The sequence below is a fragment of the Stomoxys calcitrans genome, chromosome 1 (assembly GCF_963082655.1).
Source record: "Stomoxys calcitrans chromosome 1, idStoCalc2.1, whole genome shotgun sequence".
NCBI classification, from domain to species: domain Eukaryota; kingdom Metazoa; phylum Arthropoda; class Insecta; order Diptera; family Muscidae; genus Stomoxys; species Stomoxys calcitrans.
The window spans coordinates 20,196,064-20,268,152 of NC_081552.1; the positions used below are offsets into that span (position 1 = coordinate 20,196,064).

A 72,089-nucleotide genomic window follows, 5' to 3' on the forward strand; every position below is an offset into this window, starting at 1 on the left:
GTCTACTTGTGATTTTGGATTGTGTTTTTGGTGTAACGGTGCAGGGTCCGCCCCCTTCCGATATCAACAAATTATAAAGCCTATTCTTCCTTCCTGACTTATTGGTAATCTACTCTCGAATACCTTTCATTTGAGTCCCATATTGTCATGATCATCCAATAAACCTATTTTGGGTGGTTTTGGGTCGGGGCGGCCCCTAGGTACTTGGACCCAACTTTTATTATGAAATTCGTATTCTACTCTTGAATACCTTTCAGTTGAATCCCATATTGTCCCGATCACTTTTTTTTTTGGGTTGTACTTTTGTTAAGGGGGGGGGGGGGGGGGGGTCCGCTCCCCTCCCGATATCAAAAAATTATATAGCCTATGTTTCTTTCCAGACCAACCTACATAATCTGTGGTTATTTCAAGGTAATCGGTTCTACACAATCTATGAAAATTTCAAGAAAATCGGTTTAGCCGTTTCTGAGTCTATAAGATGTGTTTTCAATGACTTGGCGAACGAATCGAGTGACAAAACGAACAAAAAATGTGTGCTTATCTCGGCCTGCCACTTGGGCTCGACTATAAAAAGGAGGATTCTTATGTTCGAGCTAAATTTTCAATCAAACCCGCTCCACTGAGCTTTCGCTTTCAAGACGTAGAAAAATTTAACCTCTGTAACGTAACCTACTCTCCAATAGCTCTGATTCTATGTTCGTTCGTTGAGCCTTCCCCTCTAACAGTTTAACACAAAATTGGATATTCGCACTCTACTAAATAAATTTTTATCTATGGGAAAGATAGACGCATAAACTACCTGATCGTGGTGGCGTCTCCATTCAGTTGATTCATTAGCAAACAGAATAAATGGGGCTTATTTAAATGTTAGTGCTGCCATCAATAAGGGAACGGTTTAGACTTTGATACCCAAAATATTTACAAAATAACTTAAAAGTTCTCCATTCCATGTCGCCCCGGATGGTTGCGCAATCACGTATAAACGACTGAGAATTTTACATTTCTCCCATCTGTTAGAGCTTTTTTGAACATATGTTATGAGTCTATAGATTTCCTTTGTCTGTGCTGCCACTCGTTTGGAGCAGCTTAGCGCCTATAATATTGATCATGATGTGGTAGTTGTCTATAACATACTGAATAGTCATAATTTAGTCCTTTTTAAATCAAATCAAATCGCCATATTAAACGATTCTCAGTGGTAGAAAACTAATTTTGAGGTGAGTTGATCCGCTAGATATATGAACAGAATAAAGACAGTCCACAACCTTATACATTGAATTTAACCCCATATTGTCATAATTGGTGTATACAGCCGTTTGGTGGGGTGCCTCACTCCATTTGGGGGGTGCCTCACTCCATCTGCCACTTGAGCAAACATTTCAATGACACACTCCACTTAAAAATATGTATCACTTGATCCCCCCATGGTTTTAATGGGTCAAATAACCTATTGGAGGCGACTTTTGGACGGTAAATCACCACGTAGATTCTTGGACACAAAGTTTAATGTCATATTCGTAATCTGCTACCAAATACCTTTAATTTGAGGCTCTTCTAGCTAGGGTCGGATTGTATTCCCATTTGAGGATGGGGTTACCCCCAATTACTTGCACCTCATTTTGTATGTCATATTCGTAGTCTAGTCCCGAATACCTTTCATTTGAGTCCCATATTGATATTTACGTCCAATATGTTTGCTTTGGGGAGTTTTTGGGGTTGGACGACCCATATTCGTATTCTAGTCTCCAAAACGTTTTATTTGATACCCATATTGTCCCTATTAATCCACTTTTGATTTTAAGTGGTGTTTTTGGGGTAACGGGGGAGGGTCTGCCTCCTTACAATATCAACAAACTAAAAAGCCTTTTCCTCCAAACAAACAAACAAGCAAGCAAACAAACAAACAAACAAACAAACAAGCAAGCAAACAAACAAACAAACAAACAAACAAACAAACAAACAAACAAACAAACAAACAAACAAACAAACAAACAAACAAACAAACAAACAAACAAACAAACAAACAAACAAACAAACAAACAAACAAACAAACAAACAAACAAACAAACAAACAAACAAACAAACAAACAAACAAACAAACAAACAAACAAACAAACAAACAAACAAACAAACAAACAAACAAACAAACAAACAAACAAACAAACAAACAAACAAACAAACAAACAAACAAACAAACAAACAAACAAACAAACAAACAAACAAACAAACAAACAAACAAACAAACAAACAAACAAACAAACAAACAAACAAACAAACAAACAAACAAACAAACAAACAAACAAACAAACAAACAAACAAACAAACAAACAAACAAACAAACAAACAAACAAACAAACAAACAAACAAACAAACAAACAAACAAACAAACAAACAAACAAACAAACAAACAAACAAACAAACAAACAAACAAACAAACAAACAAACAAACAAACAAACAAACAAACAAACAAACAAACAAACAAACAAACAAACAAACAAACAAACAAACAAACAAACAAACAAGCAAACAAACAAACAAACAAACAAACAAATTATTGTATTCCTTGAGCCGTGTGTAATACACATCCCAATATACTTCCTCCTTTTCCCAATGTTGCGAATCTCCCCCTATCTTCGAAAGTTTACACTAGTGCAGTCGTAATCCTGTTGACATTGTCGTCAGTGTCTCTATGCATGAACAATCTAAATTATTATGCCCAAGTGTAGTCTTCCGAACTTTGGCCAGTTGGTTTTAAACTTATTATGGAAGTTTATCGAATTTTGCGCTGGCCGTGCTATTCTAAACCTAATGTAGCGATTGTCACAGAAGGGGTGCTCCATGGAAACCCTCCTAACCTATACCTCATCGGCTAGATTTTCCGAAAATATTGTCGCTTCTAAAACCTTAACAAGGGTAGCGGTGTTACCAATATGAAGTCTTATTAGGTAGCTAGTATTAAATAATTCAGCCAGGGCTTGATCCCGCTAAGCTTCTCGTAACAGAAATAAACACCACACAGATCGGACCTCAATGTTCCAACCTGTGTGGTGCTCACAGCTATCCCCTGCCGGGCGACGCATCCGACGTTGACAACTCTGGGTAAAATACATAATTTAAATTTCTATGACAAATAACGCAGGTCCTCGAACGAGTACCAGTGTTAGCATAGAATAGTTGGTAGTTGACAGGATTGAGTTCAGAAACTTTGTTCCGGGTCGTCCATTGCTCCTGAATTAACTCTAAATGAATCTTGCGCCTGCTGGTTTTCTCAATCAGAGCGTGAGTTGCTGTCTCGCTTCTGTGGAGGTTTATCTGGATGACCTCAATCATTGGTCCTCCATTAGATGGGCTTCTTGGGAGTGATTGATGGTCTCATAGTCTGCACCCTGTTCAAATCGGAAAGCAGACTTTACTGCTGTTTCAGCAAACATAGGGCTGCTGCATAGGCTTACTGTAAAAAAGCTATCTGTTCCATCCATACATTTCAAAATGTGGCTGATCTAGCTAGCATTTTTTGTTATTGCTCTACTAATGTGCACATGACTGGCATGTCCTTTTGTATCTAAATTTAATGAAACAAGTAAAAGCGGCAGGCCGAATCTTGGAAACCCACCACTATGGATTCTGCTAAAAATTTATATAAAATAAATTTAGTTGAGGAGCATTATTTTATTCTACATACCAATCTTCTGTCAAACCAGCAAAAATTAAACCTTCTGGGAACCGAACAAGGATGATCGATAGGCCGGTTTTCATGGGAGCTATATCAGGTTATAGACTGATTTGGACCGTATTTGGCACAGTTGTTGGAAGTCGTTGCAGAATACCGTATACAAAATTTCAGAAAAATAGGACAAAAACTGAGGATTATAAGGACTCAAGAAGTCAAATCGGGAGATCGGTTTATACTGGAGCTATATCAGGTTATTGACCGATTTAGATCGCCCTTGACACAGTTGTTGAAAGTCATAACAGAACACCACATGCAAAATTTCTGCCAAATCGGACCCAAATTGTGGCGTCCAGGGGCTCCCATTTAAACCGATCTCCCGATTTGACTTCTTGAGCCCCTGGAAGCCGCAATTTTTATCCGATTGAGGTGTTCTTTTATGACTTCCAAAATTGTGCCAAGTACGGTCCAAATCGGCCTTTAACTTGATATAGCTCAAATATAAACCGATCGCCCGATTTGATTTCTTGAGCTCTTAGAAGCCACAATTTTTGTTCGCATGTAGTGTTTTGTTATGATTTCCAACAAACAAAAAAACCGTGTAAACCCATGTAAACCGGTCTCTCGACCATCCTTGTTCGGTTCCTAGAAGCTTTATTTTTGTTGGTTTGACAGAAGTTCGGTATGTACAATAAAATTATGCCCTACAACGTAATTTATTTTATATAAATTTTTAGCAGAGTCCATGGGGGTGGGTTCCCAAGATTCGGTCCGGCCGAACTTAACACGCTTTAACTTGTTTTTTCTAACATCCCCTTCATAATTACTTAGCAGTAATTTTTTAAATTGCAGCACTACTGTTGTAATAGCAAAACTATTGCTACAATAGCAACAAAATTAACTACTAATATTCAGCAGACAGTGCTTGCTATTTTCAGTAAGCTTTTTCTATGAGCTGTTGGGTCTTTCTTTTATAATAGGTAGTATCTATTCCAAGATTCCGATTCCACACCTAAAGGAGGGGAGGAAAACATGCTACGGTATGATGCCACCACCGCAGCTGTTGGGTCATTGGAGTCCATTTTGAGCCTAATCCAAAAGGCTTTAATTTTTTTCTTTCGTAATAGGTAGTACATATTGCAAGATACGGATATTTTTCTTTGAGGAGCGAAATGAAAACACGCCCGCTCCACTCGACGGTTTCTAATTAATTCAGGTTTATATATAGATTCTAAATATATGTTCATCCGATTGAGACAAGTTTTCCAATATTTTGGTCATTTGATCCTCACGAAATTTGAATTTATAAGAGTCTCTTTATAGAGCCATAGGACTCCGATCGTTTCAGAATTTTGAACGATGTTTTCATTTATCAATACCCAATGTTTACGTAATTAGGCTAAAATCGGCTCAAATAATAAACACCTATATATGTTATGTGTAATGCAAGTTTGCGCATGAATAATTCATTAAGGAATAGCGGGGACATTTTCTCAAATCAATAAGTCCTGTCCGATAGAAGTTTAAGGTCCGTCCGCCCGTCGAAATCACGACAGCGGTCGAACGCTTAAAGCTAGCCGCTTAAAATTTTGCACAGATACTAAATATTGATGTAGGTCATTGGGGATTGCAAATGCGCCATATCAGATGTAGATATAGCTCTAAGACACAATTTGTGTCCGATGTCGCTGAAATTTTGCATGTACTGTTCTGTTATGACTTCCAACAACTGTGGCTAGTACGGTCCGAATCGGCCTATAACCTGATGAGTCGTAACAAGCCGCAATTTTGGTTCGATTTGGCTGAAATTTCGCACATACTGTTCTGTTTCGACTTTCAACAACTGTGCCAAGTGCGGTCCAATTCAGTTATATAGCTCCCATACAAACTGGTCTCTCGATTATCCTTGTTCGGTTCCAGTAAACATTAATTTTTGCTGGTTTGACAGATGTTTGGTATGTAGAATATAATAATTATGCCCTTCAACTAAATTCAGTTCCTAAGATTCCGCCCGGCCGAACTTGTTTCTTCTAAAATCCTCTTCATAATTAATCAGCAGTCATTTTCAGCAAACAACGTACATTTCAGCAGTAAGCCCGCTACTCTGAAATTGAAGTACTTCTGTTGTAATTGCAAAACTTAAACAAAATTAACTACTAATATTCAGTGATTGCAGTTTTCAGCCAACTTTTTTCTGTGAATGTATCAATACCGTATGTTACTGAAATGAGCACGTTTGGTATCAAATTTTCTCTGGGTGATACCGTCTATGATACCATCCTATTAATAAAGGGCGGTTATTTATGAGTTTAGATTTTTTTTACAAGTATCAATGGTTGATACTTGTATCCAAATGTCATCTGTGAAAGTGAAAAATTTTCAGTATACTCTGCCAATTCATTATGGAGAATTTCACAAACAAGCAACGACTACCAATTGTTGGAATTAATTGTCAAAACTCGTGCTCTGTGACAAATATTCATTGTTTATTACGACTTTGTCTTCAGTGATGATACTCATTTCTGTTGCAACTAGGTTTAACGAGTAAAAGCGTGCTAAGTTCGGCCGGGCCGAATCTAATATACCCTCCACCATGGGTCGCAATTGTCGAGTTCTTTTTCCGGCTTTTCTTTTTAGGCAAAAAAGGATATAAGAAAAGATTTTCTCTGCTATTAGAGCGATATCAAGATATGGTCCGGTTTGGACCACAATTAAATTATATTTTGGAGACCTGTGTAAAATGTCAGCCAATTCGAATAAGAATTGCGCCTTGGGCTCAAGAAGTATAATAGAGAGATCGATTTATATGGGAGCTGTATCGGGCTATAGGCAGATTCAGATCATAATAAACACGTATGTTAATGGTCATGAGAGGATTCGTCGTACAAAATTTCAGGTAAATCGGATAATAATTGCGACCTCTAGAGGCTCAAGAAGTCAAGATCCCAGATCGGTTTATATGGCAGCTATATCGGGTTATTAACCGATTTGAATCTTATTTGACACAGTTGTTGAAAGTAAGAATAAAATAAGTCATGCAAAATTTCAGCCAAATCGGATAGGAATTGCGCCCTCTAGAGGCTCAAGAAGTCAAGACCCAAGATCGGTTTATATGGCAGCTATATCAGGTTATGAACCGATTTGAACCGTACTTGTCACAGTTATTGGACATCATAAAAAAACACGTCGTGCAAAAATTCATTAAAATCGGATAAGAATTGCGCCCTCTAGAGGCTCAAGCAGTCAATACCCAAGATCGGTTTATATGGCAGCTATATCAGGTTATGAACCGATTTGAACCAAACTTGACACAGTTATTTGATATCATAACAAAATAAGTCATGCAAAATTTCAGCCAAATCGGATAGGAATTGCGCCCTCTAGAGGCTCAAGAAGTCAAGACCCAAGATCGGTTTATATGGCAGCTATATCAGGTTATGAACCGATTTGAAACATACTTGTCACAGTTATTGGACATCATAACAAAACTCATCGTGTAAAAATTCATTCCAATCGGATAAGAATTGCGCCCTCTAGAGGCTCAAGAAGTCAAGACCCAAGATCGGTTTATATGGCAGCTATATCAGGTTATGAACCGATTTGAACCAAACTTGACACAGTTATTGGATATCATAACAAAACACGTCGTGCAAAATTTCATTCCAATCGGAAAAGAATTGCGCACTCTAAAGGCTCAAGAAGTCAAGACCGAAGATCGGTTTATATGGCAGCTATGTCAGGTTATTGACCGATTTGAGCCATACTTGGCACAGTTGTTGGACATCATAAAAAAACACGTCGTGCAAAAAATCATTAAAATCGGATAAGAATTGCGCCCTCTAGAGGCTCAAGAAGTCAATACCCAAGATCGGTTTATATGGCAGCTATATCAGGTTATGGACCGATTTGAACCATACTTGCCACAGTTGTTGGATATCATAACAAAACACGCCGTGCAAAATTTCATTCCAATTGGATGAGAATTGCGCACTCTAGAGGCTCAAGAAGTAAAGACCCAAGATCGGTTTATATGGGAGCTATATCAAAACGTGGACCGATATGGCCCATTTACAATACCAACCGACCTACGCTAATAAGAAGTATTTGTGCAAAAGCGGCTAGCTTTTATCCTTCGGAAGTTAGCGTGCTTTCGACAGACAGACGGACGGACATGGCTAGATCGATATAAAATGTCGCGACGATCAAGAATATATATACTTTCGGGATCTCAGACGAATATTTTGAGTAGTTACAAACAGAATGACGAAATTAGTGTGGTGGAGGGTATAAAAACAGCCACATGCTGTACAAGTGTTACCGATGCTATCCGAAAAACGACAGTTGGATATGGTTTACGAGCTGGTGGCATAATGGGATCATTTTTCTTCAAAGACCATGGAAGATACATTGCTGTCAACGGCGAACGAAAAAGTGAGGCAAAATTAGACCTGTGAATAAGTTATTTGAACCGATGTCGCGGGCAAGATATACATAGTTATTTTTATACCCTCCACCATAGGATGGGGGTTTACTAATCTAGTCATTCCATTTGTAACACCTCGACACATTCGTCTAAGACCCCATAAAGTATATATATTCTTGATCGCTTCGACTTTCTGAGTCGATCTAGCAATGTCCGTCCGTCTGTCTGTCGTAAGCACGCTAACTGTCGAAGGAGTAAAGCTAGCCGCTTGAAATTTTGCACAAATACTTCTTATTAGTCATATAAACCGATCTTGGATCTTAACTTCTTGTGCCACTAGAGGGCGCAATTCTTATCCGATGTGGCTGAAATTTTGCACGAGGTGTTTTGTTATGACTTCCAACAACTTGGCTGAGTATCGTTGAAATCGGTCCTTAATCTGATAAAGCTGTCATATAAACCGATCTTGGGTATTGACTTCTTCAGTCACTAGAGGGCGCAATTCTTATCCGATTTGACTGCAATTTTGTACGACGTGTTTCGTTATGACTTCGAACAACTGTGCTAAGTATGGTTCATATCAGTCCATAACCTGATATAGCTATCATATAAACTGATCCGTGGTCTTGACTTCTTGCGCCTATAGAGGCCACAATTCCTTATTTGGCTGAAATTTTGCTAAGTATGATTCAAGTCGGTGCAATTTTTTGATGTAGCTGCCATATACTCCGATCCCGAATCTTAACTTCTTGAGCCACTACAGAGCGCAATTGTTATTGGATGTGGCTAAAAGAACTCTACAAATGCGATCCATGGTGGTGGGTACAAAAATTCGGCCCGGCCGAACTTAGCACCCTTTTACTTGTTCAAATATATATGAGCTATATGAAGTTATTGACCGATATGGACCGTACTTGTCATGCAGTGCAAATCATAGAAAAATGTCACCTCGAAAATTTTAAGCAAATTGGGTAACAATTGCGCTCTCAAGAGGCTCAGAGAGTCAAATTGGGAGATCGGTTTATATGGCAGCTATATCAGGTTATGAACCGATTTAGATCATTCTTGGCACAGTTGTTTGAAAGTCAGTCAAATTAGATAAAAATTGCGCCGTTTAGGGCTCAAGAAATCAAATCAGGAGATCGGTTTAGATGGCAGCTCTATCAGGTTATGAACAGATTTAGACCATGCTTAACAAAGTTGTTGGAAGTCATAGCAAAACGATTTGTCCAAAATTGCGCCCTCTAGAAGCACAGGAAGTTTAATCGGGAGATCGGTTTATATGACAGCTATATAATGTTATGGACTGATTTAGACCATGCTTAGCACAGTTGTTGGATGCTATAACAAAATGCGTCAGACAAAATTGCAGTCCAATCGGATAAGGATTGCGCCCTCTAGAAGCTCAAGAAGTCAAGACCCCAGATCGGTTTTTATGGCACCTATATCAATACATGGACCGATTTGGCCCATTTACAATCCCAACCGAAGAAAAAGTATTTGTGCAAAATTTCAAGCGCGTAGCTTAACTCCTTCGAAAGTTAGCATGCTTTCGAAAGACAGACAGACGACTTCAATAGTCATGACGATTAAGATAATATATACTTTTTGGGATGTTGGGCGAATATTTCGAGGTGATACAAACGGAATGATGATGTTAGAATACCCCCATCAAATGCTGGTGGGTTCCCACAATTCGGCCCGGCCGAACTTAGCACGCTTTTACTTGTTAAACTTTAGCATGTTATCAAATCGTTTGCTACCGCTTTTGTTAATAAAAAATTTACCAAAGCCTGTGAAAGCCATTTTTCCACTGAAATTTTTGTGTTTCATTTTAGGCAACACAAACGCCCACCACAAATGTGCAAGTAATCTAAAGATTATCCTAATCCTCAAAATAATACGCACACACTCTTGAAAAGTCATTTGGAATCTGTTAAATGCCCAAAGGCATTACAAATCCTATTTGTGCTCTTTCACTATTGATTTACTTGCCCTTGTAACACTCTCGCAATGTTATGGTCAATGCGATTTGGTACACATTTGTTTTCTAGACATGTTATTATTGATCATTTTTGGTTGAAAAGTCATAACAGATGACTGACTCACTGTCTTTGCACAAGCGCAAATATCTAAAGAAAGATAATCTTTCGGTCAGGGTATGCCATAATTTGATGTCTTGGTGAGTTGAGCAGAGATTTTTTTAAGGATATCTTTAAGGCTCTCTACATGATGTATGGTAAAACAATACAAAAATCATGTATTTGACTGTTTTCCTATAAGAGCCTCACTCTCTGGAGATTTAAGGGCTGCCGCCTGCCTTTCCAATCATTCAATCCACCTGTCACTTATACTCCTTCTGTCTGTCTTGGCCAATGCCCCTAACATTTCTCAATGCAATGTTTTTTTTACGCATTTGAGCTGAAAATACCGTTTCTTCATAAGTCTAGGGGTCTTTTTATACCCACCACCGAAGGATGGGGGTATATTCATTTTGTCATTCCGTTTGCAACACATCGAAATATCCATTTCCGACCCTATAAAGTATATATATTCTTGATCAGCGTAAAAATCTAAGACGATCTAGACATGTCCGTCCGTCTGTCCGTCTGTCCGTCTGTCCGTCTGTCTGTTGAAATCACGCTACAGCCTTTAAAAATAGAGATATTGAACTGAAACTTTGCACAGATTCTTTTTTTGTCCATAAGCAGGTTAAGTTCGAAGATGGGCTATATCGGACTATATCTTGATATAGCCCCCATATAGACCGATCCTCCGATTTAGGGTCTTAGGCCCATAAAAGCCACATTTATTATCCGATTTTGCTGAAATTTGGGACAGTGAGTTGTGTTAGGCCCTTCGACATCCTCCGTGAATTCGACTCAGATCGGTTCAGATTTGGATATAGCTGCCATATAGACCGATCATCCGATTTAGGGTCTAAGTCCCATAAAAGCCACATTTATTATCCGATTTGGATGAAATTTGGGACAGTGAGTTGTGTTAGGCCAATCGACATCCTCCGTGAATTTGGCTCAGATCGGTTCAGATTTGGATATAGCTGCCATATAGACCGATATGCCAATTTAGGGTCTTAGGCCCATAAAAGCCACATTTATTATCCGATTTTGCTGAAATTTGGTACGGTGAGTTGTGTTAGGCCCTTCGACATCCTCCGTGAATTTGGCTCAGATCGGTCCAGATTTGGATATAGCTGCCATATAGACCGATCATCCGATTTAGGGTCTAAGTCCCATAAAAGCCACAATTATTATCCGATCTTGCTGAAATTTGGGACAGTGAATTGTGTTATTCCTTTCGACATCTTTCTTCAATTTGGCCCAGATCTGTTCAGATTTGGATATAGCTGCCATATAGACCGATTTCTTGATTTATGGTTTTGGGCCCATAAAATGCTTATTTATTATCCGATGTCGCCAAAATTTGGGACAGTGAGTTAAGTTAAACCCCTTGACATACTTCTGCAATATCGCACAGATCGGTTCAGATTTGGATACAGCTGCCATATTGACCGATATCTACGTTTTAGGTTTTGGGGCCATAAAAGACGCATTTATTGTCCGATGTCGCTGAAATTTGAGACAGTGAGTTTGGTTAGGCTCTTCGAAGTCCTTCTTCAATTTGTTCCAGATCGGTCGAGATTTAAATATAGCTGCCATATAGACCGATATCGCGATTTAAGGTCTTGGCCCCATAAAAGGCGCATTTATAATCCGATTTCACTAAAATTTGACACAGTGACTTATGTTAGGCTTTTCGACATCCGTCTCGTATATGGTTCAGATCGGTTTATTTTTAGATATAGTTAGTGTACTTTTAGTATTTGGTCCAAATCGGAACATATTTTGATATAACTGATATGGGACATAAGGTATGAAATTTCCACCGAATTTTGATGAAAGGTGGTTTACATATATTCCCGAGGTGGTGGGTATCCAAAGTTCGGCCCGGCCGAACTTAACGCCTTTTTACTTGTTTTATTCTGACCTAATTTTAATGCGCAGCACTGTATTTTCCTTTGCTTCTTCCATGAACCTTTGTTATGATTTTCCCTTTTTATTTTTTTTGTTCCCAATCGTCTTTCTCCTTTTGTTAAAGAGTTCTTTGTCCTTTGATTCGATATGATCAATTGAGGACATGTATTGCGTTTGAGAGTTTCTGTACTCATTTAAGGGTAGACATCACATTGAGCCTTTGTCTATGGCTAAGTTTGAGCCCAGCAAATAATCACCTTGTAAATGTCCTTTGGTCAATTGTTTTAAGGAAATTTTATGACAAATTTATGTGCGTTATTCAATAACAATTGTTTACGCTCCTCTTGTAATAGGAGAATGAGTCTTTTATATTGCAGAGAAACAGGTTGCATTTGCTCTCATAAATTTGGCTAGTGAAAAAGGAAAGCTATTTTTAAGGACATTTTAATTCTTATTTAAGGATAAATGAAAAAGATTCTTTTTCTATGAAGATGCAGGAAATTTTATGAAGAATTTTAGTTGGAAGCCTTTTTCCAAAGGGAACCGATTGGATTATCCGTTTAGTTATTATTGAAAAGTTATGCAGTGGAATATGCTACAGTGGGTTGTTTTATAATAGACTAAAATATAAAGTAATAGATTCGAATATAACTAATATAACAATATAATGAATATAGTTTCTACACGCACAAAAATAAAATGTTTGGTACATTTTTACGACAAACAAAATGCTTTTATTAGGAAGTTTTTCTTTTATTGTAACGTTAACGTTTACGTTTTGCTTCAACATATCAAACGGTAGCTGTAAACGCAGCATTATTAGAGATGGGCGATGGGTAAATACCCAAAAGGTACACCCAAAAAAAAAAAAAATAAAATGTTTGCTACATTTGTACGACAAACAAAATATTTTTATTACGAAGTTTCTCTTTGTAAACTAGCCGAACCGGGCCCGCTCCGCTGAGTCATAACTCTCTAATATCTTTTTGGGGTAGGGACACTTCGCCCTGAATGCGGATATCGAATTCGTGCCATTGTAGCCTATGACGCTGAACGAATTAGAATCATGGCGAAAACATCGGACAAAGCGGTGTTTATCGCTTCTAAATGTTGGCGACATTTGCGAGGTACAATGCCATGCATGGTCATTCAAAAAAATTTCCCCAAAGAGGTGTTGCACTGCGTGACTGGGTACTTGGAACCAAATTTTAATCCCATATTCGATTTCTGGTCTCCAAAAGCTTTCATTTCATAACCTTATTGTGCTCATCGGACCACTTTCGGATATGGGTGGCGTTTTTGGGGAAAGGGTCCGCCTCCACCCGATATCTAAAAATTATATAGCCTATGTTTCCTTCCAGACAAACGTACACAATCTATGAAAGTTTTAAGAAAATCGGTTCAGTCAAGAATCATATAGTCATAATGGGTCTAATGGAGTTTTTGAAGGGTGGCCTCGATCTGATTTTGTAAGCCACATTCGAAATCTTTTCCCGAATACCTTACATTTGAGCCCCAAATTGAAATGAACGTCCAATATGTCTGTTTGGGTGAGTTTTGGGTTGGGGCGGCCCGATGGGTACTTAGACTCATATTTTAATATTCGTATTTTACTCTCCAATACCTTTCATTTGATACCTATATTGTCCCGATCGATCCACTTTTAATTTTCGGTTGTGTTTTTGGCATAAGGGGGATGGTCCGTCCCCCTTCTGATACCGAAAAATTGTATAGCCTATGCTTCCCTCCAGACCAACCTACACAATATCTGAAAATTTCGAGAAAATCTATTCTGCCGTATATATCCGTTATTGGCTAATGTGCCCGTTTTGGGCGTTTTTGTGGGGGTGGGGTGACCCCCCTTTATTTCGACATGAATTTGTATTGGTTATCTACTCCCTATACTTATAATCTACTACCGCATACTTTCATTTGATATCCATATTGTCCTTATCGGTCCACTTTTGATTTTGGGGTAACGGTGGAGGGTCCGCCCCCTTCCGTTGTCAATGAATTATAAAGCCTTTTCCTACTTCCTGACCATATTCGTAATCTACTTCCGAATACCCTTTATTTGAGTCCCATATTGTTATGAACGTCAAATAAACCTATTTTAAGGGGTTTTGGGGCTGGGGCCGCCACCAGGTACTTGGCCCCACCTTTATTATGAAATTCGTACTCGTCTTTTGAATACCTTTCATTTGAATCCCATATTATCCCGATTGGTCCAGTTTTATTTTTGGGTAGTACTTTTGGGTAAGGGGGATGGTCCGCTCCCCTCCCGATATCAAAAAAAATTATATAGCCTATGTTTCCTTCCAGTCCAACCTACACATTCTGTGAAAATTTTAAGATAATCGGTTCAGCCGTTTTTGAGTCTATACGGAACAAACAAACAAACACAAATTGAATTTTATATATAAGAAAGAAGATGTACAGCGTTTCGCTTCAACATAGTATCAAACGGTAGCCATAAACGCGGTAGCTTTGTCTATGGTAATTTAACCATCCTTTTATTGTGATACCAAAAACTCTTTAATTGCAAGAGTGCTTCGTTAGCCACAAACGATAATTTGTGTATTTTAGTGGTTGTCAAAAATACTAACTCTATTGCACATGACTTTGTACATACACAAGAAAATAATCCCTAGCAGACCTATAGCCATGCAAATAATTGTAATTGTACGCTCGTCACTGGTATAGATACATTCTCACACACAACATTTTTACACATTGAAATATCTATTTCCGACCCTACAAAGTATTGGGTTGCCTAAAAAGTAATTGAGGATTTTTCATATAGTCGGCGTTGACAAATTTGTTCACAGCTTGTGACCCTGTAATTGTATTCTTTCTTCTGTCAGTTATCAGCTGTTACTTTTAGCTTGCTTTAGAAAAAAAGTGTAAAAAAAGTATATTTGATTAAAGTTCATTCTAAGTTTTATTAAAAATGCATTTACTTTCTTTTAAAAAATCCGCAATTACTTTTTGGGCAACCCAATATATACATTTCGGATCGTCGACAAATCCTAAGACGACTTAACGATGTCCGTCTGTCGGACTTTTGGGCCGTATTTAACACAGTTGTTGAAGGTCACAACGGAATACCATGTGCAAAATGTATGCCAAATTGGCCAAAAATTGCGGCTTCCAGGGGCTCAAGAAGTCAAATCGGGAGATCGGTTTATATGGAAGCTATATCCAAATCTGAACCGATATGGCCCATGTGCAATACCCAATGACCTACATCAATACTAAGTATCTGTGCAAAATTTCAAGCGGTAGCTTCACGCGTTCGAACGCTATCGTGATTTCGACAGACAGACGGACGGACAGACATGGCTAGTCCGACTCAGAATGTCGAGACGATCTAGAATATATATACTTTATGGGGTACTAGATCAATATTTCGAGGTGTTACAAACGGAATGACAAGATTAGTATACCCCCTCCTATGGTGGTGGGTATAAAAATGTGGTTTCTAAAATGGTAGCTTTAAAATATGATTGTGAATGCAGATAGCCAATACAAAAAAAAAAAAAAAATAATAATTATCTCAAAGACGCCTGTAGCCCTGAATATCTTGATTGTCATCTTCAAAATGCTCCAACAAAATCGTGGATCCGCCCCCTTAATGATATTTTTTTCAGGGCTAATAAGCTGATATTTTTTTTGAGCTTAATGCGTGGGAGGCCGTCGCACTCTACATACCACTCAAAATCTGATATCTGTTTTATGGCCCAGTGTTACAGGGACGCCTCACCTAAACTGTTCCTAAACCACACAAATATAACGACCATAGCAATATGTAGCTCAAATGTGGGTTTTGGGAGTAGAGTATGAATCTGATATCCACTTTCGGGGCAAAGGGTTTGGCCACTCCAATACACCACCAAATCCAAGATGGGGGGATTTATGCGAAATTTATTACATTTATTATAACTGAAAAACAGAAATTTGGTATACTTATTTAAGGTGAGATATTTAGCGTGGCTGCCCACCTCTAAAGCCAGCTAAATGGAAATTTAAACCAATAATGACAATATTAGGCTCAAATGTAAGGAATTTTAGACGACCAGGAATATAATATATGGGGGTCCACCTCACCCCCAAAAATGCCCCCATACCGGACACATTTACCGACCATAGTAATATAAGACTCAAATGAAAGGTATTTGGGAGTAGAGCACCAATATGATATCCACATTGGGGCGAAATATCTGAAAGGCCGTACCAGCACCCCCAAACAGGGCTTTTCTGACAGTGCCAGTATAGGTCTTAGATAAAATAAGAGAGTGGAAGAAGCGGAGAGGGCGCTGTCTAGCTGGTAATTATACAAAAATTAATTCACTAAGCGAATCTACAAAAAATGTTCCCTTTATTAAAATTTTGAATTCGATTATCTTTAAAGAGCACCGCCTCTTAATAATGGCAGCTGCCCTTTTGTCTATTTTATTAAGTTAAAAAAAAGAATACAAAATATTCTTAAATATTCTGACCTTAAAGGATTCTAAAGCGTTTGGGTGTTTAAATGACCTTGTCAATGAAATTCCAAGGGTAATACCTAATTCGCCTTTGAGCTTCTATGCCTTTGAAGTTCAGCGCTATGAACAACATTTTGTGCTAAATACTTTCATTTTTACGTCGCCATGAGTAAGTGCGGAAAATTAATCATCAAAGTACATACACAAATAATTCAAATTATTGAGATGAGTAATTTCGTTTTTGACTGCTAGGGGGGAAAACAAAAAATGATCCAATTCAATACAAAAAACATTAACACAAACTTATGAATGATATGGGAAATGTTGGCCAATTCTGTCCTCTGCCCTGCCCCAAAAGTGTCGTGCCATGACATTCTTATTGGGGCCGGTTGGTAAGCTGAGGCATGCTGCCATCTTAGGCTAATAATTAACAACATTTTAAACAAATTGTTTAACGCAAAAATACAAAGTAAATATTGACAAACTTGATTTGTATGTTAGTGGAATTGGTTTCAAAAGGAATCGCTACCAAATATTAAAGCAAAAACAAAAAAAAAATCCCCAAAAAAGCTCCTGAAGGAGTTTGGGAGTTTTCGGCAGTTCGGTAATATCTTTTTGATCGAAACAAACATTTTTTTGGTTTCGAAATGTGTCAATAATTAGGCTTTTTGTAAAATGCCGCGGTTTTACACCAATCGCTTAGCCCTTTTGCAGTTACCAGTGGAAAAAAGGAAAACTTTAAAGAGATCCACTAATCATTGCTTTAAAATAATCAATACCTATTCACTTGGAAGAAAAGGAGCAAATGGCCCAAGCAGATACTTATGTACTTCCTTTGCAATTGCATTGTGATCGGAAACTCTCAATGAAGATGAAGCACCAGATGATGTTGGTGAGTTCCAAAAAACTGGCGACAATTACCTCAAAATTACAGCTGCCTTAAAATCAAGAAGGAAGAAGGGATTCGAAAATAAATCTCACTCATTCATTCACTCACATTTGATGATGGCCCAGAAAAGTGGAAGCCAAACAAACAAATCACGAGATTTCAAATCTTACATTTCCCATCGATCTTGATCGATCGTTGAGGTTGTCTGGCGAAAAGCGCAATAGTAATTTCTTCAAATTATGCCACACTGAAAAAACACCACAGTTTTGTCGTCTGTCCATCTGCGATCGCGTTTTACCCCTTAAACCATTTCAAGTGCGAATGTGGCAGTTTCATTTGCAGTACGTTTAACAACGCCAAGTATTTAACAAATTGATCAGTAAAAATTGTAAAATGTGCTACTGCAGCTTCAGCAGCTCTCTTTAAAAGCAGGCCACAAATCATCGTTTTGCCACGAAACGTAGCTGCATGCTCAAATTTCCTATACAATTGAATTGCAGCAATAATCGATGGAAGCAAGAAAGAACGCTAGCTTGCACTTGATCGACCTGATCGAAATTTTTTACATGTAATTCAAGGACTTCTTTTTCGGCAGTGTGTTGTGTATTGGGATTGACATACCTGTTGCTTTGGTTTTAATTTTACCGACAAAAGGGAGTCGGTGAACGTTTATTAGCGTATCGAAATTATTCAAACAGCACGTGATGGTATGTATTTTTGTGTTTACTTTCCAGAGACTAAAGTAAATGTCGCTCTTGTTTTTTATTTTATCTGTTTTAAGAAAAATGTTTAGATTTTTTTTGGGATTTGATTTCTACTAAAATTAATTTTGTATACCCGACAACACTACTGGTACAGGGTATTCTAAATTAATATTGCATTTGTTGGTAACATCCAGAAGCAATAGAGATCGATCCATTGATACGTACACGGATCGACTCAGAATCTTCAGAAGTTTCGTTTTAACTTTGTTCGTCTGTCTGTCTTGTGTGAATGCAAAGTACCTCACAAAAGCGCGCTAAGTTCGGCCGTGCCGAATCTTGGGAATCACCACCATTGATTCTGTTAAAAATTTGTACAAATAAATTTAGTTGAAGGGCATAATTTTATTCTACATACCAAACTTCTGTCAAACCAGCAAAAATGAATACTTTTAGGGACCGAACAAGGATGATCGAGAGACCGATTTAAATGGGAACAATCTCAGGTTATAGACTGATTTGGACCGTATTTGGAAGTCATAACAGAACACCGCATGAATCAGCCAAATCGGACAAAATTTGAGGCTTTTAAGGGTTCAAGAAGTCAAATCGGGAGATTGATTTTTATACCGTACTTGGCACAGTTGTTGGGAGTCATAGCAGAACACTACGTGCAAAATTTCAACCAAATCGGATAGAAATTGCGGCGTGTAGGAGCTCAAGAAGTCAAAAGGGGAGAGAAAGGTTTATATAGGAGCTATATCAGGATATAGGCCAAATTAGACCGTACTTGGCACTGATGTTGAAGGTCGTAACAGAACACTACACGCAAAATTTCAACCAAGTCGGACAAAATTGGTGGCTTCCAGGGGCTCAAGTAGTCAAATCGAAGGATCGGTTTATATGGAAGCTGTATCAAAATCTGAACCGATATAGCCCATTTGCAATCCCCCTTCTGTTTGTAACTCTTCGAAATATTCGTCGAAGACCCCATTAAGTACATATATTCTTGATCGACATGAATAGGTCAATCTAGCAATGTCCGTCCGTCCGTCTGTCTGCCGAAAGCACGTTATCTTTCGAAGGAATAAAGCAAGGCGTTGGAAATTTTGCACAAATATTTGTTATTAGCGTAGGTCAGTTGGGATTGTAAATGGGCCATATAGGTCCATGTTTTGATATAGTTGCCATATAAACCGATCTTGGATCTTAAGTTCTTGAGTCTCTACAGGTCACAATTCCTATCCGATTTGGCTGAAATTTTGCTCGACGTGTTTTGTTATACCCTCCACCATAAGATTCTGATTGTAACTACTCGAAATATTCGTCTGAGACCCCATAAAGTACATATATTCTTGATCGTCGTGAAATTTTATGTCGATCTAGCCATGTCCGTCCGTCTGTCCGTCCGTCCGTCTGTCTGTCGAAAGCACGCTAACTTCCGAAGGAGTAAAGCTAGCCGCTTGAAATTTTGCACAAATACTTCTTATTAGTGTAGGTCGGTTGGCATTGTAAATGGGTCATATCGGTCCATGTTTTGATATAGCTGCCATATAAACCGATCTTGGGTCTTGACTTCTTGAGCCCCTAGAGTGCGCAATTCTTATCCGATTGGGATGAAATTTTGCATGACGTGTTTTGTTATGATATCCAAGTATGGTTCAAATCGGTCCATAACCTGATATAGCTGTCATAAAAACCGGTCTCGAATCTTGGCTTCTTGAGACCCTAGATGGCGCAATTCTTATCCGATTTAGATAAAATTTTGAAAAACGACTTCTCCTATGACCTTCAATAAGCGTATACAATTTTTTCGAATAGGTCTATATAGCTCCCAATTAATCCATCTTCTGATTTTACTTCTTGAGCCCATATACGACGCAATTCTTATCGGTATTCTCTGTTTACCTATAAAGATATGTCAGGCAAAGAACTTGTTTAACCAATACACATCGAAATATTGGTCTTAGACCCTATAAAGTTTATATATTCTTGATCGCCATGACATTTTAAGTCGACCTAGCAATGTCCATCCGTCTGTCTGTGAAAAGCACGCTAACTTTTGAAGGACTGCAGCTAGGAGCTTGAAATCTTGCACAAATACTTCCTTTTTGTAAATGATTGTAAGTTGTAAATGGGCCATATTGGACCATGTTTTGATATAGCTGCCATATAAACCAATCTGGGTTTTCGACATCTTGAGCCTCTAGACGGCGCAATTCTTATCCGATTTGGCTAAAATTTTGTATGTGTTAAGTATGGTTCAAATCGATTCATAACTTGATATAGCTGTCATAAAAACCGGTCTCGGATCTTGACTTCTTGAGACCCTAGATGGTGCAATTCTTATCCGATTTAGATAAAATTTTGAAAAACGACTTCTCCTACGACCTTCAATAAGCGTATACAATTTTTTCGAATAGGTCTATATAGCTCCCAATTAATCCATCTCCTGATTTTACTTCTTAAGCCCATATACGACGCAATTCTTATCGGTATTCTCTGTTTACCTATAAAGATATGTCAGGCAAAGAACTTGTTTAACCAATAATGAGATGCCGGCAAAGAACTTGACGAATGCGATCCATGGTGGAGAGTATACAAGATTCGGTCCGGCCGATCTTAGTACGCTTTTACTTTTTATTTGATCATATCCAAATGTGGTGCAGAAAATTTTTGGTCTAGAGACGAAGTTGAAAAAAATCTGCTCAGATTGGATTTTTACTCCCATATATTCGTCAATCAATCATGGGAATGCAAGGAGTTGGCGATACCAGGAATGACAATGGTGATTTCTTGCAAGGATTGATTCCTGCTCAAGGAAACGGCTCTTTATTGGAGGCACAAAATTCCTCCATAAAAATATACACAAATATACTTGGGAATCATCAGATGGAAACACCTGTAATCATATCGACCACGTACTTATCAGCAAACTCGTTCTGGGTTCGCTGATGGATGAGCAAACGAGACGAAGAGCCGACATCCATAGTGACCTCATGCTCTTAGTGGTCACTCTACGTCTACGCCCAGCCGTCGTGCAAAGGATTCAAACAAAATGCAAAAAGTTCAACCTCCTAAACCTAAAAGACCCCGAAACAGCGCGCGAATACAAGGTAACATTAACGGAGAAGCTTCAAAATAACACCCATACATGGGCCGACATAACAGCAGGATGTACGGACACGACCATTTCTATAATAGGCATTGCTCGACGATTGTAAATAAAGGACATATAAAAAATTACAAGTAAAAGCGTATTAAGTTCGGTTGGGCCGAATCTTGGAAACCTACCACCATGGATTCTGCTAAAAATGTATACAAAATAATTTTTGTTGAATGACATAATTTTATTCTAAAAACCGAACTGTAACGGCAAACTGCGGCCTGTAACGACTCAAGAAGTAAAATCGGGAGATTGGTTTATTTGGGAGCTATACAAAGTTATTTGGTCTTAAATCTTATTTAGATTCCATTGTAGGATATTGTCGTTGGCTTTAAACCTAGCCGCTTTACGCGTTCGACGGTGCAGGAACATCTTCCTGCAGAGACAAAGAATGAAATTTGGTAACTGATACAAATAGTATGCTAAGGATACCCAGCTGCTAGTGTCCGACGATGGCAGCGTGGCGTATACCGCAGGACAATCCCCGTTGATGGTACAGAATGTTGTCTACCTCTTAGTCAGAATGAAGCCCAAGTAGCAGAGAACTGATTGAAGAACAACAAGTCAGCAGGAGTCGTGGGTTGCCCGCTGAACTATTTAATACCGGAGGCGACACTCTGCTGAAGCATATGCATCAGCTTGTATGAATAATCTGGCTAGAAGAACGCAACCCCTTCACAAGAAAGGAGACAAGACGGAATGTGCCAACTACAGAGGAATAAGTCTCCTCCCCGACTTACTCTAAATAATCTCTCCGAACTATTTAATACCAAACGAGGTTTCAAACAAGGAGACAGCCTATCGTGTGATCTCTTCAATATCCTGCTGCAGAAGATTATACGAGATGCAGATGTGAATAGATATGGCACACTAATCACAAGAGAACACATGCTACTCGCCTATGCCGACGACATCGACCTCATAAGTCTGTCACCGGAAGTAGTAACTGCTACATTTGAGAGAATCGAAAGAGAGTCAGTGAAAATGGGTCTGGCTGTAAATGGAGATAAGACGAAATGGATGGTTGCAACTCCCAAAACGCTTTGTACAACCGAGCATACAAAGAAATTGGAGAAAGTTGGGAACCACAACTTTCAGATAGTCAGCAACTTTATGTACCTCGGCACCGCCGTAACCGAAACGAATGACACCAGTATTGAGATTAAGCGAAGAATAATACTAGCAAACAGATGCTACTTTGGATTAAGTAAGCAGTTTAGAAACAAGGCCACCTCTCGACAGACGAAGATTACACTATACAAGACACTGATACTACCCGTGTTGTTATATGGTTCTGAGGCATGGACAATTGTGAAAGCAGATGAGGCAGTGCTAGGTTTGAGAGAAAGATTCTTCGTAAAATATATGGACCAGTTTGTGTTAATGGAGAATATAGGTGACGTATGAACCACGAGCTGTATTAGCTGTATGGCAATAATAGCGATAATGTATCAAAATACAACGGCTGCGTTGGCTTGGTCCTATCGTCAGAATGGATGAAGAAGTTCCAGCAAAGAAGTCTTTTGAAGGCAAACGCGGTGGTACACGCAAACCGGGAAGACCAAAAGCCCGATGGAAAGATCAAGTGGTGGGAGACAACTCGAAACTTGGTGTCAGAGATTTTAGAATAAGCGCAGAAGACCGAGGCGCTTGGAACGCTATTCTACGTTCGGCTAGTGGAACAAATGTTTTGTCATAGCCAATTAAAGTAAGTGAAGTAAGATCATTTTAACCACCTGAATATTGCAAGTAATTCTAAGTCTATATGAACATAGACTTTTTATACCCACCATCATAGGATAGGGGTATACTAATCTAGTCATTCCGAAATATTCGTCTAAGGCTGAAATAAAGAATATATATTCTTGATCGTCTCGGCGTTCTGAGTTGATCTAGCCATGTTCGTCCGTCCGTCTGTCGAAATCACGATAGCGGTCGAACGCGTAAAGGTAGCTGCTTGAAATTTTGCACAGATACTTAGTAGGTCATTGGGGATTGCATAACGGCTCAGATTTGGATACAGCTCTCATATAAACCGATCTCCCGATTTGACTTCTTGAGCCCCTGATAGTCTCAATTTTCATCCGATTTGGCTGAATTTTGCACATAGTTTCGGTTTTAACTTCCAACAACTGTGCCAAGTACGGTTTAAATCGGTCTATAACCTGATATAGCTTCCATATAAACTGATCTCACGATGAGATTTCTTAAGCTTTTAGAGTTTTGCTTGAAGAGTTTTGTTGTATTAAGTGTGGTTCAAATCGATTTATAACCTGCTATAGCTGCCATATAAACCGATCTCGGTTCTTGACTTCTTGAGCCTTGCTTAAAGAGTTTGTTGTAGCTTTCAACAACTGTGCTACTTGCAACCTAATATAGCTGCCATATAAACCGATCTTGGATCTTGACTTCCTGAGCCCCTAGAGGACTCAATTCTCGTCCGATTTGGCTGTAATTTCTCATAAGGTTTTTTTTTTAACTTCCAACATCTGTGCCTAGTATGGTTTAAATTAGATCATAACCTGATATAGTTTAAATTAGATCAAAACCATAACCTAAAGCAATAAATAATAGCTTCGTCTGTCTGTTGAAATCACGATACAGTCTTTAAAAATAGAGATATTGAGCTGAAATTTTGCACACATTCTTTTTTTGTCCATAAGCAGGTTAAGTTCGAATATGGGCTATATCGGACTATATCTTGATATAGCCCTCATAACCGATCCGCCGATTTAGGGTCTTAGGCCCATAAAAGCCACATTTATTATCCGATTTTGCTGAAATTTAAGACGATGAGTTGTGTAACGCCCTTCGACATCCGCCATCAATTTGGCTCAGATCGGTACAGATTTGGATATAGCTGCCATATAGACCGATCTCTCGATTTAAGGTTTTGGGGCCATAAAATGCGCATATATTGTCCGATGTCGCCAAAATTTGGGACAGTGAATTGTGTTAGGCTCTTCGACATTTTTCTGAAACTTGGCCCAAATCGGTCCATATTTGGATATAGCTTCCGTATAGACCGATATCTCGATTTAAAGTCTTGGCCTCATAAAAGGCGCATTTATAATCTGATTTTACTGAAAATTGAAACAGTGACTTATGTTATGTTTTTCGACATCCGTGTCGTTTATGGTTCAGATCGGTAATTTTTAGATATAGGTACTTAAAAGACCAATATTTGTTTATACATCATTGAACAATGACATGTACTTATAAGTATTTGGTCCAAATCGGAATATATTTCGATATATCTGCTATGGGGCATAAGGTATGCATTTTTCACCGGATTTTGACGAAAGGTGGTTTACATATATACCCGAGGTGGTGGGAATCCAAAGTTGGGCCCGGGCGAACTTAGCGCCTTTTTACTTGTTGAAATTTGAAGTAGTTAGAGCTGAGGTGTTAGCCCTAGGTTGTCCGGCTGCCTTTTGGCAGGCCCCTAAAATTGGTCATCTCGGTATTTCGAAAATTTGTTAGGGCAGCCGAATCTTCGGACCACAAACGAAGATTTGGCAGTTCCAGTAAATTTTTACCGTTCTTACACGGCATATATTTTATGATTTTTTTCGGTTCTATCCCACTGTGCTGTGGTGGAATTGATGAGGTTCCGCATTCAGAAACCTTCCACAAGCCATTTTAAGGCACCAAAACAATTTCTAAACAGCCGTATGCATATAAACTTCTGTGGTTGCTGAAATGTAAAACTTGATTTGGAATCTTTATAAAGCTCTTGTTGACAATTATATATATTTTAAAAATTTCCATCATCAGAGTTAGAGATTATTTGGTAGAGATTCCTTGTATTTTTAGGCCCATATATAAAAAATTAAATCATTTATTCCTTTGTTTTACAACTTTATTTGTTTTTCTTTTATCTTCATTTAAGATTTCCTTCAACATTTTATAATTTAAATCATAAATAAATTCACAATTATTCAAAGAAACATAAAGAAAATTAAATAAGAAAACACAAATTCATGTAATGAAATTATAAAAAAAATATATAAATATTAAAATGACATCGTTATTGAAAAATAAAACTATAAATAAATTTAATTAAATGCCTTAAATAAAACTAGCAATGCATGAAATAAAAAGAAATGCAAACATTTTCAGTTTTAATTTCAAGAGAAAATATACCAAAGGAAATTATAGAGAAGGAATAAAAATGTATAAGAAGATGGGAAACCAAAAGAAGAATGGAAAAAGCTTCTTAGGCCACGCTGCCATTGAAAACTTTAAGGAAAATAAAACAGACTTAGAGGAAATTAAAATAAATATTCTTTGGTATGTTTAGCTGTGTACGTTTTGGGGGTCTTATATTTTCTTTTTGTTTTTATTCAGAGAAGATAGTAGAAGCTTGAAATTAAAATATAAAATTTTTTAAACCAAATTTTTGGAAACAAAATTTTAAATAAAAACTTAGGAAAATATTTTTTAAATAATATTTTGTTGTAAACAAAAACTATATAATTTTTCTAAAAAGATAACTAAACTAAAAATTTAAAAATAAAAGTCTTCCAATTTGTTTGTTTTTTTTTTGTCTTCCATTGAATAAAAATTCTATACAGCCTTAATTGTAATTTTTATAACTTATCAATAAGAGTTGGTTGGTTGGTTTGTTTGTTTGTTTTGCTTTTTTGTCCTAATGACCTAAGATATTTAATTAGTAGTATTCTAGAACTTAGTTTAATTACAATTAGTTTTAAGGTGTTAACTTTTGCATATACATATGTATGCATATATATATATATATATATATATATATATATATATATATATTTGACTTCCATGTACAATTTGTTGGTTTGTTTGTTTTGGATTACTAGTTGTAAGTTCATTTTTGCAGTCATTGTTTCAACTAACATGGCAGGGGGGTCCTAACTTTGGCTTTAAAACAAATCTTAGCTGCAGTATAATTTTGTTACACGTTTCTGCTCACATTTTTTTGTGAGCATCTTTTTGATTTATTTTTATAGCATCTCTATTTTATTTACTTTTACATAATTATTTTAATTTTGAAGGAGACTATGCTTCCCTCTCTCAACAACTGCTGCTTACTTCCATTTTCACCATGGTGGGGGGTTGGCTATTAGCTGTTGACATGGAATGATCCTCATGGCGGCTCTCACGATGACGTCTCAGATCAACTTTACGTTGAAATGCTTGATCACATTGATTACAACCGAAAGGTTTGTAACCGGTATGTTTACGCATATGCGTAATCAAATTTGAACTTTGGCTAAAAGCTTTCAGGCACACTGTGCATTTGTGAGGTTTTTCACCTGCAAGGAAGGGAAAAAAGAAAAAAGAAAATGATAAGTCAAAGAAGAAGTAAAAGTTGTTGTAAAATTAGTTTATAACAAAACAAAAACAAGTAAAAGCGTGCTAATTTCGCCTGGGCCGAATCTTGGGAACCCACCACCATGGATTCTGCAAAAAACTTATATACAAAATATATTTATTTGAAGGCATAATTTTATTCTATATACCAAACTTCCGTTAAACCAGCAAAAACTAAAGCTTCTATGAACCGAACAAGGATGATCGAGAGACCGCTTTACATGGGAGCTATATCATTATATAGACAGAATTGGACCGTATTTGGTACCGTTGTTGAAAGTCATAATAAAACACTATATGCTCAATTTCAGCCAAATCGGACATAAATTGCAGCTTGTAAGAAGTAAAATCGGGTGATCGGTTTATATGGGAGCTAAATCAGGTTATACACCGATTCGGACCGTACTTGGCACAGTTATTGGAAGTCACAACGGAACACCACACTAAAATTTTTAGCCAAATCGGACAAAAATTGAGGCTAGTAAGGGCTTAAGAAGTCAAATCGGGAGATCGGTTTATATGGGAGCTATATCAGGTTATAGACCGATTTGAACTGTGTTTGGCATACGGGTTTACATGGGAGCTATATCAGGTTATAGACTTATTTGGACCGTATTTGGCACAGTTGTTGGCAGTCATAACAGAACACCACATGCAAATTTTCAGCCAAATCGGACAAAAGCAGCCACTTGTAAAGACTTAAATCGGGAGATCGGTTTATATGGGAGCTATATAAGGTTATAAGCCGATTCGGACTGGCACAGTTATTAAAAGTCATGACGGAACCCCACATGCAAATTTTTAGCCGAATCGGTCAAAAATTGCGACTTGTAAGAGCTCAAGAAGTCAAATCGCGAGATCGGTTTATATGGGAGCTATATCAGGTTATAAACAATGTTGGACCGTGCTTAGCACAGTTGTTGGAAGTCGTAGCAAAACGCTACATGCAAAGTTTTAGCCAAATCGGACAAAAATTGCGGCTTGTAAGGGCTCAAGAAGTCAAATCGCGAGATCGGTTTATATGAGAGCTGTATCTAAATCGGAACCGATATGGATCATTTGCAATTCCCAACGACCAACATAATTAATAAGAATCTTTCCAAATTTTCAAGCGGCTAGCTTTACGCTTTCGACCGCTATCGTGATTTCGACAGACGGACGGACGGACATGGCTACTCAGACTCAGAACGTCGAGACAATCAAGAATATATATACTTTATGGAGTCTCAGGCGAATATTTCCAGCTGTTACAAACGGAATTACTAGACTAGTATCTCCCCATCCTATGGTGGTTGATATACAATAATAAAGAAAAACTTGTTGAAACCCCGAATAACATGATATATATATTAAGAATGAAAGGTATTGTCAGGGATACAAAAACTTTATATTTGTCACAAATTCTTGCAAAAATTTATCGCAAGAAACATGTACTTCAATCGTAAACAAAATCCAAAATACTTCAGAAAAGAAATCAACATGGTGAAAATTTCCCCTATGTCAAACGAATTATTTTTTGCGTTTGGTGAAATTCATTATCAAATACAATTTCCTCAAAACATATTTTCATCAAAGATTGAGAAAACGCCCTAAAATTTGTTTGAAAAATTGTCTAAACCCCATTTTCTATCTTCATTTACTGCTGCAATTTTTAATACGTTAACCCCTTTTCACGTACTCTGTTCCTCCAACACCTTTCATCAAATCAAATCAAATCATTTTAATTTTATTTTGATTTTACTGGTACAAATTGTTGTTGTTAAAAATCACACTATTAGTTAAATTAAATCTGATAAAAATAAAATTGACAAAATGATAAATCATTTCGAGTGTCTCCTTTCTTTCATAACATGCTTATATTCTGCAAAGCGTTTAACTAAGAGGGAAATGTCTTCCCCTTTTATTGTAGGCTTAAGTTAATAACGATATAAAAATAACAATGTGTTATTGTCACGTGACATGAGGAAATTTCATATGTAAACACAAGTACCCTTCATTACACACAAAAAGGGGAGCAAAATTGCATTTTGGCTAGGGGTGTTAGGCTTTTGCACGAAATATAATTTACAACTGATTTAAATAGGGGTGACCATACGAAAAAAATATGAATTTAACATAGAAAGGATTGAATAAAAACAGTTTTGAAAGAAGATATGAATTAGTAATTAATTTTTCTTTAACATACTAAACAAAGGCAAAAGTCGGGCAGTGCTGACTGTTTAATACCCTACACCTACCATATAAGTACAAAGTGGGAGCTATATCTAATTCTGAACCAATGTCATTCTGAACGGATGTTTTCAAATGGCTTATTATACAATCCGTATCAAATTTCTAGAGAATATGTTGAACCTGAAAAAATTACAGTTGACAAATGGGTTGTCATTTGTCGCAAATTACCTAAAATCTGACGAACATATTAGGTCTATAAATTAACCATGAATCGTCTTACAAACGAACAACGCTTGCAAATTATTGAATTTTATTATCAAAATGAGTGCTCTGTTAAGAAGTACATCACGCGCTTCCTCCATTTTACGTTCAGTTTAATCGACTCACTGAAGCGGCTATTCGGGCTATTTGACTAAATTCTGCACCAAATTTACATTGTTGGGCATTAAATCACCAATACGCTTACGTAGAGTGCGAAGTGAAGAAAATATAGCAGCTGTATCGGCCAGTGTTAATGATGACCATCAATTATCGGTTCCACGCCGTTCGCAGCAATTGGGCCTCTGTTGCTCAACAACGTGGACAATTTTGCGGAAGGCTTTAGGTGTGAAGCCTTTCAAAACACAGCTGATGCAAGAATTGAAGCGGAACGACCAAGTGCAACGCAAATTTTTGGAGAATGCGCACTTGGAAAGTTGGGCGAAGATCCCTTTTTTTATCCAAAAATTGTTTTCATCGACGAAGCTTAATTTTGGCACAATGGGTACATAAATGAGCAGACTTGTCGATTTTAAAGTGAAGATCAAGAGCTACCAATGCATCTAGAAAAAGTCACAATTTGGTGTGGTTTATGGGCTGTTGGCAGCATTGGACTGTACTTCTTCAAAGACGATAAGAATCGTAACGTAACTGTGAATGTTGGGGGCTACCATGGGATGATGTCATGAGCTTGACTTGCATGACATGTGGTTTCAAGAAGACGGTAACATGCGTAACAATGGACTTATTGAGAGGCAAGTTCTGTGAAAAATTTTTTCATGATCGGGACCGGTCAATAGGCCGCCTACATCGTGCGATTTAACGCCTTTAGACTATTTTTTGTGGGGCTAAGCAAAAGCTCATGTCTATACAAACAAGACCGCTTTAATTGACGCATTGGAAGACAACATTGAAGCATTTATTCGTGAGATACCGACCGAAACATTGTAAAGAGTATGCCAAAATTGGATTTAGCGGATGGACCATTTGAGGCGCAGTCACGATCAACAATTGCATGATATAATCTTCAAGCTTTAAATTATATTGACCGTAATATCTTTTCAAATAAAGATTCCATGTATATATATATATATATATATATATATATATCCAAATCTGAACCGATTTTTCTCAATTTCAATAGGCTTTGTTTCTAGGCCAAAAAATGTATTTATCAAATATGAAGACGATCGAAATGAAAATATAAAAATATTCGACCTGTAGTTTGTACACAAATTAACATGGACAGACAGACGGACAGAGCTAAATCGAAAGAGAAAGTCATTCTGAGCCGATCGGTATATTTATCAATGGGTCCATCTTTCTCCCTTCTGGATGTTACAAATAAATGCCCTGTAACAGTGATAACCGGTTGATAACCTGATGTAGCTGACGTATAAACCTATCTTCGGATTAGATTTCTTGAGCTTCTAGAGGCCACAATTTTTATTTGATTTGGCTGCAGTGTTGCACATGGTGTTTTTTTACAACTTCCAATAATTGTGCCAAGTATGATCCAAAACGGTTGATAACCTGATATAGCTGTCATATAAACCGATCTCCGGATTGGACTTCTTGAGCTTCTAGGGCGCGAAATTCATATCCGATTTGGCTGAAATGTTGCGCATATCGTTTTGGTATGACTTCCAACAGCTGCCATATAAACCGACATTGGATTTTGACTTTTTGAGCTTCTAGGGGACGCAATTTGTTCGATTTGGCTGAAATTTTGCACATGTTGTTTTGGTATGACTTGACTTTCAGCGACTGTGCCATATATGGTCTAAATCAGTCCATAACCTGATATCGCCACCATGTAAACCGAACTTCTGATTTGACTTCTTGAGTCTCTACACGGCGCAATTCTTATCCAATTTGGTTGAAATTTGGCACATATCTTTTTAGTATGACTTTCAACAACTGTGCCATATAACCCGATCTCTCAATTTGAATTTCTCAGCCTCTGGAGGCCGCAATTATAACTCGATTTGCCTCAAATATTGGATATGATATTTTTCTAGGACTACTAATAGCCATGATAATAAGTACGGTCCATATCGGCCAATAACTTAATTTAGCTCATATATATTTCAAAACGTCATTCAAAGAACTTGACAAACTCGATCCATGGTGGAAGGTATGTAAGATTCGGCTCAGCCGAAATTAGCACGCTTTTACTTGTTTTCTTATATTTTTCGTTTTCCATTGACATCTGGTAACCCCAAACACTTTGTTATAATTGAATTGCTATCGGCGTTTGTTGCCAGAGGCTTTGACGATTTCTAATTACCACTTGTTGGACAAGATGTTTGATTCACGATAATAAACTAGAGAACTCAACAAATTTCTTTTTCTCTATATACATACTAACGAAAAAAAATGCCAACTTACCGGTATGTATATAAGTATGTTTCTTCATATCCGATTTTTGATGGAAACGTTTGCCACAATATTGGCAAGGATATGGTCTTGTATCACTGTGTATTAGTAAATGAGTGGAGAGTGTTGAGGAACGTTTGAAAGCTTTGCCGCATTGTTTACACTGAAAGTAGAGAGAAGAAAAACATTTTTATTAGACTTGTAATGCTATATGGTGTTGTAGTCTGGTGGACGGCAATTCAAAAATACATCTACCATTTAATACACTGCCGGATCCAATTGCTGGCTTGTCTGTCATCATCTGATGCACCGAATTTAATCCTATACTTATTGCCATTTGGCATTGTGGCTAGAGAAATTGCTGCAATCACTGCTCAAGGTTAAGGGAATTTTCTGTGGTCAAGCCGCGGCTATGGATTCTATGTTTGATCAAAAGTACTGTACCATCATATTAGATAAAGACGATTTGCCCAACTACACGAACTTTTCGACAAGTACATTTCTTTTAAGAAAAACGTTGAGGCTTTGTTTACGATAAAAATGCATGAATTTGTGACGCATACAAAGGATGGATATTTCCTAATGGCACAGAATATTGTCATAGAATCTATGCGCTGCAGTAATTTTGTTGCCTCCAGTCTGGCGCAATTTGATACGATTTTTGGTTGCTTGTTTTATTGTAAATACAAGCATTTTTTTCACCTAAAATAAAATTGGAAAAAATATCACTTTTTCAGTTTACACACGACCGCGAACCTCTTAATACTGACTGAAAATTGGCTACATTCTCTGCCAAAATGGAAGACACACAAGATATAAACAAACCAAAAGAATCATCTTTCTGTGTAACAAATCGCCTTTTGCTGCAAACGAAACATTTTTGGCTGGAAAGAAGTTTTGAATTTCTGCGCTAAAGAGCCATCCTTTACCACAGACGAAGTTTATAAAAGCTTGACCATTACAAAAGTGACCACATTAAAATGTGGTAAATTCAATATTAACGTTCAACGGTGGAGGGAAATGTTGTAAAGTTACTATAAAAAATAGTACTTCCACAATAAAACAGATTTGTTTTCCCCCAAAGATAGTGCAAACGTTTTATTTTTTGCGTCTAGATGGCTTATGGACTTTTATAAGGATAACTACAGATTAGATAACCACGTGAGCTTTGGGATATGCTCTAGAGACCAAGAGCTATGTATTTCAGAAGTTTACCTCTATTTTGTATCAAAATAGATATACCTGTGATATCACAATGTACAAAATGTCTGATTGAAGACTGCATTCGTTAACCCTTTGATTCCCCGCATTCGTCAACCCTTTGATTCCCCGGAATCCCTTCATGTGCGGGAAGCCATATCAGCGTCACATTGTGGCCCCGGAGCCTATCCAGTGACTCCAAACAATGTGCGACACCAAGGCCTTGAGCGCCTTCAAACTGTTCACATAATTTCTGAGTATATAGGGCGGTAAATCCCTTACCATAATTTCTCTTGTGACTACTGCATAAAACTCTGATTGCAAGACCGTACACTCGGGTGGAAGTCACAGAGACAAACCGATGGTGAGTGCGTTGGAGTAGACCTCCAATCCAGTGCCTTACTCCATCTTGGGGCCACCAGAGAAGATCGCCCTCAAACACAGCATTCGCCCTTTATTCGTACCTCCCGGGAAAACAAATCCAAAATGTCCCAATCACAGTCGGTTCCGGTGCCAGATAGTCGGAGATCCTCCTTAATCTACCCTTTGCATTAATAGGATACATGATGACACTGTGGCAGCACCTGTCCTTCTTCAGCATGTCGAGTTCCCTTAGCCCAAGCGCTACCTTTTTTTTTTGAACCAAATAAGATATTTGAATGATTTAAACGGCATATTATAGATAAGTGTTAATGAAATCAATGCTTGAAAAGAGTGCTACGCCTTTAAGATGCTTAGTTCTGTCTTATCAAAATCAGAATGTGTTGAAAAATGGGAACAAACTGAAAATAACATTTCAAATATTTTTTCTAATTTTCTGTAAAACTTTCATGATAATTCGCAGATTAGTTTTTTTTGGAAAATTTTAAGTTGTGAAGCGTATAACTTTCAGTATATAAAAAATAGATAAAGGTCAATCTTTATCAATTTTATTTTATTATTCGGAAAATTTTCTAACCTTTCCAATAGTGTAAATAGACTTGCAATTGGTAAATAAATAATGCCACAATTCCAAAAATGCCGACGACACCTTGACTGAAATCTTTTGCAAAGAGAGTTATGACGATCGACCTGGTACTGCCTATTTGGAAGCACTTGGCCTCCGTTGAAATGTATTCGACTATGGGACCATTAAATTCTTGCACCATGTATTTTTATACCCACCACCATAGGATGGGGGTATACTAATCTAGTCATTCCGTTTGTTAAACCTCGTAATATTGATCTAAGACCCATAAAAGTCCACATATTGACTCAGTCTCGACATTCTGAGTCAATCTAGATATGTCCGTCCATCCGTCTGACGAAGTCACGACAGTGGTCGAACGCGTAATGCTAGCCGCTTCACATCTTCACAGATACTTAATATTAATATAGGTCGTTGGGGATTACAAATGGGCCATATCGATTCAGATTTGGATTAAGCTCCCATATAAACTGATCTTCCGATTTGACCTCTTGAGCCCCTAGAAACCTTAATTTTTGTCTAATTTGCCCATAGTGTTCTGTTATGACTTCCAACAACTGTGGTAAATGTAGTAATTGTATCATAGACGCGTTTTCGCAATAAATACGATTCAAATAGAACATACTAACGAACGGCCCTTGAAGCCATCACACCTAATATGGTTGAAAAGTCTTCTAACCAAAGTCAAAACGCATTCCATTGTGTTTGGTGTGTGTTGCTATCTCTGGCTTTCCTTCTCCATTTGCAAAGAAAATCTCCGATCATTGAGCTCGTCTCGAAAGAGAAACAAATAAAAATTGTTTTATTATTATTGAATTTGAACTTTCTTTTCTCTCTCTCTCTCTCAGGTTTTCTGCCTTAAAGAGGACAACTAAAACAAAATTGCACAATTTTAAAGCGTTTTTTTAACATTAGCGAAAATCATTCTTTTACATATCACACAATGACGAATATCGAAATTCCCCCCAATTGTGTGAACAACTGTTTTAGTTTGTTTTGATATCAGTTGTCAAGAATTGAATACAACAACCACGTTGTTGCCAATCAAAGTTAATCAAAGTTTTTAAGAGAGTTTTAAGACCTGATTGTTAGAAATGGTGAATTTAATTTTAAAATCATTTGTTTGCAAGGAAACAATAAAATATTGTAGAAATGTTTTGCTTATAAATAAATAAAAGAAAAGAATATAGGAGGGTATTGAGTGTGAGGGTATTGAGTGTGAGGGTATTGAGTGCTCTGGAATATTCATTTGTCTTAATAAGGTTAAAAAAATCAAGAATCTTTTTATTTAACCGAGAAAAAAAAAAGATGTTCCTTAAAAGCAAACATGGGAAAATTTGAAACAAAAAATTGCAGCTAGAAAAAAACCGATTAATTGTCTTCAAGTATGTGGGTTTTAGATATAGAAGTGCTTACGGGGTTTATGCTTTACAAACACAGCTGTATTAACTGAATTGATATATTTGTATTTTTTGTTTTGTTATTCCATTGAAAGATGAACGTATAATAAACCACTTCGCCATGGAAATCTTGTTGAGGGTGCATCAGTCTTTTACTTTTTAATGTCATTTTAATATTTACACAGTTTGTTGTTGAAAAAATGTAACATTAGCAGAATCACTTATTATTGGCTGCTGTTGTTGATGCTGCTCTAGCTCTGCTCTGCTATGACTGTTTGCTTGATCTACTATTTGCTTTTCAAGTGTCTGCTACGTGTTATTCATCAATAATTATTATCAAGCGTTGTTTTCGGTGGGTGATTTGTCCATAATTTTCTTCTTCTACATTTCTGTCCATTTGTAGTGACACAAGTGTTTTTAGATGATTTTTCTATTTGTTGTCTGCGTGTGCATTTTTCCAAGGGAATTTTGTTTTAATTTGACGCCTAGCCAGATATGTGACATAAATCCATAGACATATACGTCTATTGTAGTCTTGAAGTTTTTATTTTCTAACGAAACCTTAGCCTTACTTTCAACTCTAAAAACCGGAAGTTTCACTATGGCTATGGCATGCTATTATTTGCCTTATACTTAGAGTAATGGAAATAAGTAATATATACCGGAAACATTGTTTGCCATCTTTGATATTGGTCAATATATTTACTTAAGACGAATTTGTATTTTTTTTACAAATTAAACAAAAATATAAAACTGGACATGAACAATACAATTAGCAGCTTAATGTAGTTGAATTTTGAAGGTTTTTGAAAAAAAAAATGGCATTCAAACTATGTCTTGAAACTTTCTATTCATTAAAAGGGTTTCACAAAAGTAATAAAACTCTCTCTCTCTCTCTCTCTCTCTATATATATATATATATATATATATATATATATATATATATATATATATATATATATATATTTTTTTTTTTTTTTTTATTTAATCAGTTACTGCATACTTTTAGGAACTTTCTACAAATCAAACTTTAGGCTTTAATTTTCCATAACATTTTCTTTAAAGTTCTTATTTCAATAAAACATTCTCTTAAGTTAAAAATTTTAGCAACGTTTTCTCTTAAACATATTTGCCATGATATTTTCCCTAAGATAGAATTGGAACATTATTTTCTCTAGAACATAAATTTAGTTTAAATCCAAAATTTTCATAAAATCTTGCCGTAATTCATTCGTTTATTTTGGTCACCAAACTATTTAATTTTGTTCTTGGATTTACCTTCAGCTATGGTCCATGACAATGGGTTTTTATATTTGTTTCTATTTCGAATAGAAAAACAAAACAGAAAGATCCCTTCAAAACATTTAGGAAAAATGTGGTGTGAAAAATGCATTAGGCAGGTTACAATTATGGAGATTTCGGCCTTACCAGTGGCCTCGTCGGAGTACTTTAGATGCTTCCACCTACTTACTAATTGTTGATCAGTGCAATAGTACACAGAAAACAAGTAAAAGCGAGCTAAATTCGGCCGGGCCGAATCTTGGGAACCCACCACCATGGATTTTGATAAAAAAATGTATACCAAATAAATCTAGTTGAAGGGCATTATTACATACTACATACTAAATTTCTGTCAAACCAGTAAAAATTAAAGTTTCTAGGAACCGAACAAGGTAATCGTCTGAATAACGACCAATATTAATACGTAGGCGAATGCGAACGGCCTTCAATTGAATCCTTCGAAGTCAAAATTCATAGCCATTTCCAGAAATCGCACAATATTGCCGCTAAATATTAATATTGTAATTAATGGTTCTGCAATCAAAATGGTGACCTCAGCGAGTAATCTTTGCGTAGTATTTGATGATAAATTATCATGGGCGAATCATATTAGCTCGGCAGTTGGCAAGACGTATGGTGTATTAAGGACCTTATATATGAGTCGCCGGTAAACTCCCATAGAAATCAGAATGCTCCTGGCAAAAACATATATCCTGCCACAACTTTTATATTCTTGTGAAATTTTTTCAAATTGTGATGCAGTTCTTAAAAATAAATTACATGTTGCCTTAAATGATATTTCTAGATATGTGTTTGCTTTGCGTAGGAGAGATCGGATAGCGGACTTTGGCTAACAGCCAAACCGGGCAAAACTTGCGGGTTGTAAGGGTTCAAGAAGTCAAATCGGGAGATCGGTTTATATGGTAGCTATATCAAGTTATAGTCCGATTTGGACCGAACTTGGAACAGTTGTTGGAAGTCATAACAGAACACCGCATGGAAAATTTCATCCAAATTGGATAAAAATTGCGGCTTTTAAGGGCTCAAGAATTCAAATCAGGTGATCGGTTTATGTGAGAGTTATGTCCAAATCTGAACCGATATTGTCCGTTTACAATCCCCAATTACCTACATCCATATTAAGTATCTGTGCAAAATTTCAAGTGGCTAGCTTTAACGTTCGACATCTATCTGTACCGCTAGTGTGGTACAGGGTATTATAACTAAAACAATTTGTTTGTAACACCCAGAAAGAAGAGAGATAGACTCATTGATAAGTATATTGATCGACACAGATTCACTTTCTGATTCAATTTAACTATGTCCGTCTGTCTGTCCATGTTAATTTGTATACAATGTTCAGACCGCAATTTTCATCCGATCCCCTTAAAATTTGGTGCAGGCATGAAATTGGAAACAATCGGTTTTGGATTTTGATATACTTCCCATATATATTTTCGTCCGATTTGGACTAATATTGCAATAATGTGGTCATTTGTTTATCGATTCTATGGATATTTGATAGGAAGGATTTTTTCTTGATTCTCGAAATTACTGGTGAGTTTCATAGAAATCGGTTCAGATTTAGATATAGCTTCCATATATGTATGTCGCCCGGTGTTCACTGCAAGCGCATTTATTGACCAATCTTGCCAAAAATCTGTGCAACGCTTTCCTCGACGACTACCACAATATCTAACAAGTTTGCTCGAAATCGGTTCGGATTTACACATAGCTCCCATATATATTTTATTTATCTCGAAATTTGACAGAAAGGATTCTCTTATGACTCTTTATATTCTGGTGAATTTCATAAAAAAATCGGCTCAAATTTAGATATAGCTGCCATATCGCCCGATGTTCACTTCCAGAGCCATTGCAAGCGCATTTATTGACCAATCTTGCCAACATTTTGTACAACGCTTTCTCGACGACTACTACAATATCTAAGGAATTTGGTTGAAATCGATTCAGATTTCGATATATGTTCCTCAGATTTTGGGTATTTTGCAATAATGTTGTCATTTATCAAAAATAGTTATCACAGTTTTTTGGAGACCACCGTAGCGCAGAGGTTAGCATGTTCGCCTATGACGCTGAACACCTGGGTTCTAATCCTGGCGAGACAATTAGAACTAAAACATCGCTCCAAAGAGGTGTCGCACTGTGGCACGCCGTTCGGACTCGGCTTTAAAAAAGGAGACCCCTTATCATTGAGCTTAAACTTGAATCGTACTGCATTCATTGATATGTGAGACTTTGCCCCTGTTCCTTAGTGGAATGTTCATGGGCAAATTTGCATTGCAGTTATCACAGTTTGAAAATTTTTGCTCGAAATTTGGTACGGACTGTTTAATAACCATTCAAAAAAAAAACATCCGAAGAGGTCCATCAAAATTGGTTCAGAATTAGATATAGCTCTTTAATTGAATCTGAAATTTTTCAAACAAAATTGTGATTGAAAATTTTGTAATCGCCAATAAAAAAATTAATTGATTCAATAATTTTTTAAAATCGAATTTCAAAAAAATTTCCTATATAGTGGTTACGTAAATTCAGTTAAAGACTATCTTGTCCCCTACAATATAAAGATAAGGAGTTTTCAAAGGCCCTTACGTTCCACATTTCGACAAATCTATAGCATGGCAGCCGGTTCTAAGTGCCGGATTAACCCGATGGAGTGCTTCATCCGCCAAGGGCTACCGCCTCGGTGCACAATATACTGTTGCGACAACAATAACAAATCTACAGAGCACCATTACTCGACACCCGAGTTTTTTGCAGAACCGCCACGGGGGAGTTTTTTTATACGGATGCCCACTAATTTTTGTCCAAACAACGCACCACAAGTTCATGTTCCAGGAGTCATTTTTTAATTGGATCAATTAACAAATTAATTGAAAATTTAAAAAATCAATCAATCATTTTTATACCTTCCAACGAAGGATGGGGGTATATTAATTTTGTCATTCCGTTTGCGACACATCGAAATATCCATTTCCGACCCTACAAAATAAAAATACAAAGTAAAAAACTAAGGCGATTTGTCCATGTCAGTCCGTTGTCAGTCTGTCTGTTGAAATCACGCTACAGTCTTTAAAAATTGAGATATTGAGCTGAAACTTTGTCCATAAACCGGTTAAGTTTAAAGATGGGCTATATCAGACTATATCTTGATATAGCCTCCATATAGACCGATCTGCCGATTTAATGTTTTAGGCCCATAATAACCACATTTGTTTGCTGAAATTTGGGACAGTGAGATGTGTTAGACAACTCGACTCGATCGGCCATATAGACCTCTCGATTTAATGTTTTGGGACCATAAAAGGCGCATTTATTGTCCGAATTCGCCGAAACTTGGGACAGAGAGTTGCGTTAGGCTCCTCGAAATTTTTCTGCAACTTTGTGATTTTGGTTACGTTCTTCGACATCCATCTTTAATTTGGCCCAGATTGATTCAGATTTGGATTTAGCTGCCATATAGATCGATCTCTCGATATAAGGTTTTGGGCTCATTAAAGGTGCATTTATTGTCCGATTTCGCCGAAATTTGGGACAGTGAGTTATTTTGGTTAGGCCCTTCGACGTCCTTTTTTAATTTGCCCCAGATTGGTTCAGATTTGGATATATTGTAGCTGCCATATAGACCGATTTTTCGATATAAGGTTTTGGGCTCATAAAAGGCGCATTTATTGTCCGTTTTCGCCGAAATTTGGAACAGTGAGGTCTGTTAGGTCATATTTGGATATAGGTTCCGATTTTGATATAACTGCCATAGACTGCCATGGCCCCATAATAAGCACATTTACAATCCCATTTTGCTGAAATTTGACACGGTGTCGTTTATGATTCAGATCGGTCTGGATATGGCTATAAAGACCAATATTTTGTTTTACAAAATTGAACAATGACTTGTACTCATTAGACTACTCAATGTCCATTCCGATTTCGATATAGCTGCTATGTGGGCATTAATTACGCATTTTTCACCGGATTATGACGAAAGGTGGTTGACATTATACCCGAGGTGGTGGGTATCCAAAGTTCAGCCCGGCCGAACTTAACACCTTTTTACTTGTTTATTTTTTGTTAATATTTTTTTTTTGGTTTCTTTTTATAGATTTTTATTTTATATATAATTTTTTTTACATATATTTTTAACAAAAATACCACCTCAATATAAAGTGTCTAAATAACATATAAATGTTGTTGCGTAAAAATCGGACAAGGGAAACCAGGGTCAGGGCGTTAGTGGTTTGTTTGCATAAATTTTGATCACAATTCGCGAATGTATGTACCCAGGTTCGTCCTGGCCTAAATTTTTGGCTTTGCTACTTGTTTTTCTATACCCTTATTCTTTGTATTTCTATTCTATCATTGTTGCCTCATAAAAATCTTTGAAAATAATTGCAATGCAATTAATTTTGTGTTGCTCTAAATAAGTAGAAATCAATAAAGTTTAATGACGCCACTATTTGTATTATTAATTGTTATCGCTGTTTTTGTTGTTTGGTGGCTCTTCAACTATGTTGCATTATACCTCTTTTTGCTTTAGTTATTGTTTATAGAGGGGGCTCCCCAGAGGAATGAAATCAAATAATTTTTTTTCTCAATCCCCTCTCCATAGCTGATTGTGTCCTTCAGTTTATTGGAACACGCTGCTGGTAGTTGTTGGTATGTAAATATATTTTTGATTGAAATCCTTTAATTTTCATTATAGATTTTAATTGCTTAATATCGTGTTTGCATCACACCAAAAACATTAGTGGCCATAAATGTCTCAGCCAAAGTCGCTGGTTGAGGGGTCTACGTTTTATTGGAGTAGCTTCAATTCAATTAATTGGAAAAAATTGAAGCCAACTTCTAATGGCGCTAGGAGGCTACATAGGAAAAAAGCAAAGGCAACGGTATTGATGAACCCTTTTAATGGAATGAAATAATCAAGGTGGTCATATTGGCCAAAGGTATGAAGGACAGACAGACTTACAGAAAGGTTTTTGATGCGTGTTGTGTGCCATCAGCATTACTCGATTTGCCATTGTCTTGTGGGCCACGCACCAACACCAGTTGTGTTAATTGTTTGTGTATGTTATTTATTTACGATTTTATAACATAATTTAATTGTGCACCCTTAAGTTCTTACCATTCCTTGCTTAAAGGCTATTTACCCTACCAAAACTGTTGGTTTAGATAGATAAAATTCTCATATTAATACCATTCAAACAAAATACAAATAAATTGAATTATTATTGCTTACAAAAACAAAAAAAAAACCTAAAGGTTCGTAAAATATTATCATAAAAATCTTAAATCACGCAACTAATTAATTAAGCGCCACGACAAAATTGAAACCTTGAACTCTTAACAACTCCCCAAAATCCCAGTTAAAAAAAAAAAAAAAAAAAAAAACAAAAAAACAGGGAAACCACAAAATTGTCCTTTAAGCAGCGCTTATAAGGACATGTTATAAAACAAATTCTTCGACAAACATGTCCTTTTATATGAAACCGGTCGTGTGCTGTTATTTAAACTTGAATTTTTATGATAATTATTATCATAAATATCAGTTTACATTTTCTTCACACATTTTTTCCAAATATACTTTCCTCCTTCTCTGTGAGACTCCTTCTCTTGTGCAGGGGTAGAAAAAACCAACTTATACTGGCACATGGTGACTTTTCGATAGGGCAAGATGTTCATTACGCGTACCTTTGGCCTGGCCAACAGCTATGAATATGCTGCCAATGCATTGCTTATGGCATTGCATTTAGCCAGGCGGCATGCATGCATTTATGTATATGCCTCCATGAAGGCAACTTGATAGGTTTCCCTTTAAAGAGCATGCGTAACAGCAATGCGACAACAACAACAGCAGAAAGAACAACGATGACGATGACGTTGAAGGGCAGCATACCTAAAGAGGTTCAATAAGCTTGTGCGTGTGACTTCTCGGGAATAAAACAGATGGCTTAAAATATTTATCAAGCAGCATTTTTTGAGTGATTTTTTTTTTGATACCGCCAAGGCATCACCACTATCATAAAATAAAAATAAGATTTTGATCGTACACCAAGAAGTTGAAAAAAATTCAAAATCATTGAAGTAAGAACAACGTTAAAAGAAACAGCCTACATTTCAGTAATACATCTGTTACTTTTGATTTTTTTCGAATGCTTTCTTTAATTAGTTTGGGTGGTCTTTGCAAGAAAAAATATCCTTGTGTTAACGGCTTTTACCCAGATGGTCAAATAAAGTCGTCCTTAAAGCAGGTTAGGAAAAAACAGCGCTTAAAAACACAAACGTGGAAGCGTGTTAAGTTCGATCGTGCCGATTCTCGAGAACCCACCACCATGGATTCAAACCAGTAAAAATTAAAGCTTCCAGGAACCGAACATGGATCGAGATCGAGAGACGGGTTTATGTGGGAGCTATATGAGGTTATAGACTGATTTGGACCGTACTTGGCACAGTTGTTGGAAGTCATAACAGGGCTCAAGAAGTCAAATCGGGAGATCGGTATATATGGCAGCTATATCTAAATTTGAACCGATATGGCCAATTTGCAATCCCCAACGACCTACATCAATACTAAGTATCTGTGACATGGTTAGATCAACGGACGGACATGGCTAGATCAACTTGATGGGGTCTTAGATGAATATATCGCGATGTTACAAACGGAATGACTAGATTAGTATGCCACCATCCTATGGTGGTGGGTATTAAAAACAAGTAAAAGAGTGCTAAGTTCGGCCAGGCCGAATTTTGGGAACCCACCATCATGAATTATACTACAAATTTATACAAAATAAATTTAGGGGATAATGTTATGGGCATTATGTTATTCTACATACCATAATTATGTCAAACCAGCAAAAATTAAAGCTTCTATGAACCCAACATGCATAATAGAGAGATAGGTTTATATGAGAGCTATATCAGGTTATGGACCGATTTGGACCGTACATGGCACAGTTATTGGAAGTCATAACACAATACTATGTGCAAGATTCCAACTAAATCGGATCAAAATTGTGACTGGTAAGGACTCAAGAAGTCAAAACGGGAGATTGGTTTATTTTGGATATATATCAGGTTATAGACCAATTTGGACCGTATTTGGCACAGTTATTGGAAGTCATAACACATAACACTATGTGCAAAATTTCAGGCAAATCGGACAAATATTGCGGCTTCAAGTGGCTCAAGAAATAAAATCGGGAGAACAGTTTATATGGGAGCTATAACAAGTTCTAAACCGATTTGGACCGTACGTGGCACAGTTGCGGCTTCCAGGGGCTGAAGAATTAAAATCTGATAAGATCAGTTTACATGGGAGCTATATCCAAATCTGAACCGGTATGGCCCATTTGCAATCCCAAACGACCTACATTGAGTAAAAGTATCTGCGCAAATTTTTAAGCGGCTAGCTTAACGCGTTCGACCGCTATCGTGATTTCGACAGGAAAAAAACGGAATTCCGATAGAAAACTGAAGTTATTTTTATACCCTCCACCATACGATGGGGGTGTACTAATTTCGTAATTTCGTTTGTAGGTTAGGTTAGGTAAGAATGACAGTCCTTTACGGACTCACTTAGACAATTTTTAGTCCATTGCGATACCACAGTAGCGACATACCAAGGCTTCTGGCGGGAATCGAACCCACGGCCCCGGCACTGGTAATCCAAGCACGCTACCAACTCGGCGCCCTAATTCCGTTTTAACACATCGAAATATTAAACTGAGACCAAACAAGGTACATATGTATATTCTTGATTGTCTTGTCGATTAAGTCATATCCGTCCGTCTGTCTGTCGAAAGCACGCAAACTTTCGAAGGCGTAAAGCTAGGTGTTTAAAATTTTGCATAAATAATTCTTATTAGTGCTGGTCGGTTGGGATTGTAGATGGGACAAATCGGTCCATGTTTTGGTATAGCTGTCATATAAACCGATATCGGATCTTGAGGTCTTGAGCCGCTAGAGGACACAATTCTTATCCGCTTTGGCTGAAATTTTGCATCAAGTATTTCATATTATGATTATTTTGACTTCCAACAATTCCACCAAGTCTGGTCGAAATCGTTTCATAGCCTGACTTAGCTCCCACTTAAACCGTTATCGGATCTTGAATGCTTGAGCCCCCAGAGGGAGCAATTATTATCTGACATGGCTGAAATTTCGCATGAGGTGTTTTGTTCTAACTTCCATAAACTGAACCAATTATGGTTCTGATATAGCTCCCATATAATCCGATCTCGGATCTTAATTTCGTAAGACTCTAGAGGGCGCAATTATTATCCGATTTGGCTAAAATTTTGTATGAAATGTTTTGTTCTAACTTCTAACAACTGCGCCAAGTATGGCCCAAATCGGTTCACAACCTGATATTTGTAAGCCACTAAAGGGAGCAATTCTTATCCGATTTGGCTGAAATTTTGCACAATGAAACTTTGGTGACCAACAGCCAAACCAAGTATGGCCCCAATCGATTCATAACTTGGTATAGCTGAAATGGCATGCCAATTCTTATCCATTATCCTTTGTTTGTCTGTAAAGAGATATCGGCCAAATAACTTGACAAATGCGATCCATGGTGGAGGGTATAAGAGATTCGGCCCGGCTGAACCTTTTTAGCACGCTTTTACTTGTTTTTTTGTACCCTTAGTGCATTTGCACCCAGAAGGGAAAGAACTTGACCCATTGATAAGTATACCGATCGACTTAGAATCTCTTCCTGATTCGATTTAGCTGTGTCCCTCTGTCTCCCCCTCCGTCTGTCTGTCCATGTTCGTCGGATTTGAACCAATATTTCAATAATATCATTTGTTAACCGTCTGTCACGAAATTTGACACAAGAGAGTCTCGTCTAAGTCTCGTCATTTCTGGTGAATTTGATAAAAATCAGTTCAGATTCATATATAGCTCAAATATATATATCGCCCGACTTTCACCTCTAGAACCTCTGCTATCACGTTTATCAACCTACCTCTTCAAAATTTTTGCACTCCCGGCATTGCAGCTGAATTTCATATTCAGATATAACTCCCATCAGAGACGTAGCCAGGTGGGGGTCCGGGCCCCCTCCGCCCGAAATATTTTTTTCATAGGCAAAATTTTAATAAATATCCTGTAAAGGAAACATTTCAATAAAATATTCTTTACAGCGCCTCGCTGTTCGGACTCGTCTATAAAACGGAGGTTTCTTATCATTGAGCTTAAACTTGAATCGGACTGCACGCGTTGATATGTGAGAAGTTTGCCCCTGTTCCCTAGTGGAATGTTTATGGGAAAAATTTGCAATTTGCATCAGATTCGACCCGATCGAACTTAGCACGCTTTTACTTGTTTTTGTCTCACATCCTAAAATTTCCCCACTTACCTGAAAATTCCGAGCTGTTCTCTTTTCACCATTATTGGAATTATTGCCACCGCTATGACCACCATCGCTATCCGGATGACATGATGACGAATGCATACCATCTGCTGGACTACTGCCGCCAATAGCGGCCGTTGAATCAGGATGTTGTTGCTGCTGTTGTTGGGCTGCCGCCGCCGCATTTGCTGCTGCTGCCGCTGCTATGTATTGATGATGCTGGAGCAATGATAATTTATTTTCCTGTTCCCTATACTCTTCGCTTATGCTGTCATTATCACTGGACTGCTGTTGCTGATGCACAAACAAATCAATGCGTTGCTGGCGCAATAATTCAAATTCCCGCTGCGTTTGAGCTTTTAAATGTTGCGTCAACAGCTCCAAATTGTTGCCAGCCAAACCGGCCATAAAAGCATTACGATGGGCATGGATTTGTTGTTGAGCGGCATCCAAATCCGCATTGGGCTTATGGTTAAAGGAGGCACGGGGAAATGTGGCCGGACCCGATATGGAAGAGAGTGGTGTTAGTAAATTACTATCCTGTGAGGCTGTTTGGCGGGTAAAGCTGTTGCGGCGTTCATATTTGAATTTTCTAACAATGGGATCCATTTCTTGCAGATCATCATTGTTATTTAGGGGCAAGGTATGGGGATTGAGGTTATGGGAGGAGTTGTTGTTGAGGTTGTTATGCACAGACGTTGAGCATCTTAGAGATTTTTCACACATACTAGCCGGTGACCAAATTGAAGAACCATGCGAACGTATCTTTGGTGATGTCTCATAGTCATCTTCTGGCGTTTGCGGTGAGGAGGAGGATTTTAGATTGACCGCCCTTAAAGGTGGTGGTGTACCCGTGCTATATGATGATGATAATTGTTCTTCATTTGGCTCTCTTTTAATGGACAAATTTAAAGGCATATCCTCATTAAGGCTTATATTCTCTTCCTGCGAAGACCCCGAAAGATCTTCCTTTTCAGGTGTTAGAGCATAATCACGGCTATTGAGGCTGGCATTAAATGGTGATTTGGGTGTAATGGGTGTATGCGGTGTGTGCAGAGTGGAAGCCGATGAGAGCAGGAATTGTGGCCACAACAGGGCACTGGAATATAGCAGGGGATTGTAGAGCAAAGGAGATATATCTAAAAAAAAATAATAAAATGAGGGAAAATGAAGATTTTGAAGTATAGTATTGTAAAAAAATTAGGATATGTTTTTTTTTGTTTTATAATTTGCTATATTTTTCTCCACTTATCACAAAAACTTAGGGTTGACCAGATGATACAAGACAAATATTATACATTGTTTCATCTGTTGAAGCTTTTTTCAAAATATCTAGGGAGTCACATAGGTATCTAGCTATATATATTATTGAAAGGCTAAGTGTTGTATAAGGTGATAGCGGTCGAACGCATTAAGCTAGCCGCTTGAAATTTTGTACATATACTTCTTATTAATGTAGGTCAATGGGCGTTGCACATAGGCTAAATCGGTTCAGATTTGGATATGGCCCCCATATAAACCAATCCCCCGATGTGACTTCTTGAGCCCCTAAAAGCCTTAATTCGCATCCGATTTGGCTAAAATTTGGATCAAAGACTACAGTTATGACTTTCAACATTCGTGCCAAGTACGATCTGAATCTGAAACCGATCCCCGGATTTGACTTCTTCAGCCCTTAGAAGCCTAAATTTTCACTAAATTTGGTAGATTTGGCCCTATAGACCTCCCCCCCCCCATTTTTACCAAATTCCGCACACATATTAGAAGTCAAACGTTGTTCAAAATTTGATGAAGGTCGGTTGATAAATGCGCTTGCAAAGGCTCTAGACGTGAAAATTAGTCGACACATATATATGACCAAATTATTGCAATATTAGTCCCAAACGAACGAACATATATGTAGGAGCTATATCTAAATCTGAACTGATTTCTGTGCCAAATTTCAAGAAACTCGGATCAAAAATGCGATTATGTTGAGAACTAGCTTTCCCGCGTGACCGCATGTCCCAAATTTTAGCAAAGTCGGATAATAAAAGTGGCTAATATGGGAGCTATTTCAAGACTTAGCCCATTTTCGAACTTAACCTTCTTTCAGACAAAGAAAATATCGGTGCAAAGTTTCAGCTCAATATCTCTATTTTTAAAGACTCTGTCGTGATTTCAACAGACAGACGGACGGAAGTGGCTAGATCGTCTTAGATTTTTAAGCTGATCAAGAATATATATACTTTATAGGGTCGGAAATGGACTTATCGATGTGTTGCAAACGGAATGACAAAATGAATGTACCCCCATCCTTCGGTGATGGGTATGAAAATGAAATTATCTCCTTAACCTAAAAAATGAGATAAATCCCAAAAAAGTGAAATAATTCCAATGGCTAAAAATAAGTATTTTCCAAGATTTGGGAATTATTTTATTAGGGTCAATAAAAGCCATTTCAAAAAATTTTGGATTTATGTCACTGTGCAATAAATCTACAAAATATATTGAATTTGTTGTGGGGTTATTTCATAGGGGTTTATTTCGTATAGCCCAAATAATAATGGCCAAGCATGAATATATGAAAAGTTATTCTATAAAAGCAGTATCGTATAAACATTTGGATTTTGTCGCTTATATGATATCCACAGGAAGGGCTCGATATATTGGAACTGAGGTTATTTCATAGGGGTTTATTTCGTATAGCCCAAATTATAATGGCCAAGTATGAATATATGAAAAGTTATTCTATAAAAGCAGTATCGTATAAACATTTGGATTTTGTCGCTTATATGATATCCCAGGAAGTGCTCGATATGTTGCAATTTTCTTTTTCGATCATATGACAACGCCATCTGTTTGAGAGTGACTAATAATTTTAAATGCAAACAAAGACATTAGTTACTTAATACAGCACTAAAAGTATGTTCAAATATCAATTTTGTATATGCTAAAAACGGAAAATCAAATATGACTGCTGCTTTAACAAAAAATGTGACTGCAACCGTTTCATTTTGCTACTAAAACAAACAAAATTTGAATTTCTAACTTCTAAACAGCCAAAACATCAAAAATAAAAATAATACTGCTGAACCATCAACAACAGTGAAACTTTGCCATAAAGCTCAGCTGCAAGGCAATTTGAAGAACAAAGGGGAGTCTTAACTATGGCACATCCCCTTAACCCTTATGACAATTTTATACCCACCACCGAAGGATGGGGGTATATTCATTCTGTCATTCCGTTTGTAACACATCGAAATATCCTTTTCCGACCCTATAAAGTATATATATTCTTGATCAGCGTAAAAATCTAAGACGATCTAGACATGTCCGTCCGTCTGTCTGTTGAAATCGCGGTATAGTCTTTAAAAATAGAGATATTGAGCTGAAATTTTGCACAGATCTTTTTTTTTTTTGTCCATAAGCAGGTTAAGTTCGAAGATGGGCTATATCTTGATATAGCCCTCATAACGACCAATCCGCCGATTTAGGGGTTTAGGCCTCTTAAAGCCACATTTATTGTCCGATTTTGCTGAAATTTGGGACAATGAGTTGTGTTAGGCCCCTCGACATTCATTTTCAATTTGGCTTAGATTGGTTCAGAGTAGGATATAGCTTCCATATAGACCGATCCGCCGATTTAGGGCCAATAAAAGCCACATTTATTATCCGATTTTGCTGAAATTTGGGACAGTGAGTTGTGTTATGCCCGTCGACATCTTTCGTCAATTTGGTCCAGATTTGGATATAGCTGCCATATCTCTATCCGATCTATATAGACCTATCTCTCGATTAAGCCCCTCGACATATTTCTGTAATATGGCTCAGATCGGATCAGATTTAGATATAGCTGTCATATAGACCGATCTCGGAGACCACCGCAGCGCAGAGGTTAGCATGTCCGCCTATGACGCTGAACGCCTGGGTTCGAATCCTGGCGAGACCATCAGAAAAATTTATCAGCGGTGGTTTTCCCCTCCTAATGCTGGCGACATTTGTGAGGTACTTGCCATGTAAAACTTCTCTCCAAAGAGGTGTTGCACTGCGGCTCGCCGTTCGGACTCGGCTATAAAAAAAAGGAGGTCCCTTATCATTGAGCTTTAACTTGAATCGGACTGCACTCATTGATATGAGAGAAGATTGCCCCTGTTCCCTAGTGGAATGTTCATGGGCAAAATTTGCAATTTGCAATAGACCGATCTCTCGATTTAAGGTTTTGGGCCCATAAAAGGCGCATTTATTGTCGGATTTCTCCAAAATTTGGTACAGTGACTTGTGATAGGCTCTTCGGCCTGGCCGAACTTAACGTCCTTTTACTTGTTAGAATAGTAAATATTTTCAGTTTGATTTTTTTTAGCAGGAAGCCTGCTATTCTAAACTCAAACATTATGATATAACATGAGAAGAGTTAACTATCTGTGCCGAAACGCTAACATGAAAAGATGTTGTACAGCAGTTGTTGGTTTGTTGTTATGTACTTAAGTTCCATAGGAAATCCCCTTTGAATTGTAAGCTTAAATAACAGAGACAAGCAAGCCAAGAACTGTGGCCCAGCAGACGGGAGGCTCAGAGAACACAATGTCGCTGATGATGTGTCCCTAACCGGGCACCCGAAACGTCCGTCAGTGGTGTGTTGCCTGTGTCCATTCCGCTTGTATGTCTGGCGATTTCTTTTCTGTTATCAAAAAAAAAAGCCCGTGTCCCTCCCCTTTGGGAGATTAATGAAGAATATACTAACAATTTTGTTTATTTTCAGAAAGCCTAATTTGAAAAATATTTTTAAATGAACAGCGCCAAGGCCAACTAATTAAATAACTTCAGATATTCCAGAAAATTTTAATATTGGGAGATGCAAGTCATTGGTTTAGATCCTCGCCAGAATTTATGTAATTTTTATAATTAGTTTCGTAGAGTTCAGTTTTTTGTTAATCATACATATCCTTTTTTAATTTTTCAACTTCAAAAGACAATCTTACCTCTGGAATTAAGTTTTTGAGCTGCCGCGGTAGCCATAACGGCCGAAGCTCGTTGTATCCAAGATTTTGAATCTACAGCTGCTGAGGATGAGGAAAATTGAGCCGCCTTTGACTGAGGTGAGGGTGGTGGTGACAAATGATTCATGTTGAAAATTTAAAATCACTTTAACTTCCCCACAAATAAGCACTTGTGTTAAATATTTTTTTAATTAGTTGTTGTTTGATAATAAAAAAAAATCCACTTGTTTATTTTATTTAGATTTTGTATAACATGTTGTTCATTTTTATATATATATTTATTAATGAGAAAAGCATAATATAATCCAACTCTTATCGCTGTCAAAGGTTTAGTATTTTTTTCGGTTTGAAAAACATGTGTTTGTTTTGACTGTTTTCCCGTCTTGTTTGTTTCGCAAAGTTGAGCTTTTTTGGGCCAAATTTTTGTTTGTTTGGCTAGAACTGAGTTTTAAGACAACGACTGAGTGATTAAACACGTCCGTACGGTTTGGTGCTTGGCACCTGACTGAATCTTTAACTGCTCCTTAGGTTCTGACAAGGCTGTGTTGCAATGCACATCGTAGGTAATACATGAATATGGCCAAAACACTGCAAGATGGTGTGCGTGCGCGCGAGCTGTATTGCAGAGAGCATTTAAACCAAAGTCGAAGCTATGGTAAACAAACAGTTCAAACCCTGCCAGCAGTTGTAGCCATGTGTTTGTTAATAGTGGTAGTGTTAGCGGCTTAATGTTTAGCATTGCCGGCGTTAGTGGTGGTGGCAGAGTAACTGCACCAAGGGATCCTCTATGAAAAGAGCAACAACTGGCCATCTAGAGGGTCGTTGTTGAAAAAAATCCTGGAATCAACCACTGTAGAGAGTTTTGATAACCACCACTCGAGGCACGATGGCTAAAAACGAAGGTGAAACGAATCAAAACGGTGTCTCGAGACGTACAAGGAACTCTACTACTAACTGTTATTCTCTGTTGATGGTGGTAGTGGTAGTGTGTGTGGTGTTGCAAGCTGTTGTCCTGTCTTAATACCCCATATGCCACTCTTGCTTGATGCATCCCTAAATTAAATGGTGCTCCCTACCCCTAAAGCATTTTGATTCAATATCAGGGGTTTCTTTTTGAGTTTGGCTTCAAAATGCTTCGTGGCTTAAGGATCCTCAAAAAAAAAAAAAAAATAAATAAACAACAACTCACAGTTATTTGGCATGGTCAGGCAAACACCAACAAATATTTCTTAGTTGTTGTTCTCATGGAAGTAGCACGCGTTCTATACTAATTGCTTTTGAATGTTTGAAGCCGGTGGCCATACTCTCTCTCCCTCCTCACACACACTCACACAATGAGTGGGTTACACATACAAGTTCTTGCCTCATGTGCTTAATATCATATCGAGGCAGTATTGTTTCACAACTGACACTATTGTATCCTCTGCTTGGCTGGTATGAATTTCTTTGGTATTATTAAAAAAAAAAAACGAAAAAAAAAAACTAAATGTAGCTGATGCCGTTTTTTTTTGGCGGTAAGAGGATCTTTACCTAACATTTGGTCAAGCACTTTTTTTGACATCCTGATTATTTTTTGGAGTGCGAAATAAGTTTTTCTTTATACCTTCAGATGTCGATAGTATGGATTTTAGAAGATTTAGAAAAGCCAAGCTGTTTGAATCGTAGGAATTTGATCGATTTCTTATTTTTGGCATATTAGGGAACATTTTAAGAACTAATGTCTGTAGATACATTTGTATTAAAACTTTACTCAGACTTTACTCTTGAGTAAATTTCAAGGAAATGTTGTCTAAAGAGACATTGTTATAAAAATTTTGTCTTGACAAACATGTCCATTAAAATTTTGGGTCTTTAGGGTTATTTTCATGGAAATTTTGTCTTTGTGGAGAAACTTCATGCCAATTTTGTCTTTGGGGGAAAATTTCACAACAATTTTGTCTTTGGGGGAAAATTTCAAGAAATTTTGTCTTAAGAGAAAATTTCATAGAAATTTTGTCTTTAGGGAAAATATCATAGAAATTTTTGTTTTTTGGGAAAATTTTATAAAAATTTTGTCTTAGGGGAAAATTTCATAGCCATTTTGTCTTGAAAGAAAATTTCATAGCAATTTTTTTTATAGAAATTTTGTCTTTTCGGATATTTTCATAGAAGTTTTGTCTTAAACGAAAATTTCATTAAAGTTTGCCTAAATTTGATATTTTGCGTAGATCGATTGATAAATGTGTTAGCAGTGGAAGCTATATCCGAAAGTGAATAAATTTCTATGCAATTCATCAGTCATCAGAAGAGTTAGAGATCTGTTAACAAATTACAAAATTATTGAGTATTATTCAAAATCGGACGAAAATATATATGGGAGCTGTTTCTAAATCTGAGCCGATTTCTATGGAATTCTCCAATAATGTCGAGACTTATAAGCGAATAACTGGTGCAATCGGTCGTGAGAATCGGTTTACAAATAGCGATATAATTCCAATTTTAGTCCAAATTGGACGAACAAATCTGAAGCGATTTTTTTCTAATGTCAATAGGCTTCGTCTCCAGGCTCAAAAAAATGCTTGTGCTAAATTTGAAGACGATCGGATTAAAAATGCGACCTGTACTTTGTACACAAATTAACATGGACAGACAGACAGGCATACAGACAGACAGACGAACATAGCAAAATCGAATCAGAAAGTGATTCTGGGTCGATCGGTATACCTATCAATGGGTCTATATCTCTTCCTTCTGGATGTTACAAACAAATTCACTAATTTATTATACCCTGTACCACAGTAGTGGTGTAGGGTATAAACATTTGCTGATTTCATTGAAAAGGATATTCCCTCATTACTTGTGGTAAAATTTAAATAAAACTTTTCCTCGGCGTCTAGAGTATCCTGCCTGAAGATACCCGGAAGATTCAATCTCGAATCGTTTTCAGGTCCAATTAGTCTGAGGCCTTTCTCAGCATTTTCTCCGCACCCCTAGTATTAAGGAGAGGCTTTTTACGGACATAGAAAAATCGAATCAGAAAGTGATTCTAGGTCAATCGGTATACCTATCAATGGGTCTATATCTCTTCCTTCTGGATGTTACAAACAAATTCACTAATTTATTATACCCTGTACCACAGTAGTGGTGTAGGGTATAAACATTTGCTGATTTCATTGAAAAGGATATTCCCTCATTACTTGTGGTAAAATTTAAATAAAATTTTTCCTCGGCGTCTAGAGTATCCTGCCTGAAGATACCCGGAAGATTCAATCTCGAATCGTTTTCAGGTCCAATTAGTCTGAGGTCTTTCTCAGCATCCCTAGTATCACGGAGAGGCTTTTTATATCCCTCCTCTTTCAATATGCCTAGTTTTTAAGGTTAAGCACAACCTTGGTGCCACAGTTCTGAATATAGGCCGCAAAAGCCTACATATACAGCATAGCTTCCAAACCAGCGATCGCGTTATTTCGACAAAGCCCCATCTTGAAACATCATCTTGAATTCCTTAATACAGTATACATGCAATTAATTATCTTGGGGTTAATTTCCCACCCTCTAGAAGCGGAAGGCGAACTGTGCTTTACCGATCACTTCAAATCGGGGACTACTTCATTTGGAGACATGTTATATTGAATTTTGTCTTTGGAGAACAATTCATGGAAATTGCGTCTTTAAAAATAGCATTCGTAGAGAAAACCAGTAAGGAAAGGCAAAAGTCGGGCGGAGCCGACTATATAATACCCTACACCACCGAGTCTACGCAATACTTTTAATCTATAACACTTATATCCAAATTTAGTCAGACTTCAATTTTGCATACATATTGAAATATCGAATTTAAACTTCTACGATTTTCTTACGATGGTACGAAAATTGTGACTTCTACAACCTTAAAATTCGAAACACATTAAAGAAAAATATGGGAGTTTTATATAAATCTGATTCGATTTTGATGAAATTTTGCACACGTATTGGAAGTCAATTAAAACATCTCATGAAAAATGTTGTAGAGATCAGACCAAAATTGTAGCTACTACAGCCTTAAAAGTCGAAACGATTGAAAGATATACATGGGAACTTAACTAAATCTGATTCGATTTTGATGACATTTTTGCATGTAGTGCGACGTCAAATAAAACATCACCTTCAAAATTTTGTAAGGATGGGACCAAAATTGTGGGCATATCGGATGAAAGATATATATGGGAGCTATATATAAATCTGATCCGATTCTGATGGAATTTTGCACACATACTAGGATGTCAAAAAAAGCCCTTCGTGCCAAATTTAGTAAAGATCGGACCAAAATTATGCCTTCTACAGCTTTAAAAGACCATATCGGATGAAAGACATATATGGGAGCTATATAAATTTGATCCGATTCTAATGAAATTTTGCACACATACTAGGATGTCAAAAAAGCACTCCGTTCCAAATTTGGTAAAGATTGGACCAAAATTGTGCCTTCTATAGACCATATCGGATGATATATATATATAAGAGCTATATATTAATCTGATCCGATTCTGATGAAATTTTTCACACATAGTGGGACGTCACAAAAAACACTTTGTGCCAAATTTGGTAAAGATCGGACCATAATTGTTCCTCATACTGCCTTAATAGATGAAATCGGATGAATGTTATATATGGGAGCTATATCTAAATCTGAACCGATTGAAATAGAATTTTGCACACGTATTAAGACGTCACACTAAACATCTCATGCTGAATTTGGTAAAGATCGGACCAAAATTGTGGCTCCTACAGCTTTAAAAGTGCATATCGGATGAAAGATATATATGAGAGCTATTTCTAAATCTGAACCGAATTTTTTCAAAAGAGTTCGTCCTTGGACCAAAAAAGAGACTTTATGCAAAATTTTGTGAAAATCGGACAACAAATGCGACCTATACCTTGATTACAAGAATACATGGACAGACAGACAGACGGACATAGCTAAATTGAATCAGGAAGTGATTCTAATCTGATCGGCATACTTATCAATGGGTCTACCAAGTCTCCTTCTTAGCGTTGCAAACAAATGCACAAATCTATAATACCCTGTACCACAGTGGTGGTGTAGGGTATAAAAACTTGGAAATTTGGTCTTTTAAATGCATTTCCCCAAATTCAATTTCATAATTTCAACGACATTTCTAACTTCATTAAAAGATTGTGTCTTTAAAAATAAGCCCCAATTTTAAGGATCTATTAGACTACAGTTTAAGATAAAAAAATGCCTTAATATCAAGTAAAACATTTTTCACGAAAGGAAATGTTTCCTTAATAATGTGGAAAATTGGTTATTTTCAAATTAAGTTTGTGCTCTTTGGCTCAAATCTTTAAATTATGAATATGTGATGTATGTGAGCACTAACGCTACATTGCCCACCACACCGTGCTTTACGGAAGCTCTCCGTTCAATCTATTAATTTTCCAGTACAATTTCGAATCGAGGACTTCGACGTTTGAAAACATTTTTATTGAAATTTTGTCTTTAGAGAACATTTTGTTCAAAGTTTATCGTTTTTGGATTTGATTTGGACCGTACTTGGCACAGTCTTTGCAAGTCGTAATAGAACACCGCATTCAAAATTTAAGCCAAATCGGACAAAAATTGCGACTTGTAAGGACTCATGAAGTCAAATCGGGAGATGGGTTTATATGGGAGCTATATCAGGTTATAGACCGATTTGAACCGTATTGAAAGTTATAAGTGAACGATTTGTGAAAAGTGTCAGCCAAATCGGACGAAAATGGTGGCCTCCAGGGGCTCAAGATGTCAAATCGGATGATCGGTTTATATGAGCGCTATATCAGGTTATAGACCGATTTGGACCGTACTTATCGCAGTTATTGGGAGTCATAACAGAACACTTTGTGCATAACTTTAGCCAAATCGGATGAAAATTGTGGCTTCCTGGGGCTCAAGAAGTCGTATCAGGAGATCGGTTTATATGGGATCTATATCAGGTTATAGAATGATTTAAACCGTACTTAATACAGTTGTTGGAAGTCATAACAGAACACTACATGCAAAATGTCAGCCAAATCGGATAAAAATTGCGGCTTCCAGTGGCTCAAGAAGTCTAATCGGGAGATCAGTTTATATGGGAGGTATATCCAAATCTGAACCGATAGCCCATTTGCAATCCCCAATGACCTACATAAATTTTAAGTATCTGTGCAAATTTCGCTTAGAGAAAATTTCTCTAAAATTTTGTTCAAAGTCAATAATTTCGTTGAAATGTCATCTTAAAAAAATCAGTTTTAATTTTATCCTTGGGGAATTTTTAACTGAAATCTTGTTTGAATCTTTCATTGAATTTTGCCTATAAAGGAAATTTTGTCCAAGTTTTGTCTTTGAAAGAAAATTTAATTGAATTTTTGTCTTTTCAGAGAACCTGATTGAAATTTTGATTTTTGGGAATTTTTCATTAGAATTGTGCCTCGAGTAATATTGATAGAAGAAATTTTATCAAGGTCGAATTTTTTGTCAGATTGTCATGAAATTTAGCTAAAGTCACTTTTTTGGTCCAAGGACGAACGCTATTGCCTTTGAACAAAATCGGATCAGAATAAGATATAGCTCCCATATATAGGTCCGATCTTCACAACATTTTTATATGACCTCCCAGTATGCGTGCGAAATTTCATCAAAGTATGTCCAGATTTAGATATATCTTCATTTGATATGGCCATTTATGGCTGTAGTAGACACAATTTTGATTCAATTTTGAAAACTTTTTACATGAAATGTTTGAATGATCCTCAATATGTCAATATGTGTTAAAAATTTATTTAAAATCGGTCCAGACTTAGATATAGCTCCCATATATATATATATATATATATATATATATATATATATATATATATATATATATATATATATATATATATATATATATATATATATATATATATCATCCGATTAGGCCTTTTAAGGCTGCAGAAGCCATAATTTTGGTCCTATCTTAACAAAATTTAGCGTGTTTTATTTGTCGTCTTAGTATGTGCAAAAAATTGGATAAAAAATTGGTCCAAATCGGACCAATTCGTCCAATATTACCTAATGCCGTAGTAGCCACAATTTAGATCCTATGGTAAAAAAATCTTAGAAGGTTCAATTGGATATATTAATAGGTATGCAAAATTTTCGACTTAAAATAAAGTTTGTTTTTTGTTGTTGTAGGTGTTGTAGATTGAAGTATGTATATATCGATTTCAGTATATGATTACTTTTATTTCTCTGATTTACTGTCAATAACAATATGTATCCGGCTAAGAAAGAGCTTTTTGTATAACTGAAATGAATTTAACAAAAAAATTATAAACGTCTGACGAGATTTCGACGTAGGTTCTATGTTCTATTATTTGAACGTAGGCTCGGTGGTATAGGGTATAATATCACCAAGTCTATTTTGTTCCTTACTGGTTTTCTTTCATTTTCTCTATTAAAATATTAAGGAATTTTTTCTTTAGAGAAAATTTCATGGGATTATTCTTGATTTCTGAGAATTGTTTTTCAAAATTCGGCCAAATCATAGTGAAGTATTAATCATTCACTTAGTAATAAGTATATAATTAAATTTCTAATACTCATGAAATCAAAGTCAAAATTAATGCAATGAAGGTTTGTGTAATATACACAGTACATTCCCCCCTCGCATTAATGTTAAACATACACAACAACAATCAGATATTCAAAAGCAACGACACTCGTACGAACATGTGTTCGTTCAGAAGTTAAAAGGCGGCAATCAATGTAAACGCCCAGCAATTCAAGCCAACAGCCAATCACAGCTAAGCAAAACAAAAACACAACAGCTATTCACACTATGCGAACACAGTCACGAGAGCGCACATCGACATACAACACCAACATGCAAGCAATGCAAAGGTATTTGGAAGAGTGGTGATATAGAAACTCACCACCTGGGTTTAGTAAAACAAGAGAAAGAGAAGTTTTTAGTTGAGAAAAAAGAAAATATAGAACAACAACAACATAGATTGGGTATATATTAATGTTTGCAGCCCCATTGGTTTTTGCCATGGTAAAAGTAAACAAATATTTGCCAAAGATGTAAAGAGAAAGTCTAAAGAGAAAACAATTGTACATATGGGGGAAATAAGTAAACTATCTACAACAAAGATCGAATGATATCAAACTTACTCAATTGAATTTTGTTTATGTTTTTATTCATGACTTTATATTTGTATGTCTGCATAATTTTATTTTTTTGCCCTTTTGCACAAATTTGGTTTTATTTTTATACCCACCACCGTAGGATAGGGAGTATATTCATTTAGTCATTCCGTTGGCAACACATCGAAATATCAATTTCCGACCCTACAAAATATATATATTTCTGATCGTCGTAAAATTCTAAGACGTTTTAACGATGTCCGTGTGTCTGTTGTAATCACTCTACAGCCTTAAAAAATTGAGATATTGTGCTGAAATAAATGCTATATTTTTCATCCAATTTCGCTGAAATTTGAGCTACTCACTGTGAGTAGCTTAAGGCTTCCCGACATCTGACCCATTGGACTATATTTAGATATAGCTGCCATATATACCGATCTGCCTATAAAGAAACTGAAGCCCATGAAACAGTGGGTTTACTTAAGTCTCCCGACATCTGACCTTAATATGGATTAGATCGGACCATATCTAGATATAGCTGTCATATAGACCGATCTGCCGATAAAGGGCCCGAAGCCCATTAAAGCTTTACTTATTACCCGATATCCGGATTTATTATGGTTGAGGTCGGACTATATTTAGATATAGCTGCCATATAGACCAATCTGCCGATAAAGGGCCTGAAACCCATAAAAACTTTATTTTTTATCCGATTTCGCTGAAATGTTAAACAGTGGGTACTTTTAGGTCTCCCGACATCCGTCCTAAATATGGTTCGGATCGGATTATATTTAGATATAGCTGCCATACAGACCGATCTCCTGATAAAGAGTATGCAGCCCATAAAAGCTTTATTTTTTATTCAATTTCGATGACATTTGCCGAGTTTGAGTGCACAAATTATCCGATTTTCACCGGATTGTGACGAAAGGGTTGGGTATCCAAAGTTCGGGCCGGCCGAACTTAATGCCTTTTTACTTGTTATCCTTTCACAGTTTTATCCAAATGAATCGTTTCGTGTCCTGTATATAAAATGTGTTCTTTTTTTGGTTTGTATCCTTTTGCAGAATTACCTGTTAGGCTCGAAAAGCGAAAGGGAGAGGGTAAAATGCCGCATGCCATCATTTTAAATGTTGGTGGCGTATGGCATAAGGTGAATCCGTTACAATTGTCCTCACCATCACCCTACATGTAAGGACAAGGAAGAAATTTACCATTTTTATTTTGGGAATGCAAGTAACCCCTACGAAAAGGAGAACAAGCCGCCACAATGCCACCAAAGATCGCTCAACCATGACATTTGATACGAAAACGAATGATAGTCATTGGAAAAGTACGCCAAAAGTGACACACGCCAAATGTAGGTATTGCGCGCCTTGTGCAATGTAAATTCACGTTGCGATCAAAATGTCTAATAGAGTTGGGTAAGTGACTTGGATTTATGGTGAGTAATTCGTGAGCAGAATTAAATTAAAAATAACGTGATTGAATGAATTACTAAAACTATGCAGAATTTACTCAAATATTAAAGCGTTAATGTTTTCCGATGTTTTTCTTTATGTCGGTAAAAGATAAAATAAAAACAAGCAAAAGTGTGCCACTACCATACATTCTGCTAAAATATGAGAGCTATATCTGGTTATAGACCGATTCGGACCGTACTAAGCATAGTTGTTGAGAGTCATAACAGAACATTTTGTGCAAAATTTCAGCTAAATCGGATAAATATGGCGGCTTCCAGGGGCTCAAGAAGTCAAATCGGGAGATCAGCTATATCAGGTTATAGACCGATTTAGACCGTTCTTGGCACAGTTGTTAAAAGTCATAACAGAACCCTATATGCAAAATTTCAGCCAAATCGGATGAAAGTTGAGGCTTTCAGGGCCTCAAGAAGTCAAATCGGGAAATCGGTTTATATGGGAGCTATATCAGGTTGTGGCTTCCAGGGGCTCAAGAAATCAAAATGGGAGCTATTACCAAGTCGGAACCGATATGGCCCATTTGCAATCCCCAACGACCTACATCAATACTAAGTATCTGTGCAAATTTTCAAGCGGTAGCTTTACGCGTTCGACCGCTATCGTGATTTCGACAGACGGACATGGCTAGGTTGACTCAGAATGTCAAGACGATCAAGAATATATATATACTTTATGGGGTCTTGGATTAATATTTCGAGGTGTTACAAACTAGATACGTATACCCCCATCCAGGGATGGAAAAGTCAGTACTTTAGTACTTTTTCCATCCGAAGAGTACCGCAGTACCACCGCGAACGATTTAGTACCGGATGTTGTCAAGCATTTATTTGTATACCCTCCACCATAGGATGGGGGTTTACTAATTTCGTCATTCTGTTTGTAACACCTCGAAATATGCGTCTAAGATTCCATAAAGTATATATATTCTTGATCGTCATGTCATTTTAAGTCGATCTAGCCATGTCCATCCGTCTGTCTGTCTGTCGAAAGCACGCTAGCTACTAATAACTACGCCAAGTATGGTTTACATCGGTTCAGGTTTTGATATAGCTGCCATATAAACCGATCTTGGGTTTTGACTTCTTGAGCCTCTAGAGGGCGCAATTCTTGTCCGATTTTATTGAAATTTTGTACAACGGCTTCTGTCATGATCTTCAACATACCTGTATAATATAGTCTGAATCGATCAATAACTTGATACAGCTCCCATATAAACCTTTCTCCCGATTTTGCTTCTTGAACCCCCACAAGGCGCAATTCCTATCCGAATGAACTGAAATATGACACAATCACTTCTACAATGTTCAGCATTCATTTATGGTCCGAATCGGACTATAAAATTATATAGCTCCAATAGCATAACAGTTCTTATTCAATATTCTATGTTTGTCTAAAAAGAGATACCGCGCATAGAACTCGACAAATGCGATGGGTATATAAGATTCGGCCCGGCCGAACTTAGCACGCTTTTACTTGTTTTATTTTTCTTAATTTCGAAAACGCTCCTTAGTCGATCAAATCCATACACCCGAATTTGTTTACCTGACGTATGCAGGACGTTTGGGACACCCAATTTCTAGATGAGAATCGCGTTCTACTCCTGAATTCGTTTCATTTAGGTCCCATATTGTACCTATTGTTATATATTTCGGTTTGTAAGGTTTTGGATTGGGGTGTTCTTCTAGATACTTGACAGAAAATTTGAATATCTGATTTCCGTTTTAATGTTCAATCAAAAATTCCATTTACATTGCTAATGTAAATTTCGAAAAAGTTGGGGACCTTTCGTCTTCGGTTAGGGTTATATACAAGGAGCTATTGTACAGTGTAATTAGTATTCGGTAAGGCAGTATTTTTCCAGAGGGAAATTTTTGATTCCTGCACTCAAATATTTTTGAAATTTTTATGCGAAACAAATCTCGTGCGGTTAACTTCGTTGATCGTGTATGAGTGACACGTTCGTTCATAATTGTCCATGAGTGTGAGTCGCGAGAGTGAGAGATTGGCGTTGTTTTGGAAAGTTTCATTAACAAAAGTAGTGCGGCATATAGTCTCAATTTGTTTAATATCGTGCGCGTAACGTTTTTTTTTCGAATATTTGATTTACTTTGTATATCGGGAGTTTCGTTCGATCGTTGTCCGTGAGTGTATGTCATGAAAACACTTTTTGACTCGTACTCGTTAGTATTGTCCGCGAGTGTCGCTATAAATGGCTCATCCGTGTGAGAGAAATAGATTTTCAATACTAGAGCGTTGGTGAGAGTGAACACTGAACCATCTCTAAAGCATGCTACCATCAACATCTCTAAAGCATACAACCATCAACAACAAATGAACGCCCATCAATTGTTGAGGTACTGTGAATGATCCTAGACAATTTATGAGGATCAATGGATACTGGATGGATACTGACAACAGATGTTACTAAATTGCAATTAAAAGTATCACTACAAAGCAGATAAAAGTAAAACATTTACATTAGGGCGGTTCGATTTTTTTTATACGCATCATCATTAGTCATTCCATTTGTAACGCTTCCTAATTTTCGTCTGAGACCCCATATTCTGGACCGTCCATCTGTCGAAATCACAATAGAGGTCGAACGCGTAAAGCTAGCAGGTTGAACTTTGCACAAACACTTAATATTGGTGTAGGTCGTTGGTGAATGCAAACAGGCCATAACGGCTTATATATAGCACCCATATAAAACGATCTACCGGTTTGATTTCTTGAGCCCCTGGAAGGCGCAATTTTTGTCCCATTTGGCTGAAGTTTTTCATCCAGTATTCTGTTAAGACTTCCAACTTCTGTGCCTAGTATGGTCCGAATCGGTCTATAAACTAATATAGCTCCCATATAAACAGATCTGCCTATTTGACATCTTGAGTCCTTACCAGCCGCAATTTCGTCCGATTTGACTTAAATTTCGCATGTGGGTTTCTGTTAAGACTTCCAACTACTGTGCCAAGTATGGTCAAAATCGGTCTATTACATGGTGTAGCTCCCATATAAACCTATCTCCCGTTTTGTCTTCTTGAGGGTTCAAGAAGTCAAATCGGGATATCGATTTATATGGGAGTTATAAACCGATTTAAACCGTACTTGACACAGTTGTTGGAAGTCATAACAGAACACTACATGAACAACTTCAGCCAAAATGTACAAAAACTGCGGCTTGTAAGGGTTCAAGAAGTCAAATCGGGATAATAGTTTATATGGGAGCTATATCAAGTAATAGACCGATTCGAACCGTACTTGACACAGTTGTTGGAAGTCATAACGGAACACTACATGAACAACTTCAGCCCAATTGGACATAAACTGAGGCTTGTAAGGGTTCAGGAAGTCAAATTGGGATATCGGTTCAAATATTGTAGAACTATATGTAAATCAGTCCCCAACGACCTACATCAATATTAAGTATCTGTGCAAAATTTCAAGCGGCTAGCTATACGCTTTCACCTATCGTAATTTCGACAGATAGACGGACATGGATAGATCGACTCAGAACGTCGAGGCGATTAAATAATATATTGGGTTGCCCAAAAAGTAATTGCGGATTTTTTAAAAGAAAGTAAATGCATTTTTAATAAAACTTAGAATGATCTTTAATCAAATATACTTTTTTTACACTTTTTTTCTAAAGCAAGCTAAAAGTAAAAGCTGAAAACTGACAGAAGAAAGAATGCAATTACAGAGTCACAAGCTGTGAAAAAATTTGTCAACGCCGACTATATGAAAAATCCGCAATTACTTTTTGGGCAACCCGATATATACTTTAAGGCGTCGTAGACGAATACTTCGAGGTGTTACAAACGGAATGAATACATTAGTAAACCCCCTTCCTATGGTGGTGGGTTTAAGAAATGCACTTTATAGAGGGCACTTCCGTTTTTCGTATCCACCACCATAGGATGGGGATGGGGATATTACTCTAGTCATTCCGTTTGTAACACCTCTAAATATTCGTCTAAATTCCCTTAAAGTATGTATATTCTTGATTGTCTCGACGCTCTGAACCGATCTAGCCATGTCCATCCGTTCGTCTGTTGAATTCACGATAGCGGTCGAACGGGTAATGCTAGAAGCTTGAAATTTTGAACAAATACTTAATTTTGATGTAGGTCATTGGGGATTGATTTACATATAAACCGATCACCCGATTTGACTTCTTAAACCCTTACAAGCCACAATTTTTGTCCAATTTGGCCGAAATTTTCAATGTGGTGTTCTGTTGTGACCTCCAACAACTGTGCTAAGAACGGGTTGAATCGGTCTATAACCTGATATAGCTCCCATATAAAGCGATCTCCCGAGTTGACTTTTTCATATATTGTCCAATTCAGTCTATAACCTGATATTGCTTCTATATAAACCGGTCTCTCGATCATCCATGTTCGATTCCTAGAAGGTTTAATTTTTGGTGGTTTGACAGAAGTTTGGTATGTAAAATAAAATTATGCTATTTAACTGAACTTGTTTTCTATAAAACGCCCCTTAACCGTAGGTAATATGGGTATCAAATGAAAGGTATGAAGGAGAAGAACATGCATAAAATTACTTTTGACTCTACGAGAACTCTAAAGTAAAAAAAATTTGGCCCCTAGGGGGGTCCTGGTGTCTTTGCCCCAGAAACGTACTTCAGATTAGTGTTCTGGAATCGTCATTTATCGATTTGAAAAAGGCAATCACTTGTGCCAAATTTCATAATTCTAGCATTCCCATGTTCATTGCTTATAAGGTAGGTAAGTATTTTGTACTTTTTGGTACCCTTCAATTTTTATACCCACCACCGACGGATGGGGGTATATTCATTTTGTCATTCCGTTTGCAACACATCGAAATATCCATTTCCGACCCTATAAAGTATATATATTCTTGATCAGCGTAAAAATCTAAGACGATCTAGACATGTCCGTCCGTCTGTCCGTCTGTCTGTTGAAATCACGCTACAGTCTGCAAAAATAAAGATATTGAGCTGAAACTTTGCACAGACTCTTTTTTTGTCCATAAGCAGGTTAAGTTCGAAGATGGGCTAAATCGGACTATATCTTGATATAGCCCCCATATAGACCGATCCGCCGATTTAGGGTCTTAGGCCAATAAAAGCCACATTTATTATCCGATTTTGCTGAAATTTGGGACAGTGAGTTGTGTTAGGCCCTTCGACATCCTTCGTCAATTTGGCTCAGATCGGTCCAGATTTGGATATAGCTGCCATATAGACCGATCCTCCGATTAAGGGTCTAAGGCCCATAAAAGCCACATTTATTATCTGATTTTGCTGAAATTTGGAACAGTGAGTTGTGTTTAGCCCTTCAACGCCCTTCGTCAATTTGCCCCATATCGGTTCAGATTTGGATATAGTTGCCATATAGACCAATCCTCCGATTTAGGGTCATACGCCCATAAAAGCTACATTTATTATCCGATTTTGCGGAAATTTGGGACAGTGAGTTGTCTTAGGCCCTTCGACATCCTTCGTTAAATTGGCTCAGATCGGTACAGATTTGGATATAGCTTCCATATAGACCGATCCTCCGATTAAGGGTCTTAGGCCCACAAAAGCCATATTTATTATCCGATTTTGATGAAACTCGGGACAGTGAATTGTGTAAGGCCCGTCGACATCCTTCGTTAATTTGGCTCAGATCGGTCCAGATTTCGATATAGCTGCCATATAGATCGATCCTCCGATTTATGGTGTAAGGCCCATAAAAGCCACATTCATTATCCGATTTTGCTGAAATTTGAACAGTGAGTTGTGTTAGGGCTTTTGACATATTTCTTCAATTTGGTCCAGATCGGTTCAGATTTAGATATAGCTGCCATATAGACCGATTTCTTGATTTATGGTTTTGGGCCCATAAAATGCTCATTTATTGTCCGATGTCGCCGAAATTTGGAACAGTGAGTTAAGTTAAGCCCCTTGACATACTTCTACAATATCGCACAAATCGGTCCAGATTTGGATATAGCTGCCATATAGACCGATATCTAGGTTTTAGGTTTTGGGGCCATAAAAGACGCATTTATTGTCCGATGTCGCTGAAATTTTACACAGTGAGATTGGTTAGGCTCTCCGACATCCTTCTTAAATTTTGCCCAGATCAGTCCAGATTTGCATATAGCTGCCATATAGACCGATCTCTCGATGTAAGGTTTAGGGCCCATAAAAGAGGCATTTATTGTCCGATTTCGCCGAAAGTTGGGACAGTGCTTTGTGTTAGGCTTTTCGACATGTTTATGCAACTTGGCCCAAATCGGTTTCGATTTGGATATAGCTGCCATGTAGACCGATATCTCGATTTAAAGTCTTGGCCCCATAAAAGGCGCATTTATAATCCGATTTCACTGAAATTTGACACAGCGACTTATGTTCGGCTTTTCGACATCCGTGTCGTATATAGTTCAGATCGGTATAAGGTATATGAGTATAAGATATGAAATTTTCACCGAATTTTGATGAAAGGTGGTTTACATATACACCCGAGGTGGTGGGTATCCAAAGTTCGGCCCGGCCGAACTTAACGCCTTTTTACTTGTTTTTTTTTGGTATTCACTTTGTGTCGTAAAGCAAAATTTAGAGCTCTAGCTTAATCCGTAAAGAAAATATCAAAAATAACCACTAAACGTACGTTTTCTCCCACTTTTAATACGAATCAACAATAGCATTTTACCATTTTATAGCACGGGGCCTGCCATTAGGGCAAAATTTTACAAATTAAAAACAATTTTGTCGTACCAAAGTGGGAACGCTTTGACTACTTTAGGCCTCGATATTAATTTTTATATTCTCCACCATAGGATAGGGATATACTAACTTCGCTATTACGTTTATAACACCTCGAAATATTGATCTGGGATCCCTTAAGGCCCAGCCTCGATATTAATTTTTATATTCTCCACCATAGGATAGGGATATACTAACTTCGCTATTACGTTTATAACACCTCGAAATATTGATCTGAGATCCCACAAAGTAAAATGGATCAAGCCATGTCCGTCTGTCAGTCTGTGGAAAGCACGCTAACTTTCGAAGGACTACAGCAAGAAGCTTGAAATCTTGCACAAATACTTCCTATTAGTATTTGTGCAAGTTGGGACTGTACATGGGCCATATTGGACCATGTTTTGATATAGCTGCCATGCAAACCGATTTGGGATTTTGACATCTTGAGCATCTAGAGGGCGCAATTCTTATCCAATTTGGCAAACATTTAGTATGAGGTGTTTTGTTATGACTTCCAACAACTATGCTAAGTATGGTCCAAATCTGTTTATAACCTGATATAGCTCCCATATAAACCCATCTGTTGATTTTACTTCTTGAGGCCATGTAGGATGCAATTCTTTTCATTATTCTTATAAAGAGATGCCGGGCAAAGAACTTGTTTTACCTATAATGAGATGCCGGGCAAAAAACTTGACAAATGCGATCCATGGTAGAGTGTATATAAGACACGGCCCGGCCGAACTTAGCACGCTTTTATTTGTTTTAATTTTTTATAACTTTTAACTTTTGGCGCCCCGGTAGTCGATTTTTTGACATACCGAGGTGACCAAATTTAGGGGCCTGCCAAAAGGCGGCAGGATAACCTTGGGCCTTAAAATTTTACACACAATCTTACTAACACCTTATCCCTAACCATTCCAAATTTCAAAGAGATATCTCTATTTTTTACTATTTTTGTTTCGTGTCTATCCTACAGTTTACCGTGATCGTCATCAAAAAACTTCTTCGCTGAAACTTCTTCATTCCTTCTGACAACATGACTTAACCAATTCAACCGTTGTATTTTGATACGTTTAACAATGCTGACGTCGTCATACAGCTCGTGATTTATACGACGCCTATATTATCCATCAATGCAAACTGGCCGATAAAATTTTACAATGAATCACCCACTCGAACATTCCAAGTACTACCCCATCTGCTTACGCAAGTACCCATGCTTCGGAGGCATACAACAGAACGGGTAGTATCAGTATCTTGTATAGTGTAATTTCCGTCTGTCGAGAGGTGGCATTGCTACTCAGCTGCTTTCTCAATTCAAATTAGCATCTGTTAGCCAATATCGTTTTATTTCGAAACTGGTGTTATTTGTTTCGGCGGTGCCGAGGTAGATACAGTTGCTGACTATCTCAAAATTGTAGCTCCCAACTTTCTTCATCTTCTTTACCTGCTCGGATTTACAAGGCGTTTGGGAGTTGATACCATCCACTTTGTCGTATCTCCATTTACTGCCAGACCCACTTTCACTGATTATCTGTTGATTCTTTCAAAGGTGGCAGTTACTACTTCCCGTGACCGACCCTTGATATCGTCGACGACACAGGCGAGTAGCATGTGTCTTCTTGTGAGTAGTGTACCATATCTATTCATTATATTCAAGAGATCGCACTATAAGCTGTCTGCTTGTCTGAAACCTCGTTTGGTATTGAATGGTCTTATTAATTTTGCAGTTATACCAAACTCAAACGTTGCTTGGGAAAAATTTTCTTTCCATATTCTCAGCACACTATCTGTATCGTTATTTCTTGATCTGGGGACAGTCATGTGGCTTAGTAAATTTTGTATGTTGAAATCTGGTGCTGCTAACTAAATACCAAGTTATTTGCCGCGGCGAAATCTAGTTGGCGCAACCCATTATCGGAAGTTATCGCGAGGAGGCTTAATTCTCCGGCTGTTAAACCAAAGATATTTTCCTTCCCTATCTTCGAATTAAAATCCCCAAAACGATTTTAATATCATGGGCGGCGCAGCGTATGCTTTCTCCAGGTGCTCGAAGAAAATATCTTTGGTTTGCTGATCCTTGTCAGCTGTAGGGGCATGGGCACAAATATGGTTGATGTTGAAAATTTTGTTTTTTATGGTGATTGTAGCTAGCCTCTTATTTACCGGAGTAAAGGTGGAGACATGTGCATAGGCTCGAAAAATTTCTTTACGAACAGCGCCTACGTACTAAGGTTCTTGTTTCCACACGAGGAAGTAAGAGAGTAAGAGAGGGGGTGGCTCTGGATATCTCCAAAACTTTTGATAGTGCCTGGCATGGTGTACTACTATTAAAGCTTGCCGCATTTAGAGATCGCACTATACAAGTCGTTATGGATGGGCTCTCATCCAATGATAATAATTGACCGCAGATGGACCCCAGGGCTCTTATTTTCATTCGATCGAATCGATCTACTCATCGAATTCGATCTAGTTATTTGCGGATGACTGTAGTCTCTGTCATTCGTACTCATTCGACCATAGAACGAGTTTTCGAGAGATTGAGGACAAAAGGCGGATTATGGACGATGCACTCTGCCAGAATTTGTTGGGCATTTCTGAGTGGTGTCGAATGAATCGAGTAGATTTAGTGCTGTTTGCTGTCACACAAACAATTACTGACCCATTACGATCATCTCTTTCTATCAACGTTATAAATGTTGTGTAATCAGAAGCTCTCGATGTTCTGGGCATGAAGATACAAAGTAATGTCCTTTGGGCTTAACATGTATTCGAAGTGTCGAAAGAAGCATTCAAGTGCTTAGGCTTCCGTAAATGTTGCAAAAATTACTTCACTCCTTCTGATCTTCTTAACATCTACATATACCACTTTCATAAGCTCGAACTCACATGTATGGTCTGAAACTTTAAAATCATCCTTGAAGCTACTAGACCGTGTACAGAGAAAAGCTATGGCGTTGATTGGAGACAGTAGGGTATCCAACTCTTTTGCCTTCCTTGAACATCGTCGTAATGTGGGTTGTTCTATCGGTACATTCATGGATATTCATTCGATTTATCTGATATTCGTCTTCTTATTCCTGATGTAAGGATGTTTGACAGAAATACTAGATTTACAGAAACTCACACCCGTTTATAGTTGATTGGCCTTCGGACCGGACATGGAATCGACTTCCGGCAAATGTTTTTCCCAGCCCCTATGACATCCAGAGTTTTAATACAAATGTCAATAAATAGATTTTTAATACAAATGTTATCCCCCCTCCAATTGCTGATTTCCATTCGCAAACGCAATGCACTGCATTCATAGGGGACATCCCCTGCGTGTTGGTTGATATAAAAGAAAGGTTTTTCAGTTTCGATCAACCACATATCCACAGCCAAGCGGTGCAAATCTTGTGGGGCAAGAAGTAGCGCCCTAGAGGAGGTGCTAAGCGAAAAATTTTACCTAAGGCCCTTGCATCTATATACTGAATGTGCGGCAACAACGATCGTCTTTTTCACTTAGGAGGGAGGAAGAGGGAGTTCTGGTTCTTTTATGTTTATGTATATGCTGCTGGGTAACGGGTGGAAGCTTGCAACAGTATGAGAGACTAGTCTCTCCGTCGGCCCGTCCATTCGACTGTCGAAAACGCGCTAATTTGAAGGAGTACATGTGGGCCGAGCCCCCCACTCTGACTAAGCCCCTGATGTTGTTGTTGTTGTTGCCACATTTTCAGGTGGAGCTCGTTCCGGTCCAATCGCCGCAGGAACATGTTAGCAATTGGGTATTTAAAGGCGCCAATAAGTCGCTTTGACGTATCGAGCAGTATTTATGCAAGAGCCGCTGCCGCCCTCTCTCCCCCCCATACCGCTGATTGTCCGCGAATGCAGTTGAAAGTACTCCGCATGAAGCATTTCACTATCCACAATCTGTGGACGCGTCCTGGCGCTCTTAGCTAAGCTTCTCGTGACAGCTATGAGCATCACACAGTTTGGACCTCAAAGTTTCGGCCTGTGTGGTGCTCACAGCTATCCTGTGCCTAGAAATAGTTGTCAGATTCCTACACTGCCAAGTTGGGATGTAATATTTGTACTTTTTTCACACAAACCTTTCATTATGGTCCCGTTTTCTGATGGCTCCATATATGGGGTGGTGTTGAGCTTCCTTAGCCCAAAAATAGATGTTGGATTCCTACACTGCCAAATTGGGATATCAGATTTGTACACACAACCTCCCATTATAGTACCATATCCTGATTGAGGATAAAGTGATATTGATTCATTTGCACACATTAGGCATATATGATTTCAACTCAACTCCCAGCCCTCAGATAAATGGAATCGGATAAATTGAATCCATTTTTTTTAACTTATTTCTGACAAAAATTATATAAAATGTTTAAAATCTATAAAACTGTCTTCGTAAAACCTGTTTTATTTTTATTCTACTTTAATTATTGTCCTCGTGCTATCTGTTGGCACTTATTCCTCCCTATGATAAAAACTAAAGAAATAGAAAGGAGAACGACAAAAAAGTGGCGCGCGCTTGCGCTTAACTTATTATCATCATTACCACTAACCGAGGGCGCTTGACTAGCGTTCAACACATTCTTACTTGCCTGCTATTCACTCCCTACACCCCAGCAGAAAGACCAGTAGGCATTGGCTCGTGTTAGGACGAGGCACGAGTCATACTTGTCGACAGAGTTTTTCTTCATTCCAACTCGCTTGACTTCGTGGAAAACAAGAACCCCGCCAAAACGTCATGAATTGGCCCAACGCTCTACTATACCAGCAACGATCTGGTGCTCTGCTGCCTTTTTGGTTTTCCCCTTCCATGGAGTCATGATAAAAATTGTCCGTTAAAATAATTTTTGTAAATAAGCCACCATCATTTCGTTTCTTTTTGTCTTTGAAGGGTGAAGTTTTCGCGCATGGACAGACAGCAACAGCACACAAATTTCTCTCATCTACATAAACATATATCGAAGGAAGTCGTTGAGTTGCAATGATGAGGGCTGGCTTTATTATATGTAGTCTGAGAAGTTTTAAGGGCTTAAAAAAGA

The 72,089-nt window shown here is 37.5% G+C and overlaps 1 protein-coding gene across 1 annotated transcript; it reads right to left on the reverse strand.

Annotated features, from left to right (window-relative positions):
* Positions 1-26,127: 26,127 nt before the first annotated feature.
* On the reverse strand, positions 26,128-50,934 carry LOC106084650 (zinc finger protein sens). The gene is made up of 4 exons (XM_013248504.2): positions 50,676-50,934; positions 45,721-46,853; positions 31,500-31,650; positions 26,128-26,620 (listed from the first exon to the last, which is right to left on the reverse strand). Exons 1-4 carry the CDS (start codon positions 50,818-50,820, stop codon positions 26,379-26,381), a joined length of 1,671 nt encoding a protein of 556 aa, XP_013103958.2. The 5' UTR covers positions 50,821-50,934; the 3' UTR covers positions 26,128-26,378.
* Positions 50,935-72,089: the final 21,155 nt, after the last annotated feature.

Bases quoted from the DNA above. Each gene is read 5' to 3' on its own strand.
- LOC106084650 (XM_013248504.2), bottom strand. From the start codon at position 50,820: ATGAATCATTTGTCACCACCACCCTCACCTCAGTCAAAGGCGGCTCAA. The intron at 46,854-50,675 runs GTAAGATTGTCT...ATTTTTTTTTAG, and splicing joins TCAAAAACTTAATTCCAGAG to ATATATCTCCTTTGCTCTAC. The intron at 26,621-31,499 runs GTAAGTTGGCAT...CCTTCCTTGCAG, and splicing joins ACATACTTATATACATACCG to GTGAAAAACCTCACAAATGC.